This window comes from Sinohyriopsis cumingii, chromosome 8, assembly GCF_028554795.1.
Source record: "Sinohyriopsis cumingii isolate HCF-2022 chromosome 8, ASM2855479v2, whole genome shotgun sequence".
Taxonomy (NCBI): Eukaryota; Metazoa; Mollusca; class Bivalvia; order Unionida; family Unionidae; genus Sinohyriopsis; species Sinohyriopsis cumingii.
The window spans coordinates 57,845,928-57,918,016 of record NC_142968.1 but is presented as its reverse complement, the minus strand read 5'-3'; the positions used below and the strand labels follow the sequence as shown (position 1 = coordinate 57,918,016).

The 72,089-nt window shown below is 34.7% G+C and overlaps 1 protein-coding gene across 2 annotated transcripts; it reads right to left on the bottom strand.

The window, feature by feature from the left end:
- Nucleotides 1–44,494: 44,494 nt before the first annotated feature.
- On the bottom strand, nucleotides 44,495–54,538 carry LOC149793600 (uncharacterized). Of its 2 annotated transcripts, none has more exons than XM_089967561.1 (6): nucleotides 54,328–54,538; nucleotides 52,370–52,713; nucleotides 51,561–51,956; nucleotides 50,719–50,904; nucleotides 48,054–48,184; nucleotides 44,495–47,223 (listed from the first exon to the last, which is right to left on the bottom strand). In XM_089967561.1, exons 1-6 carry the CDS (start codon nucleotides 54,402–54,404, stop codon nucleotides 47,161–47,163), a joined length of 1,197 nt encoding a protein of 398 aa, XP_089823687.1. In that variant the 5' UTR covers nucleotides 54,405–54,538; the 3' UTR covers nucleotides 44,495–47,160. The 2 variants fall into 2 exon arrangements, with proteins under 2 accessions (XP_089823687.1, XP_089823689.1); XM_089967563.1 differs by having other exon boundaries at nucleotides 52,370–52,729; nucleotides 54,328–54,484.
- Nucleotides 54,539–72,089: the final 17,551 nt, after the last annotated feature.

Below are 72,089 nucleotides of genomic sequence, written 5' to 3'. Positions count from 1 at the left end.
TGATCATAATTCTTTGAAAGTTCAAAATTTGAGTGGTCGATGCAACATTGACATAGACGTGACTCAGACAAATGAACGCTCAGAGTCTCGTAAGACCGACACGTAAGCAAATGTTTACATATAGAAAGACCAAAATCCTACGGGGTCAAGTTTAGGTTTGGTGAATTGTTACCCAAAATGAGACGATGCAGTCATTTCTGTCCCCTTTAGTGACTTAGTAAGTGCCTAGCTCCTCCCCTTCTTGAGGGTGGAGGATGGTGGTGTGGGCAAATTGAGTGAAACAATTTGCTTTATTGCGAGGTGGCTTCCCCCCAATTTTTTTTTTTTTTGGAGGGGGAGGATGCGTGGTCAGTAATGTCTTGCTACGCCACTGCTTCCCTTAGTTATTACATAATTTGTATAAATTGATTAGTGCCTTTTTAAACGTTTTATTACTACAATGATATTCTTTCTTTTGAAAAAGTAAATGTGTAAAATAATTTCATGTAAACAGGTGTAAATTGGCATTATTTTATTAAAAACTTTGTTTTTGTGACAGTGCAAATGAGAGAGAGATTCATATCTTTATCAGAGTGTGGATCTTTATCAGTGTGTGTGCGTGTGTGTGTATACAACCGACATGATATGATGTTTATTGGAGAGAGAGAGAGAGAGAGCATGTCAGTAAAGGCCCAATATATATATATATATATATATATATATATATATATATATATATATATATATATATATATATATATATATATATATATATATATATATATATATATATATATATATATATATATATATGTCACACAAGTAAAAACTGTCCTCTTTGACAAGTGGTAAATATTGTTCGCTCTGGTCCCATCTCTTCTACAGTGGATTAGCTGTCCTTTTTCATGAAATTTGTTTTTTGGCATGTTAGACGGCAGTGAAGACAATTAGATTTCAAAATTGTCACTTCAGCTGCATGGAGATAATAATGACGATCCTTCAATCTGATTCAAATCATAACTCCAATGACAGTAGAGATCTTAATTAGATTGGATGATCCTTTAGCAGCAGGGAGGGCGAACAGCCTCTAATTGATTCAAGCATATTTCGTCAAATCAAGCCTTCCTACGAAAACACAAAAATCGTATAAAAAAGTGCGTATCGTTTACCTGTATCGCTGTGATGTTTTCTTCTTCTTGTACTTTCGAAGGAAAAGTGCGCGATTGTCGGTGACAATTTGGAGGCATGCCCTCCCTGCTGCTTGCTGCGTCTCTTTTCGAAAACTAAGGTCTTTATCGATGTACGCAAAAAAAACATTCGCGCGTCCGTTGTCATAAATTAAAAATTTATGTTTATTGATAATGGCCAACATTGGAGAAGCACATTCCGCTAGATTAGCTCGAGAGAGACTAGAAGCAATAAAAAAGTTTCTTCCCGTGAGAGATTCTGTTAAACAAAAACTTCAAGAACGTCAAGAAGCACAAGTTTAATATGCAACAGACGTAGAACAGTTATTTAAACCCGTTACAACAGCTACTGAAAAAGCTGCCGCGGTCACTGAAAGAGGAACTCAGAAAAGGTATTCTTTCAGTGTTAAAACAGACCGCTGAGCAGACTGAAAAAATTGCTAGAAGAACCAAACAAATAAAAAAGATTTTACGAGATCTTCCAACTGATATAGCTGCAGCTCAACCACCCGTCGTCGAAGAAATACCTAAGGGTACTGAATCGCACAACAGAAACAGAACAAGCCATGGGTAGGATTGACTTAAACGACAAATTTACCGAAATTGGTATTAAATCTATAAAGAAGGTTCCAACTGTTCATGGTTTAGCTGAGTTTGCCGCGCGAAGTTTTGATCAACGAGACAAACTTTAAAAATCCGAATATGTCAATGATACTATAGGTCGTGAAGCCTGGTACAAGTGGATATTTCGTATATACTATGAAGCTGATCAAGCTAGAAACAGTAATACTAGATATATGAGTTTTTCTAGCGCATTAGATAATTATTTTTCACGATTACAACAACCTCCTCCTCAGCGACAAAGGACCCAACAACCACAATCTCAAAAGGATGTTTCTGGCAGTGGTTATGGAATTGGTCTTACTTGTCCTAACAATATCATCAATGACGTGTCACGGTTAGAAGTTCTTATCTGAGGAAAGCGAGCTGGAAATAACTCGCCAGAAATAATTAATGAAGTAGCTGATATCTTTCAGCGATTATTTCAAGGTGGTATCATGGATTCTGGCATCTACCGAGAACTTATTGATGAACTTGTTGACAGTGATTAGATAAATAACAATTAAATAAGATGATTATACATGACTCTCATCATATGTCTCAACGAGTCAGAGTGGTAAATTCGCGATATCCTGTTTACAGTGCATATTATGGAGATGGACTTGGAAATGTTATTCAAGGATTGTTTACAAGAATAGCTCCAAAGGCGGGGCCAATTGCAAATTGCAAATTGCAATTGCAAAACAATTATCGTCGAAAGCTATTGATGTTATCAAAGATAAAGCTCCTGCTCCTGGTGTAATTAGTAACGTTGCCGGTAAAGCGTTCTTGGCAATCAAAGATAGACTAGCACGATTAATATGTAAAAACCTCCGCCGGTAAAATTACCAAGCACCGCAGACATGCCTGCAGATGTTAGCAAAGTAATAAATGAAACTGCAAATCGAAAACTAGCGTCGCTGATTAATGTACCTTTCAAAGAAATAGAAAAAATATAACTTCAAGTTTAATAGCGGGAAGTGGTCTTCATTTTAGACAATAATACATTGCAATAAGATGTTTCAATATGTATCCAACGTAGCATTTGATATGGATAAACCAGTTAGAAAAGATGAATCCTTGCGCGATTATCAATATTATTGCTATGATGAAAAAACACCTAACGCGCAGGGGAGAATTGAATTTCAAATTCATGATACGAGTAAATATTTTCTACCTTATGAAGCGTATATTGAAACTGTAGGTAGAATCGTAAAAGCGGATGATACTGGATATGGAATATGCGATCGTGTTGGTTTTGTTAATAATGGTGTGATGGAGTTATTTAACAAAGCCACATATTCGATTGATGGAAAAGATATTGAGTCATGTTTGGACAATGTCGATGTTGCCACGACGATACTTGGTCTTGCAAGATATTCTGATGATTACACAAGATCAGCTGGTCCAACAATGATGTTTGTAAAGGACACATCTGATCATCCGTAAAACAGAAATGTAACGATGAACGCGGCTGGGGATGCAGTTGCATCCATGAACGAAAATTTCAACTTTGGTTATGCCGCGCGTCGAACAATGCTGAACGGCAACGAAGAGTTTTCCTGTGCTATTCCACTATCTCATATTTTTCGATTTTGTAGAGATCTCCGAAGGGTTATATTTGGTGCCAAGCATACAGTAGTGCTCTTCAGAAAAAAACTCTGATAATGATGCAATATGGCGAGCTGATGGAGTTGATCCTGGTAAAGTAGTGCTAACAAAACTATCTCTGTGGATGCCAACAATGACTCCATCAATCACTGAAGAACAACCGTTACTTTCTTTTATGAATCAAGATGGAAAATCAATGTTATCATGGTTAGCAATGACAACAGATAGCACTTCTATTAACGCTGCTGGATTGTTCACGTGGCAATTAGGATCACAACAGGGAGTGTCAGCAGCACGACATATATTTATTGCGTTTCAGGCAAATTCTAGAATAAATAACCAAGAAGCAAGTCCAATGATATCTGACACATTTGGAGTTTCTGAAGTTTCACTAAGAAGAAAAAGACATCAAGAACCTGCTGAAGACATTAATCTGGATTTTGAACACAATGATGTTGTGCGTGCATATTATCGATTGATGTCTTATGATGGGCGTGATCAAAACGTTGACACTGGGTTGCAAATATCTCAGCGTGATTTTACAACGTTGTATCCGATCTATTACTTTTCGTTGGAACATTTGGATTTATTCAGAAAATCTGTCGTTGATATAGTTATTCGGGCTCGCCTGGCTCGAGTATCAGCAGCAGTAGTTCGTCCACCAGCAGTTCCTGGAGGTGCTAGAGCAATTGCTGTTATACTCAGCGATAAAGCAGCGTTAATAGAAGGTGTTGGTGGCCGAATGAGAATCGTTGATGCACCAGTGGAAAATATGTAATGTTTTCAAAAACATGTAAACATTATTTTAATAATGTGTAGGCAATTAGATCAATCTCGTATTAAATAAAATGTCATACAGTCACGTTAATGTCACTCTGTCTCCTGGTCAGGCGAAAAAATTACAATAAAAAAAACGCGAGCGCATGTGGGGCAACGATAACTTTGAAACAAGATCAAATCGCTAATAGTGGACCAAACAAGTTATCGCTGACTAAAACCCAACTAAAACATTTCAATAAAGAGAAGCAGGCAAAAACTGGAACTCAACTTGATTTCTCTCCAAAAGCCATCAAAGACATGATTAAAACCGGCGGTATATTTCCTCTTCTCGCCGCGATATCAGCACTTATAGCTGCTGCTGCTTCCACAGTCGCTAAAGCCGCCGCGTTAGGAGCTGTTGGAACCGCTGCTGAAATGGCATTAAATAAAGCCACAGGGAAAGGATACAAAAAAAGGGACGGGGCCTAAGACTTCCAGGAACTCCGCCTTCATGGTACCCAAGACGGTTCTAGGTTTCACACCAATGTCAAATTTTGATTTACTCGATGCTGTTAAACAATTGAATATAAAAAATTTCAGAGGCGTCTTTATGCGAGATCAGCTACCAGCACAACCAAACAATCCAGAAACCGGAATTATTAATTTCGATAACAGTAATTGTCCAGGAACTCACTGGGTTGCTTACGTGATACATCCACGTGGAACTATCTATTTCGATTCGTATGGGTTAGCACCGCCAGTTGAATTTCTAAAATATACAAAAGACATCCAATCGAAAGTTTGGTACTCAACGCTACCAACACAAACACTGACCGATCCTCCGATATGTGGTCTTGAAGTATTAAATGTTCTCACCGCGATATCAAAATCAATCAAACCACCTCACAAAGTCGTGCATGAGTATACCGCGGGTCAATTTAAACAGTTTCCTATCAAATAATGGTTGATATTTACGGAAGCTCTCTTCTCAACAGAAAAGTGAAGCGCACCGATATAGATTTATCAAAATATGCGACCAAAGATGAAATCGATAATCTTTTACGCCTGACCAGGATAGACCCAGATGAGGTTGTTATATTTCAGGACCGACACGGAAAACTAAAAACCAGCGTTGTCAAATGGCATGAAATAATGCGTAGGGTTTTGGAGCTACTCCGGGTAACATCCCTGTGTTCACTGACAGCGGAAAAATCAAAGATTCGCTGATATCAATTGCGGCGTTAAGAGATGATACGCAAAAAGCTGCAAGGGAAAGCGTAAAAAAGACTGGTGATACAATGACAGGTGAACTTAGAATGAACGGAAACAAAACAGTACTTTTGAGAGATCCAACATCCCCGGAAGATGCCGCGACGAAAAATTATGTTGACACTGTTGACGGTAAATTATCCACGTTGCGGGCCGCGTATGACGTTCACATAACCGCGTTTACAAGACTTCGTAGAAACTTTCAAAAAACTAATGAAACCGCAGAGGAATTCTTTGATACTCCGCACACCGTTGGCATCAAACTTGCTGATATCAAAACTAACATTGACACGATCAAACAAACACAGCAAGATATGTAAGTGGAATTCCTGATGTCGTTAACAAAACCAGTTTGATTAAAATCCCCACTGGAGTTACTCCAGGGCATATTACCAACATAGTATCATCTGGATTTGCAACATGGTCTAAACAAAATAATACTATCTAATATACAGCAACAGTCACTGGAGTGTACAGGCTGTCTGTGTTCAGTGCCGCTAAATTTGAGATATTTGCAACATATTCCTGGAGACATTCCACCAACAAGTATTCCGGGCTTGTGACTATCATATTAAACAAGCGAACCGAAGAAACACTTATACTGGAATCCGCCGAAAGAAATTAACCGCAACATCTAACTGGTGGTGTTTGGAATCTGTAGCTGAAACACCTCACTTGGTTACTGCGTAAAATAATAAAATGGCGATGTCAGAGTCAACTGCGCAGCAATATAGATACGCGAATGGCAATCAGAGTTAAAAAATACTATTGACAAATGCACAATAAAAGTAAAAAAATACAGGCGGCGTGTAATTATCCTAGACACAATAGTATATTCGGTATCCGCGTTAGTTGCATGCACGGGCGTGTTCTTATCAGCGCTAACACCAGTGACAACTGCAATCGCGTTGCTAATATTATCGCGAAAAAAAAAATATCCTCATGCGCGCTAACAAAATTGCACGAATATGAAAAGTTACACAATGCGGCCACGAGCGCCTACTCGAAATTATCGTCGCTGATATCATCAATTCTCGACGATACAGTAATATCAGATTCTGAATTTACGCAAATGGTTAAGATATACGAGGAATACACCAGTCATTTGAAGAGACAATAGATAAATAACAATGTCGGAATTACTTCAACAGATAGTCGAAAATACAAGCCCAAAACGAACTTCTTCGATAACAGTAATCTAAACTAAACTAGAATTCAGTATTAATTTTCCAACTGCGATTCCATTAAACGAGATCGCGTTAGCACAATTACAAGTAGACCACAGTTGGCCCAACATCAGATCAAAATCTTTTGGTGGATTGCCAGCGAATAATTCGTTTGTGTTTGCAAATAAAAATAAAGGAGATGGCACTCCCGACTGGAATGTTATTGGGTTACCAACCGGGTCTTATCAAATCGAAGAAATCGATGAAGAATTACAACGTCGAATAAAAAATATCACAGGAAAAGGATCTAAGATAACAATAACTGTTCATGAACCAACGCTGTCTTCTGCCATTGACAAAAACTCTCCAGACTACGCCGTAGATATATATATATATATATATATATATATATATATATATATATATATATATATATATATATATATATATATATATATATATATATATATATAATAGTTCGATTAGATCGGTGTTAGGATGGCCTAAAACTCCACCGGAGACGCCACCAATACCACCAGTGCCAAAAAAGTCTGATTATACCTCCGACAAGCAATTGTACCGCGGACTTTCCAAATACGAATTTCATGCCCACGACGACCATCATAAATATCGTTATGTCGTTATGAACATATATAACTTTTAAACAAGTTGTATCAAAGTTTTAGTGGGATTATTATGATATTAGACATAAAAAACTATGATTTTGACACAAACGTGCATGAATCAGTTATTATAGGATTTAACGTAAATATCGGAAAAGACCACAAAATGTATTTAAATCAGCTGCGACAGCACTTCAAAGAACATCTTTTTGATATAACAAGTTCACGCGACAACATCATTAAACACATAGAAACATTAAATCGGCTTGCATACGATATCGAATAGCTTAACCAACGATTACTTCAGTCGATAATCGATCACGTTGACACCAGTAAAGATCGGCCTAGACAAAATGTTTTAATTAAGTATTCGCTGACAGAAGCTACGCTGCCAAATGTTAAATTTCCTGAATGTAACGCACTAGAGTTAAAGAAATCTGTTAACGATCTAATCAATGAGTTTTTTGATGACATACTCGCTGCATGGAGAAAAACACTCCCACCGTCAAATATCCTCAGAAACAATAATAGTCAAATCGTAGACGGGCGACATGTATATCCGGGCATCGAAAACATAACTGAAGTGGTCGCGGTCAATCTTGTGTGTGACCTCCTTGGTGGCAGCTACAGCAGGACACGACAGTATGAAATCAAGTCCGGCAAGGATTTGTTCTTTATTCATTCACCCCGAAAGATATACCGCCTGGATTTTTAATTGTGCAAGAGCCGATCAATCCGGTCTATCTACGGTGTCATAATCCGTGGCTGACCAGAATAAATTTCAAACTAACAGACCAATCTGGTCACCTTCTTGATTTTCGAGGTGAAACACTTAATATTAATTTACTTGATTTACCTGTGAAATCGTAAGATTTTCAGAGATTTTGTCTTAAGACTTTCAGTTTTAGATATCGTAAGATTTCCACTTCCAAATTATATAAATAATTTTCACACTGACTTGTTTTGCTTTTTTAGCGGGTACTTTACTAGTAAAAGTCGTGCACGATGACTTAGCTAGTAAAAATATTATATATTTTATTTTTTCACAAACAACGATATAAATCCAAGAAGACGCAGACTTCCCAATTCATATATAATGTACCACCGCGTAAAATGTTTCATACATAACAAAGAACTTCTTGATAAAGCTGTCAAAACCGGAAAAGTTACCCCGGAACAAATAATTGTTGACGAATACGGCACTGACGATTTTATATTGACTGATACGCAACTGAAAAGACTAAAATAAGATCATATTGTGATCGCGCATTGCAGTATACCTCAAATTTTAGAGTATGTACGTATATTTAGATCTTAGATCTTAAATATATACCACCACGTAAATGTTTTCGTGTATGACAAACAAGCGCTCGAGCAAGCAGTTAAGGAGGCATTTACCCAAGAAGAAATTAACGTTAAATTCATTATTGACGAATACGGATACGAAGATTTCTTACTAACACAGCAACAGTTAGATAGTCTCAGACGCGAGCATATTATTTCAATTGTATGTGACCGAGATCAAATTCTCAACTATGCGCACTCTTGCATTAAATCAGATCGACTAAGGAAAATATTATCGGACTGATACAAGTATCAAGGAAGCCATCTTGACTTCCTGTCGAGCAGAGCTCGATGAGGTAAAACAAAATAATTATCTGTATCACTTTTTTTTACTTTCAATTTCATTTCCAAGTACTTGACTTCATTTCTAGGTATTTACTTCCTTGACTTCGTTACTCTCTGACATACAATTTTTTAGCTGTCTTACGCGAGTATTTATTACCTTCTTAGTTTCATATTCTTGGGCTAATTCCAACCTAATTTTTTCAATTGCACGAGACTACGAAACAAATTCATTTATTTGAACTTCTTCTATTGTAGCCAGCGATTTATATAAATCCGTCTGGATCCTCATTATAAATCTTTACTGAGCAGGAAAAATTTAACGCCCTACACATTTATCCTCATGTAGTGTTTCAAAATCAGACATTATTGTTTCAGGATTTAGTTCATCGGATATATTAAATCCGCGTTTTTCTAATTTTTTAAAAGCAACAATTACATCATTAATATTTTCGTAATTCATATATATATATATAAATATTACATATTTAAAAGAAGAAACAATGAACAGTATGATGAGCGGTTATCAATCATGGGTCTTGCACTGGCCTATGTGTTTCACGAGGTCCTTTCAGACTTGAGACTTTTGTCTTTGAGATTTTTGTCTTTGAGACTTTTGTCTTGGAGAATTTTGTCTTGGAGATTTTTTATCTCGCAGATTTTATCTCAGTCTTACAGAACCTTTCTAATGGTTTCTCAGCATCCTCGTGACAGAGTCAAGGGCCGCATTCTTTGTTGGACCCATGTGACGTAGAGCTTTCTGCATCCAAGGTTACTGTTTATTTTTGGGGGCTCCACATCCCAGGCGTTTGGCCTAAGCGAAAGTGAAACAGTCTGTTGTACATAGCGCCCCGAGATCAAAATACCAGGGTGAAAAACACACCTTCACGATTCGACGTGGAGGAGATATCTAAAGTAGTGCCCTGCTGGAGTACCCATTTTTAGTATAAAACCCTAAATGGGCACCGTCGACAGTATGTCCGTGACGAGACTCGAACCGCTGGCATTTGATAAAGTCGGGACGAGAGTCAAACTCTTTACAACTGCACCACGGTCTTATCTGATAATGCAGGATTTAAAAATTATCATATAGGTAACTATTGACAGACAGTTAACAAGTTCTGAAACATTACTGCTGAATTTAAATTCTGAACTGGATTTTTAACACTAAATTTAAGTTCTAAATATTACTGTGAAATAACACTTACCTGTACTGACACTATCAGACGCAAAAGTGAATAGACTGTGGCGCAGTGTGTAAACAATTGGCTGTGAAAAAAATGTATACAGTTCTGGTCGCTGGATAATATTACCCAAGGTGTTGTGCAATCACCTTGATAAATCAAGGGGAAGCAATTGGAGATGTTTTACTTCCGTTTTACCTGTACACGGAGAATTGTTTACTTGTTGCGCAGGGAGAGAAATCCATAATTGACTTTTGTACAATCGTTGCGGAGTTATCTGCATCTACATAACGAAATAAAATCCAGCTATTAAACTTGTATGAAAACGATGATTTGATTATATTTTCTTCAACAGGTTTGACCGTCATCGGGTGAATAAGGAAATACTTGCCAGTCGTGGCCATTGACTGAAATATTTTCTCTTCGCGGGTACTTATATTGAAAGATTTGACAGCTTTCATTGTAACGCTCTTAAATTTACCGGTAACTTCTCATGCAGAATTCCCACTCGGCGTGATAGCTTGTAGGTTAGATAATTCATTATTAAGTTTTTGTCCATCAATGTGATCAATTACAAGATCGTCTTCGATCTCCCTAAAGAAACACTCAAACACGAACCTGTGATTATAATAGTTTTTATTCCCAGTGTTGAACCTTAGATAACCAGAATTACTAACAACACCAATTGGTTTTTTAACCTGCAATTTCTGACTATTCCCTCACGATCCGCTTCGTAATTCTTAATGATAGGGTGTGTGACAAATTCTTGATTCATTTTATATATATAATGTATTCGTCTAATTTTTAATTTGTCTGAAAGCTTAGTTATATAATCGCGCTCATATTTTAGCGCATCATTCTTATTTTTTTTGTTATACTATCTTTTAAGTTCACGGTATCTTTTTCCCCCGCAACTTGTACATAACTGTGTTTTAACCCTTACCTCAACACCATATCGCAGACATGGTATTGGTCCTAAACTCCCCCTTCTAATGCTTTAGGAATGTTCCCCGCCGAATTCTTTTCTGCAGGATTTGTTACAAACAGTCACAGATCCAAGTTGAAGCCACTTGCATTGATTCATTATATATATATATATGAATATATATATGTATATATATATGTATATATATATATATATATATATATATATATATATATATATATATATATATATATATATATATATATATATATATATATATATATATATATATATATATATGTATATATATATATATATGTATATATATATATATATATATATATATATATATATATATATATATATATATATATATATATATATATATATATATATATATATATAATATTTCTTTTTTAAATGTTTGTCTTAAATATAATATGGAGGAGTTTGAAAGATTCTCTGCATTCAAACCCTGGAAAACCTTTAGATTTGATCTTGAGAGACTAACCCCTGACTCGCGGAGACGAGCCCTGACTGATCTGTTTGATATTATAAGGAATACCAAAAAGGAATTTCGTAATGATAAAGCATCTCACGTATGGTCTACATTCAAAATTATACGCCTTGTCAGAGTCAATGTCGACTCTGTCAAGGACGCTAGAATGAGCGAGGCACGAGCGAAAACGATTATCGATTATCTCCCCTTTGATGATCAGAAATATTTTTTCAGAATAAAATTTATTGCGCAAGCAGATTCCGATACGTGGGTTATCCGTAACAAGCGTGACCCTGTCCTTGCTAATGGAAAAACCGCTCTGTTAAGTAAAGATTCCAAAATAGGAATGTTGACTGGGATTGATAAACCATATTACGCTCGATCGTATCCTGTGACCGCGGTCATTTATGGAATCTATCCGATAAAAAAAGCAAAAATCAATAAACTTGCCCCAATGAGATTGTCAAGACTAAATTGTGTAGCCGAGCGAGTAATGGAACATTTCAAAAACGCAAAACTCGGAAACGGTTTAACCGATCTGCGACGTGAAAAAATAAACACATGGGCTGAATCGGTTAAGGATACAGGAGCGTCAATAAACGACGTCGCTGAGCTATCAAGGAAATTAAAGTTTCCAGTAACCGTAAAAACGTTAACGGGAAACGTCTTATATGAATCATTCAGTAAGTAAAAGGGAGCACCAATTGAAATTATTGACCATAACGCCCACTCTTGGATTAACGCAGTAACAATGTTTCCACGAAATCATGTTGTGAAATATTACTACCCAGAGTTCTCTGGGGAGGGTTGAATGTTTGATTCTATCAGCCGGATAAGCAAAAACGACCCTGTGTCGGTGTGGTTGTTTAAAAGTTTCGAAGATGGTGAGTATGATCAATTTGTTGAATGATGTTGTTGAATTTATAGCTGACATTAATGAAGCGCCAAGTATTGATGATATTGATTGATTTATTAATAATTTAGGCGTGTATGATGATGTGATGTTGGATAAACAATCAAATCCTGCCAGGATATTTTCCAGAGGTAGGCACAAAAACACAGATGTGATTTATGTAACCCAAAGATACACCCAAATACCGAAAGTGATCAGAGATAACTGTAATATTCTCGCAGTGTTTAATGGAGTTGATACACACACGTTACGAAATATTCATCAAACTTGGTGTAGCGGTGATATGGATATAAATAAGTTTAGAAATTTATTTAGTCATACCCAATCAACCCCGCACGGATTTATAACAATAAATTTACATGATCATCGAACACGGTATCGAGTCGGGTTAGATACGATTTTTGGATAATAGCAGCAGGGAGGGCATGCCTCCAAATTGTCACCGACAATCGCGCACTTTTCCTTCGAAGTTACAACAAGAAGAAAACATACCAGCGATAAAGATAAACGAAGTTGTTTTACGCTGGATACGCACTTTATTTTACGATTTTTGTGTTTTCGTAGGAAGGCTTAATTTGACGAAATATGAGTGAATCAATTAGAGGCTGTTCGCCCTCCTTGCTGCTCCTTTTGTTATACTGGCCGTAAGCTGTGCCATTGCGTGTGCCGGGCTTTGTTTGATTTCAGCATGGCCTTAGTTTATTTCTGGACTGTTGGCAGACCATATATTGGGATCTTGTTGCAACCTGACCATGTTTTGAGTAAGTTTGGTATGTAAGGATTTATTTAAGTGTAGAAACAACAAAAAATAGGACCGAAACTCTTTGGGTTACAGTTGTAAATTGGTCTTAGTGAATAATCTACAGCGAAATTAAAGAAGAAAAAATCGGGGACCAGAAGTATATTTCGGTTAGAAGATTATTTCGTTTTAGTGCCATGTCGGTCTTAAGAGGTTAGTCCGATAAATCATCCCACAAATCCGTGTTGATACTGGTGGACGATGTTGTGTGTCTGATTCACCTGTTCAGTACAATATGCAATTTTGCTGCATGGAAATCGTTCTGGAACACACCCGCTTACACTTTAGACATATACCGGTAATTGATAACAGCCATATCTAGCGCGAAATTCAAAATGGCCACAGGACTGATGGTTGTACTATTCCATGTAGATTTACAAGTCACCAAACATATGATTTGCTCAGGAAATACATTCCACCAAAAGAACCCTTCAGCCGATGGTAGCTGCATAGCCACGAGAAATACCGGTAAGTGTATAAAATATGCATCGATGTGCGCAGCCCAATTTTGAAAGCAGATAATTGCAGCTTTTAATGAATAGTTGATATCAGCCCCGCACCCAAAAATGAATAAGATCACGGGTGAAGGGTTGATTTCTCGGCCTATTAAGAGGTATCCCCACTCACACCACTAGCTAAACTTCATCACCGTGAGCTAATTATTTCATTGAAATGATTTTCCAGAAAACTTGATAGCAAAGCGTACTTAATGCAACGACTGCGGGTGGGTGGGTGGTGGCCTATTTTGGCAGACACTCAGTGCTGTCTCAAATCCGATCCCGGACTGAATAAGCTGAAACCTAAAGATAGTGCTCATTTGCATTTAAATGGGTTCTCTTTCGCACAACTTAGACTATGCCATTTTTACAACTGGATTATTGGAGCCTACTACGTGCATACGAGGAATGTGTTTGAGTAAAAGTTTACCTACTCTGGGAAATATAGTCAACTATATTATCAATCAGAACACTGTCCTTTCCGTCAAGTAAGAAACATTTCGGCTGTAATTCACCGCCATTGAGAACTATATTTGTAAGTACTTTTAAGCATGGCACAATGAGGCAGAAGTTACAAAGTCAAATTCAGAACATAGTAGACCTTTTCTTTTGCAACATATATAATTTATTCTCTCACAGGAGAATCACCAATACCATCCAGAGTATGAAAATTCATACTGAATTTTATTTCAAATGCTCATGGCAATGTGATTGATGGGAATGTACAATTGTATACATGCAGTTAGATTGTGGATGCAAAGAAACAGTGTATCTTAAGTGTACCTTTAGCTTACACAGATATCTTTGCCTTTGTATGTGGTTTTATCAAACAATAAAGCACATTGGCAAAGTTTGAATAAAACCTGAAATCAGTCGATTTCTAATTATACAAAAAATAGATGTTATCATGGCGGATCAGATAAATGATCCTATGAAAAATATCTCAAGGGATATAACTAGAAATGCATGCTAATTCTATGAAAACATCTCATTTTGGTTGGAGAAATCATAGGCAGGTCTGGCAACAAACTCATTTACAATATAACTTTACAATAGGTGTATACATTCATGAATAAACACAATTTGTAATGGCCAATATATTTCTTTTTCATGATTAATCGGCTTAGTTCCAAGAAGTACAGTTTGTGACAATTATCATTGATGCTTTGTTTATAAAGAACGAACGGCCACCCACTGATTTGAGCCTCCTTCCGCCCCCCCCCCCATTTTAACATGTATAATACATGGTGTTGCGATTGAATTTATGCACACTTTTTATGTATAGCTTATGCACGTTTGTTTAATGCGTACAAGGGTGTTGAATTCCACTCTGTTTGGTTCAATGTTTTTAAATGAAATGTGCTCCCAGCTGGTCCCTCATTATTAAGGTCTAGCATCCATATACCAAATATCGCACTTTTTTAAAGGACTTTCGGATCTTATGTCAGTTATACACTGGGGACACGATCATGCCTGTTTAGTTAAAATGGCAATTTTCTGTAATTAAGATGTTTGACGAACCCTTTATGATATAGTTAAAATGATATTCTTTGTTATCCAAATTTTTATCAATCTTTTTAGCGTACCAAACTCAGACTGTAATAATGCTTGCTCCAATTCTGCCTAACCAGACCGTTTTTGTCTTTGACAAGATAGTTTATTTTATTTGCCGAGACACGATGTAATCTTTCATGTATTAAGCACCAGTCAATCAATAAACCAATCATTGACTGTGTTTTTAAAAATGTTTTTGATGGTCATATTTGCTTATATATAACGAAATGGACACTATCTAATTCTACAGGGAAGCAAATGAATATGTACCAAACGAGATGTAAAGAAAGAAGTGTTAGAGTTACTTCCCATGCATACTTGATATAAAGGTAATAAATGTGAACTTTTAGAAGGTACCAAATACCGAAATAAGCCTTCCTAAAAAAAGGGTTTAATGACCTTCAATCAAAAAAACTATGTTGGGGTTCTTCGAGAGTCTAGCACGGTTAATACGCAGACCAAAAGCGGTCCAACCACAACCGGTGAAATTACCCAGTACTGAAGTTATACCCGCAAATATCAGTAAAATAATAAATAAAGCCGCAAATCAAAAACTAGCAGCCTTGATTAATCAATTGTTGAACAAATAAATACAAATCTGATATCAGGAAGTAGTCTTCGTTTTAGACGATAACAAATTATAATAAAGTGTTTAAACGTGAATCCGACACAGCATTTGGCATAGACGAACCGGTTCTTGAAAATGAATCAGTGCGTGATTTTCAGTATTATTCTTATGACGCACGAATTCCAAATCAACAAGGACGAATTGAATTACAGGTTCAAGATACAAGTAGATATGTCTTACCCGCTGAAGCATTTACTGAAGTAGAAGGTGAAATTATAAAAACAGATGATACAGAATGCGGAGGTGATGTTAAAGTCGGTTTTGTTACTAATGGAATTATGGCCTTGTTTGAAAGTGCTACGTATTTGATGGACGGAAGAAAAATTGAATCAGTTGAAAGAAATATTGACAATAATAGGTTTGGCAAGATATTCTGATGATTATGCAAGATCAGATGGTCCATCAATGATGTTTGCTAAGGACACTTCTGATTTTCCTAACAATGATCAAACAAGAAGAAACAATGCCAACAACGCTGACGCTGATGTATGGCCGGTGGTTCATAGTGCTAATACAGAATTTAATTTAGGATTTACAACGCGTAAATTAATGTTTAGTGGTGATCGTAGAAGATTTTCATGTGCAGTTCCGTTGTCACACATATTTGGATTTTGTAGAGATGTTAGAAAAGTAATTAAAAGCAAGACATACAGTTGTGCTTGTTAGGAAAGCTACGGACAATGAAGCTATCTGGCGACCTGTGGGTGATGCTGGTAAAGTAATGCCAACAAAACGTTCGTTATGGATGACGGTAATGACTCCGGCAATTACTGAAGAACAGCGATTACTTTCTTTTATGAATCAAGGTGGTAAATCGATGTTATCATGGTTTACAGTAACCACAGATAGTGTTCAAAGTAGTATTAATGGTTTATTTACATGGCATATAGCATCGCTGCAGGGAGTTTCTGCATCACGGCATATTTTCATTGCTTTTCAAGATACTGCACGATTAAAACTCAAACACGGAGTCATATGATATTTGATAAACTCGGCGTTTCTGAAGTTTCCTTAAGAATAAACGGACATCAAGAACCATTTGAGAATATGCTGTTAGATTTTAATATTAATCATGTTGCACGTGTATATCATCGTTTGATGAAATATCCAGGACGTGATCTAAATATAGATACTGGTTTACTGGTTTACAAATATCACAATTAGATTTTACAACATATTATCCAATCTATTACTTTTCACTGGAACATCTTGATTTAGTTAAACAATCCGTCGTTAATATACACTTTCGAGTTAGTGTAACACCCACTCCTGTTGCAGCAGCTGGTCCACCAGTTGTTTATAGAGATTACAGAGCAATCGCAGTTATTCTCAGCGATAAAGCAATGTTACTTGAAGGTGTTGATGGGCGAATGAGAGTTATTGATGCACCAGTAGAAAACATGTAGACAATTAGACCAACCACGTTAATGATAAAAATGTCATATAGTCACGTTAGTGTCACTCTGACTCCCGGTCAGCTGAAAAAATAACAATCAAAAAACGCGAGCGCATGCGGGACAAAAATAACATTGAAGCGAGATCAAATTGCTAGTGGTGGTCCAAACAAGTTATCGTTGATTAAAACTCAATTAAAACATTTCAATGAAGCGCAGCAAGCAAAAACCAGAGTTCAACTTGATTTCGCTCCAAGTGCCATCAAAGACATGATTAAAACGGTGGTATATTTCTACTTCTTGCAGCATTACTAGCGCTGATAGCTACTGCTGCCCCAGCTGTTGCAAAAGCAGCCGCTTTAGGTGCTGTTGAAACCGCTGCTGGAATGGCATTAAAGAAAGCAACTGGGAAAGGATATAAAAAAGGAGCGGGTCAAAGACTTCCAAGAAATCCGCCCTCATGGTACCCAAAGGGTTTTAACACAGAGTGTTTCACCGATGTCAAATTTTGATTTACTCGATGCTGCTAAACAATCAACTATAATAAATTTCAGAGTGTTTTGTGCGAGATCAGTTACCGAGCCAACCGAATAACCTAGAAAAAAGAATTATTAATCTTGATAACAACGATGGTCCAGGAACTCATTGGGTTGCTGACGCGTTATCGAGATCAACCAAACCACCTCACAAAGTCATGCACGAGTATGCCGCAAACAGGTCATCGTTTTAAACAACTATTAAAGATAATAATGTTTGATATTTACTGAAGATCTCTCAGCACGAGTAAAGGTAAAAAACGCGATGATATTGATTTATCAAAATATGCGACTAAAGATGAAATCGATAAGCTTTTAAACTTGTACGGGATAGACCCAGATGAGGTTTTTTTTTTCTTTCAGGATCGATATGGCAAGCTAAAATCCAGCAATATCCAATGGAATGACATAGTTCGACGAGCACTCGGTGCGGTTACGGATAACATCCATGTGGTTACTGACAGCGGATAAATCAGAGACTCAAGTATATTATATACAACCATCAGAGATGAAATCACAAAAAGTGTTGCTAATCGTTTAAAACATACCGGTGACACAATGACAGGTGAACTCAACATGAACGGAAATAAAATAGTAGTGATAAGAGATCCGACATCGGACAAAGATGCCGTGACGAAAAAAATATGTTGACGTTAACTAGAGCAACGTTGATGGTAAATTCACGTAAGCGGGTTTACAAATCTCCGTAAGAACTTTAGAAAAATTAATGAAACCGCAGAGGAATTCTTTGGTACCCCATTGACCGTTGACGCAAAACTCTCTGATATAAGAAAAAAACAAAAAATTGGATACGATTAAGAAAACACAGGAAGACATCGTAAGTGGAATTCCTGAGATTGTTAACAAAATTAGTCTGATTAAAATTCCACCCGGAGTAACTCCCGGGCATATTACCAACATCATATACACCGTATCATCTGGATTCTCAACACGGTCAAAGCAAAATAATACTCTCAAATATACCGCAACAGTCACTGGTGTGTACAGGCTGTCTGTGTTCAGTGCTGCAAAATTTGAGATATTTACAACATATCCTTGGCGGCATTCAATCGATAGGTTTTCTGGAGTTGTGTATGTTGTGTTAAATGGCGGAACCGAAGAAACAGTTATACTGGAAGCAGCTGATAGGAAAATAACCGCAACATCTTACTGGTGGTGTCTAGAATTTGTAGCTGAATGGCAATCAGCGTTAAAAGCCATCATTGACCAGTATAGGTTGAAAGTAAAAAAATACAAGTGGCGTGCAGCTGTCATCGATGTTGCAAAATACTCGGTATCTGCGTTTGTTGCGTTCACCGGGGTAGTATTATCAGCGCTAACGCCAGTAAAACCTGCAGTAGCAGTAACAATATGTATTTCATCATCAGCGGAACTTGCAGGTTTTTTTAATATAATCGAGAAAAAGATATCTACGTGCACAAGGACAAAATCGCACGATTATGTTACACGATTAAAAATAGCCACAGCAGCATATTCTAAATTATCGTCGCTGATATCATCGAGCCTCAGTGATGAACAAATATCAGATTCCGAATTCGAGTCAGTGGTTGAGATGTAGACCCATTTAAAAGAAGAAACATAAATAATGAAAAAACTACTGCAGCAGATAGCCACCAATACAAACCCGGAAGGAACCAAGATGACAACAGTAAGCTCAACCAAGCCTGAATTCAGTATTAATTTTCCAACTGCGATTCCAGTAAGGGAAATCGCGTTAACGCAGTTGCGAGTATATCACAGCTGGCCAAATATCAGATCAAATTCATTTGGTGGATTAGCAGCAAATAATTCGTTGGTGTTTGCAAAGAAAAATAAACCAGATGGTACACCCGACTGGAACGCTGTTGGAATGCTAACCGGGTCATATCGAATCAAAGGAATCAATGAGCAATTACAACGTTGAATAAAAAATATCACAGGGAAAGAATCCAAAATAACAATAACAACTCATGAACCAACGCTGTCATCTGCAGTGGAGATAAACTCTTTCCACTAAGCCGTAGATATATATCAATCATCAATCAGAACAGTGTTAGGTTGGCCTGAAATAGCTCCACGGACATTACCAATACCGCCAGAACCTAAAAAGTCTGATAATGTCACGGACAAATAATCATGTCATGAAATTACCCCATCATACATAGATAGTTTACTTGCTATAAAAAATGCAAAGTTAGGTAGTATAATTAGCTTCTACGGTAAGAGCCGTATTCGGTGGGTTTTTTATTTTTGAACGATTTCATAGAGGAGGAGATAATTCTGTTATTATTGACCTAAGTCAAATTATTGAATATTTTAATACCATTAATCAGGAACATATCTTTTTGATATAACAAGTTCACGCAGCGAAATAAAAAAAAAACAAAGAGAAATATTAAATCAACTCGTATCTGACATGGAGTATCTTCACCAGCGAGTAATCCAGGCAACAATTAATTATACTGACGACAGAAAATCGCTATAAACAACAATTTTTAACAGCATACTCGATAACAGAGGCCGATCTGCCGACATTTAAATTTCCCAGGTATAACGCAGACGAACTAAAAAAATCCGTCAATGATCTCAGTGATAAATATTTTCCTGAAATACTTACGCAGTGGAGAAAAACACTACCAACGGCAACTATTCTTTGATACGACAATAACCCACAAGGGCAAGGACGACATGTATCTCCGGATATCGTAAATATAACCCAAGTGACCGCTGTCAATCTTGTGTGTGATGTAATTGATGGAAGCTATAGCACAGACACAACAATATCAAATCGAGCGCAGCAAGGATATATTCTTTACTCGTTCACACCGAAAGAACCACCCGGATATCTAATCGTACAAGATCCGATCAATCCGGTCTATCTGCGATGTCATAATCCACTGTTATCAAGAACAAATTTCAAACTAACAGACCAATCCGGGCATTTGCTGGATTTGAGGAATATAATTATAAATATAAATTTACTTGTGAAATCTTACGATTTCCGATCTTAAGATCCAATCCTAAGATTTCCAATCGTGAAAATATATGATTTCAATCGTGAAAAAAGCACACAAAAAATAATTCTCCGTTCCCCTTGATCAAATCAAGGATAAAGTCAACGAGGTAGGTTGACAAATACTCTTCAGATTTCACAAAATGTTTATTTTTTACTGAAAATGAGACTGGTTTGTTAATTCTGAAGGGGGTATTACGTAGTCAAAATCGAGTGCATCGACTGATTTGTTAATCCTGAAGGGTATTTAGGTAGTCAAAATCGTGTAAACCTAACTTTTCGGTTTTTAAAAGAAATATAATGTTTTACTGAAATCAGTCAGTGTAATCAGAAATTTATTTTTTACTGAAAATCTGACACTACTTTTACTTTCTAAGTTTCATTTTCGATTGTTTCACGATCTGACATAATTTTTCTTAGCTGCCTCACACGAGTATTAATTATCGTCTTTGCTTCATATTCACGAGATAATTGTTTCGATTGCACGAGACAACGAAACAAATTCTTTTACCTCACTTTCCTTTATTGTGGCTGCTCCATGCTCAAAATCAGACATAATTTTTTCAGGATTTAATTCATCAGATATATTTATACCGTCGCCCTCAAATTTTTTAATAGCAGAAATTACATCATTGATATTTTCTTAATTCATTATATATATATATATATATATATATATATATATATATATATATATATATATATATATATATATATATATATATATATATATATATATATATATATATATATATATATATATATGAGGCGGGATAATGGAGAAATCCTACCAGTCAAATATTCATATATTCATATATGCAAATGTACCCGCTAAAACAATGGCTTTGATTGGTTGTACAATACATTTTCTCAGAAACAATCCCATAAACCATCAATTCTACTTCCTGCTTCCCCTGGCACCAAAATTCGTGTGGATACCTTTCAAATTTGAGCAATAACAATTATTAATTGCTGCATCTTAGCTACAATTTTCATCGTTTAGATATATTTAAAAATTATCAGACATACAGGTAATTAAAACAGCTGACTCTGTCATTTATTTGACAGATTATTTTAGTGCGCAAATTTAACAAACTAGTTTGTATTGACCATAGCCAACGTTACCAACTGCAAGACCAATTTGAATTTTCGTCTCATTCTTTTATCAATTTGACTTTATTTCCTCTTTTTATGAATATTGGTTGAATTTATTTGATATTGTACTTACATTGCTAATGTTTTTGTTCATTTATATGTCTTATCGTTTGATTACTTCGTAAGTAAGAAGTTTAGCTTGCTTATTCACATACTACTATAGTCTGACTCTACATGCCCGTTTGTTTGTACCCCGCTACCGATTTAAAAAAACTAGAATGTTTAATGTGATAAAACGTGCATAGAACTGAGTCAATTGAATCATTGATTTATAATTTATAACCTGACGGTGACCAGAATGGCCCTAATGCTGGCATCCCCTGCACCATTTCATACTTAACCGACTTCCATACTAGATATATTGATCATACAGAGTAGAACTGGCTAGTGATGAATTCCAAATAATCTCTCTAATTAGAATAAGACCACATAATTTTCAAGAATACTTTTGCATGTTTAGCATCCATATTTTCCAGTCGTCCTACAGTCTAAGATATGGACCCTAATTGTTATGTTATGGGGTCGAGGTATTTACTGTCGAATTAATAGTGCTTGTGTAGCATGTTTTGGTGTCACCTAGCATCACCTAGAGTGCACCAAGGTCATGTGAACTTGATCCAATTCCAACATCACTGCTTGAGTGCTTAGATCCAGCATTGCATTCACTAACTGATGTTATTAATACTTCTCTCTCATCTGGGGAATTCCCATCATTTTTCAAAACTGCCATTGTAGAGCCTCTGCTGAAGAAACCAACAATAGACCATAACGATTTAAAGAACTACGGCCCAGTTTCTAATCTCCCATTCATTTCAAAAATCTTAGAAATGGTTGTTCTATCCCAGCTTGTATCTCATCTAAATTCAAACAGTCTTTTTAGCAATGTACAATCTGCATATCGCACTTGCTACAGTACTGAAACTACTCTATTAAAAGTAGTTAATGACATTCTCTCTGCACTGGATAGTGGAAAGATTACAATCCTCACCCTCCTTGATTCGTCTGCAGCATTTGACACAATAGACCATGATATATTACTTCACCGTCTCAGAATGTATTTGGCATTCATGATACAGCCTTAATGTGGTTCAAGTCCTACTTGGTCAACAGGACACAGATTGTGTCTGTAAAAGGAATACACTCCAACCCAGTTGATCTATATTGTGGTGTTCCACAGGGGCCTGTTCTTGGGCCTTTTCTCTTCATTCTGTACACTCAGTCGCTCTCAAGTGTCATAGGTCATCATGCAGTGTCTCATCAATTGTACGCTGGTGACACGCAACTATAAAAACTAGCCACCCAACTGAAGTTGATGCTACCATCCAAGGTGTAGAGAGATGCATTTCTGATGTGAAATCATGGATGACTTGTAACAAGCTGCTGATAAATGATGATAAAACTGAGGCCATTCTGATCACAACACAAAGACTTTCTCATTCACATCCTTTACCTAAAACAATAAATATCAGCAACGCCAACATTAAATTCAGACAATCTGTACGAAACCTAAGTGTTACTCTGGACAGTACTCTCACATTGCACCAACATGTCATGAACATATGCAAGGCTGCATATCTTGAGCTGAGACGCGTCAGCTCAATTCGCAAATATCTTTCAGTTGATGCTACTTGTGTGTTCATTAGCACTTTCAAGACTGGACTATTGTAACTCAATTCTGTCTGGTTCATCTCAATATCTACTCCAGAAACTTCAAAAAGTTCAAAACACAGCAGCTCGGATCATACTTAGAGTACCAAGATCAGAGTACACCTTCCCGCTGCTCTGTACCCTACACTGGCTGTCCATTCGATCCAGAATCAAACACAAAATTAGTTCTCTGTGCTACGTTTCTAGTCCAACATGCCTATCTCACCTCACTCATGTGTACACAGTAGCAAGATATCTACGCTCCTCTTCTGACAATCGTATACTCATTATTCCAAGTATGATAACAAAGTCATATGGACAGCGTTCTTTTGCATACCAGGGCCCAGCAACGTGGAATGAATTGCCCACTGAACTTAGACACAAAGACACAGTGATGACATTCAAGAGGGCTCTCAAAACTCACTTATTTCGACAGCAAGAACAAACTTAAAGACCTAATAATGTTTCCTACCTGAAAGATTCTCAGCATGTTTATTATTTTTTTAATGTTTTTATAATTTCGTGTTGTTTGTTTTTGTAATAATATTATTATGTTTCTTATACGTGTTGTCTAAAGTTGTAAAGCGCTTAAAGCTTCTAAAGATTAGGCGCTATACAAAGTCCTCATTATTATTATTATTATTATCATATTGAGAAGTCAGATTTCCGAAATATCTCATTTTTACAGCCCATATCAACAGCATATCAACACCTTTCTACAAATTAAAGTCATAATGTTTTAGCGAGATTGTTCTTACTCTGATGCTATTTTTCTAATTAATTCAAATTCTCTCACAATCATGTGGACCTGTTTTCAAGTTATGTTGGCCTACATTTCATTTGCCTGGAATGTGATTTATGCCGGGAATGCCGTAATTGGATTAAGTTGAAGTATGTTTCTTTAACAGAATGAATAAAAACATACAAATATAGAAGAACGTGTTTCAATAGCTTTATTTCATTCAAGATTCTTGTCATCTTTTTAACCGATTTTGGTATTCTCGGCTTCCAACACGCTACGTTTATTAACTAACAACCCACCAAATACAATAAATAAACATTCTTAACATCACGAGGAGGGTAACATTAATTAGATAATATATACATGACTTTATGAGAAAATTTGTACCATTGCATATGATTTTTACATTGCTACAACAAAATTTAATAGTGTGGATTGTTCCTAAATCTTGCCATATGATGTCAAAATGGGATAGTTGTTTTTGCTTAGAGCTTGAGAGTTAAACAAAATAACCCTGGTAGCAGATGTTTCTATGTTTGGATCATTTTGTTTATATTTCCAAATACCAGCAGTTACCATGGTGATTTTCGGAAATTTTCACAGATTTATTAGTCACATTTTAGTTTAGTTAATTCTTTTTGTGCATTGCTTCAGTTGTTACAGAGACTTTATTCATCAGCTGCTGAAAACGAATCCCACGATGTTGGTCGATGTTTGGAATTCTGCCTCGAACCACCATTAACTTTAAATCTTTGCATTGAAACTCGACTGTTTTACCAGACTTACAAAGAAGATGTGCTGCACTAAATGATGGCATTTTTAAGCTGAGAATATGATAAGTGCCATTGTATTGACTATAACCCATTGTTTGATCGAAGTATGCATTTGGCACTTGATGGACTCCACCTAAATAGAAATGGTGCATATGTATTGAAAACAGTATTGGAGTCATTTGTTGTTTGTGTGGACATGGTGCAGATAAATAGCGCTGAAATTTTTTATCCTCGGACCTGTGCCACCCGTATGTCTTATACAGATGTAGTAAAGCAGTTTCCATCCAGATAGAAACATAAGTCGATGGATTACAAGGATAAGGTGATTAATATAAATTATAGTTTTTACTTAATACTTGCTTTTAACATGAATAATGTCACATAGTCATATCAGTCTATATTCTTTAAAGTTCTTTGGTAAATATTTCATTTTAAATTTTTCTTTGAATGGCATCTCCATTGTGGCAATATGTCCATGTTAAATCATAATAGTGTGCCCCTACTTGTTTTTATAAAAAGTCCTAACTCATGTTTGTCTTTTTAAAGAGACAGGTAAAATTATTAATGTTCTTATTATTTACTTAAGAGTAATTGGACTTACCAAAGGACAGATAATTTGTTTATGTATATTGATATTGTTTTATAATTATGATATCCATGTTCCACTTTACGGTTGATAGTCATAAGTTAGGTTGAGCCTACGACAGGCTTGTCCAGGCTAAGACCTTTGAATGTTTTCTGGGTTTTCACAAAGATTTCATGCAATTATTCATATGAAACATGATTTATATGATCAGGTCATATCTACACCCACCCAGAAATTGTAAAAGTCATCGACACATCTATTGTTCATAGATCAAAATTATTATACTCTAGCTTTATCTGTGCAGTAACATTCTTTGCCATAGTATCTAATGACTAATAGTTGTGCACTAATATAATATGTCTTCGGCATGTGTTAGACATCACTGTAGACCATGGGTGCACAAACCCTGGCCAGATGGCCGAGTCTGGCCCACAAGCATGTTGTGTCCGGCCCTCAGGACAAACTGAAACAAAACAGAAATCTGGCCTGTGAACAGTAATAATATTGAAGAAATTTGACTGTGGCCCTCAAGTGATCTTAGAAAATGTAATCTGGCCCTTCGCCAAAAATGGTTGTGCACCCCTGTCATAGACAATGACAAGGAAACCTTATAGTGATGTAACTGATACATTGGTAAAGCTTCATTAAAAATCAAATAAATAAACATCTTTCTCCGATGACTCGAATTGCTATCTATCAGTTAGAATACAAATGATGATATAAATCATGCATCTTTTTAATGTTAATGTAATCTCAGAATGTGCATATTAATTTACAGTAAAATTATACTTGTCAGAATGTGCATCTTAATTTACCATTAAATTATCCTTTCATCAGCATATAATAAAATCATTAAGTGTGGCATATCTTTATTCACAGTACAAAAGCTCAGTATGTTCACTACCTTCTATAATGGTATTATTTCTAAAATTACTATTTATTATTCAGTCATAACAAAATGTGTTCATTATTAACCAAATTGGTTTCTTTTTATTTCAATTCATTTTAAGAATGTACACACGTTATAAAAGAAAATTGTTATATTGTTACTACTAACAATATTGTTTGTAATTAAAAAAAATTTGCCTGGCCTGCAAAAGTCTAAAACGACTAAAAAGAATATATACAACACTCGTGCAATGGGAATTTTCATTTTCTAACAAAGGTATACAAATCGTATTGGGGTTCCTGCGGGTATTTATGAAAGCCAGTGGGTTTCAATATTTTGTGAGTACTTAACTTATTTTTACTTCATTTGTACATATAATATTCAAACAATGTTGTTTACTGCTTTAATAATTGATTTATATTTTGCCCAAAATTTACATGAAACCTAAAAATTACAATATTTGGCCATCTTAGAAATTAAGGTTTGGTACTGTACATCTAATCTATTATACAAGGCCATGCCTGCTATATTTTCCAATTATACAATAGTATATAAGAGTATATAATCAATCTTGCAGCTTAGTTAAAAGATATATTAACTTATTCTGTAGATGATAAAACTGAATCTGTTCACTCATACAAAAACTGATTATGTATTTGATACAAGTTTATCCAATGTGCATGTATTCATTAATACATACATTATGTGTGTGCGTGTGTGTGTGTTATTACAGACTATTGGAACCTGGGTAAATGCAGCTTAAGTTTACATACTTTGTTAAAGTTTTTACTATTTAATATTGGTATTTTTCTTGTCTTTTCCCTTTTTCCATGTGATATTTTTACATGAGCGGGTAAATACTCATCAGTTATGCTATTGTTGGCTGATAGTAAATTACTGATATCTGTATAGCTACTTTGCTACATTATGATTACTAAGTCATCTGAGAATTGTTAGCGATTATTTACTGAACATTGATTGAGAATGGCCCATTCATTTCTGTATGTGAAAACCTGACATTGCCAGCATTATGAATCTATCTTACACTTTTTACATAAACTGCATATTTGCAAAATGTTAATAATAATGAAAATTGCATTTTTATGCATCTATATTTCACAATAGTTTTTTGATATTAGAGTGAATATTCTTCACCAAATACCACCCCTTACAGCCCATGTGTGCAGCCATCATTATAATATTGTTCTCATATTCTTCTTTTTTTCTTTCCCGTGAAAGGCATGTACTTAATTTTACAGTTATAATTCCAGCGACACATTTACGTAGTCTTTTATTTAACTGTAGCAGGTTTCCTTTTCTTATGTGTCAAGGGTTAATGCAGATACTTTGAGAAATTTGTTTCTATTAAAAAATAATTCTCAGGAAGATAACCATTTAAATGTTTTTGCAGATATATACTTTGTTATGCAGGTTAGAGCAGCATGAGCTATTAGTGAATGTCAGTGAGGATGCTGCTGTAATTTTGTTGATTTTTAAGAAGCATTTTTAAGGTTTTTGTATTTGTCTACATTGAAACTTGTGACTCAATTACTGTCAGATTTTTTCCTTCTCATTCGTGTATCTTTGAACATAACAATAGTGCACTGAAACTTTAGAAAATGTGAATGACATGCTACTGTCAGCACAAATTGGTGAAATCACAAACAAAAATTAAACAAGTTAGGCTATGAAAATATTTTGTCTAGAAAAATCTGCTGTGGCAGATAACAGTATTTTGATCCTTATGAAGACCTTAATCATGATTATAGTAACTTTGTAATGACAATATTAATTGATTCGTTATTACAATTGTACTTTTTTGGCGGAAATATTTCCTATACTGGGTAACATATTAAATTAATCTTGTGCATAGTAACAGTGACAAGAAGTTATGTTTGTTGGTTGCTAACCACTATTTAAGAAATGTATTTCAGCAGTGGCATGTGAAGCTGGATGAGGAACTCTTAAAATCACCTACTTCATTAGTCATAAATAAAAAAAAAACAATTATTGCTGGTAAGCTAACCATGTTATTGGTTACTTGCCATGAATTTCTTTATGTTTAAGTTGTGAAAACCTGACCATTGGTGAATGATAACCCAACCCCTATTATATACCCAGTTTTTTATTCACTGTTACATTTTTAAGGCCATCTTGATTATCATATGAGTAATTCATGGATAACAATTGAATGTTCAGAATGTATGTTGTTTTCCACTTCTTTATGTACTGTTCTCTGGAACATACATGATATTTAAGGTTTAGTTGCAATGAAAATAAATACTTATGTAAACATTTTAATGTTTTATATTTTATCACTTTTGCAGGAACAGTTTTGTTTCCATTTTATTGAAGAATGGGAACAAGCTCTAGGACAGTTATCAAAAATAACTACTGATCTGCATTTATGTCCAGTGCCATCGGTGAGATATTACAATGATTGTCATTAGAAATGCGCCTTGAAATTAACAGATACATGTTTTTGGTTCACTGATAGTTCTATCTATGACCTAGCTTCCATGATCCATATTTTATGGTATAGTTAAACTTATGATTTTATTAATTTTCTGTGAATTAGTTTTACCTTTTTTGAACACGATGTTTTCCATTGGTACACCAGCCTTGAATCACACTTCTGGACTTTTAAAATACATATTTTCCAGATTGACAATAGCAGAACATTATTTTTTATTACATCTACTGAAAACTAACCTAACTTATGGAAAAAATCAACTATGATACTGACACCTTGTTAGGGTTGGCAGGTCTGCTTCCTCCATGTATCCATTTTACTTCCCCACCATTAAAGCTGTCAGCCATATACGACCATTTAAGTGTCAACATTGGTATTAAAACCTCAATTCCACAACCATTACACCATTGCCTTGGTACCCAGGAAAAGTTTCTAATATTGTCAATACTAACATTAACTCAGTTTATCTATTTAAAAAAAAAAAAATTGGTCCAAAGCCATGGCCAGCGAATGTCCCTGTGATTTTACTTGCGTAGGAAAATAATAAGAAATTATGCTAATGTTGGCTGATAGTAATTTACTGATGGCTGTGAAGCTGCTTTGTTACAACATGATTACTAAGTCATTTGAGAACCGTTAACGAGAATTGATTATATACTGAATATAGATACCAACTTACATTGATAATGGCTTATTCATTTCTGCTAGGAGAAAACTGAAAGTGCCAGTAATATCAATGTAAATTATAGTTTGTTCATAAACTGCATATATATTTGCAAAATGTTTATAATAATGGAAAGTACATTTGTATGCATATTTGTTAAAACTTAATTTCTTTTATAGTTCAACATGAATATTCTCCACATTCCACCCATTGCAGCCCATGGGTGTATCCCTGTCATATTGTTAGTATTTTCTTAGTTTTCAGTTGTTTTTTCTTTCTTGAAAGACATGTTTATTTTGACATTTATAATTCCACCAGAGACACGTTTATATGGTCTCTTTTATAACAGATGTCTTTTTCTTTTGTATCAGGTTTGCTGTTACGTTGAGTAATTTCATTCTGTTCAAGGGAATTGTTCAGTGTCAATGTATGACTGTATCAATCAGAAATATACTTTTTGAACCAATAATGGAAGAAAAGACTTGATTATAATTGGGGTATTATAGTTTATTGTTGCAACTAATGTCTGTTATGAAAATGAAATTAAGGATAATGTGGTAATTAGAATGGTAGTTAATACAAATTTTATTTGGATGCATTAAAGGTTTACATCTGACCATATTAATGTTGACATTATTTTTTTGTTGTTACCGGTTGCCTTCATTTCTGCCATCATATAAATTTTTTTTAAGGATCAACACATTCATGCTGCCTTTACGAACCAGTAGCCAAAGACGAAAGATTATTCCAGAGAATTGCCCCTGCAAAGGTACGTAGAAAATATAAAGTTTGATCTGTATTTCCGTATCCTATATTGTTTTGTGACTACTGCTTTCACAGTTGACCAGTAAAGGTAAACTCTTATCTTTAGATGTGATCAATTTTTCAATCACTATTCTAGAAATATAGTAAATAATAAACTATTATTTAAAACAATGCAGCTTAGTTATCATTTATGTCGTTTTTCTTCTGCAGTAACAGTATAACTGTTGAAACTGTTGTAGGTATTCAGCTGTTCTGAGTGTCCTGTGAAATTCACCAAGGAAGACTTCCTTTAGAACCATTACCTGTGCAGACATGTTCCTCATATTAGGGAAATAGTGGAGATTATGTGCATTTTTTTAAGCATTTATGCCACACTCTGAAAAACCTGTTCAGAATTTGACCCAGTTAATTTTCTTATTGGCCACATAAATGCATTAAAATTTATTTATTATATATTTGGTGTTTTTAACTTGGAAATATATGATATGAAGTTGTATTGGTTGCATATTCCAGTATAGGTTCACAAGTATTGTTTTTTCCTAGAGTACTATATTAGCTCCTTTTTTGTCCTTGAGTTATGGTAGTCATCACCACTTTTGAATGAGGAAAACTTCTACTTTTTTTCCTCTGAACATAACTACATCACATTGTACATTTTTAAAATTAAGTAATAAGACATGTGCTGGTTACAGACACAATTCACGGTATTTTTCTGTCTATAGTGATTCAAACTGTATTTGCATTTATGAGATGAATATTTCAAAATGCCACTAGTGTCCATACACTACTTATGAAAGCTATACAAATGCAGTGCTCAGGAATTTGAGTAGCAAACTGAAGAATTTATTTCAAAGATACAGCTTCTATGAGAAAACTGGATAAAAATGACAACATAGAAGTTATATCTTCCATGTCAAATTCTTTACTGCAGGAAACCTCATTACATCCACCAGTTGTTAGCAATACAATTGTGAAAGACAATGTGATTATCAGAAGTTACCATTGCAAAAACTGTGTTTACAACCAATTTGGAAAAATCACATAAAGCCATTTGCATTGAACATGACATGATCACTCACTTGATAGAGTGCCATTTCATGGATTCAAAAAATAAGCAGCTTCAACTGTTTGAGGATTCTGCTATCAAATGTATCCACTTTTCCAAATTGTTCAGTGTAGAAGGGGACTTTTCATATTTACATTACTTAAAATAAAAGTGGACAGCAGTGAAGTACCTATTTATTATATATGAAATAATAATTGGAAGTTGAAGAAAATGGGTGAAATGTTGTTTTTGGAATTTAAGTTAACGAAATATTTTTAAACTCTGATAATCATGTATACAGTGTACATTAGATACCTTCTTATCATCCTATATTTGAAATTCTATTTGTAAACATATTAGGATCCCTTGCTAAAGTTATTATGTTAACCAAAAATTTCTGGATTTAGATAAGATTTATTTGTGATTGTGATAATATCTTCCTTATATGTATAGTATACAAGTTTTCAGGTTTTTAACACTCTAGCCCAGGGGTGGGCAAACTACTGCCTGAGGCCCGCCAAGGGTTTTCGTGCGGCCTCGGAACAAGTCATCATTCACACTGACTCTGTTTATGTTACTCTGTTTATGAAATAAATGTGCTTCTTTTTTAGTTTAAGTTTAAGTTTTCAAATATTAACAACATATTAACAACTGAACATTAATTATGATGTTATTTAGAAAAACCTTTTGTTTTTGCTATTTCAAATATTAATTATTTTACTTAATGAACTATGCGGCCCACGACAGGGTGTAACTTTGTGTATGCGGCACTTGCACTGGAAAGTTTGCCCACCTCTGCTTTAGCCATATTGAAGAGTAGAATACTCTTGTCACTGTTTAATTATAATAGCATCACATTTCCTTGTATGCCCATTTGATTAATTGTTTTAATATTTGTTTTCTTTATTATTATTTTCCATACAAAGGTAGCCATAGTTATGGGATCCATCACACAAACTAGTAGTTCAACAATAGTACATAGTATTATATTGTATTTCTAAATACAATAGCAAACTAATATGGCAAAGAGAGAGAACAGGGATGCAGAACGTTTGTCACAAAGATGTTGACAATGGGCAAGTAAATTAAAAAGTTGACTTGTCTATATAAATGACCCTCTTGTCTTTGTTTTCATAGTGGAAGGCAGGACTGTTAAAAAAGTTTACTTTTATTAAGCTGCACCATATAAATGCATGCAGTTGAGATCTGTGACAGCTGAAACAAACCGGATATTTCAGTTTCTCTTAGTTTTGTACTTTTATTATTAGGGTCTACAACTTTAACAAGAATGCATTCCCAGTCTCTAACTGCTGCAGAATCAATAGTAGCATCTGAAAGGACAGATAAGAATTTAGCTCTATATATTATATCTTCCACATTTGTCAGTAGGTCATTTGCAGCATGATGTCCCATTGCTTGACATCACTGCAAACTGTCACACTGAAGATATTATAGCGATGTGACTGAAAAATTGTTAATGATGAGTTAAACATCTACAACACATACACACATACACTTAATGTCTTTTCTTCATTTATTTTCATAATTGTTAACTGACACAACAATTGTGGTATTAGTCAATAAAAAACTTAGTAGAGAGTCAGAAATCTTTTCATTTCTTTGATGTAATAAATTTGATAGCTGTTCCAATTAAGAATATTTCCATATATTGGACAGTTTGTTTACCTTTTATTTATTATTTTGGTACACCAATACTAATTCTAGAGTGACTGCAAGTCAATTCATACTGGACATGATGACATAGTTAATGGTTCTCACAGCTCGGCTCCTTAAAATGCAGGTAGTCTAAACAATATTAAATTTTTTCCCCTCCTTTCATCATGGTATATATTCAGTAATTCTTGTATTAACTCCAAACTTTTATTTACATTTCTATCCCATCAATAAATGGGTCTTGATTTTGCTGTGTTATATGATGTCCACGTGAAATTGACCAGAGCTATTTGCGCTTCGAATATTGACCCACTAATGTTTCTTTTTCATATTATCAGCTGTCGTCTGTTGTATCGTTTTATAGTGAAACTCATCAAACGGCTTCGTGAGATGAACATTTATAAAACTTTATTGTCAATATTTGTATTTGAACCGCTCTATTGATGTTACCACTGTTGAAAATTATTAATGTTTCCTAAATTCGTTTATGCTGTTTTGGGGGCTAGGAATACATCCTAAAAGTTTCAAATGGCTATTATTTTGTTTTTCTCACCCATGCGACAGAAAAATCTAGCTGTTTTGAAAAGTTGTGCATATTTGTCATTTCAGCAGTGTGCATTGAATGCAAAAAATTGTTAACCATTTAAATTGCTGCTTTTAGTTTTAACGTCATTCTTCAACACATGATAAGAATATGCATCATGACCAGGATAACTGGAGGAATAAACTGGCATGAACCAATTATCAACTGCACGCTTCTGACAAGCATTCTCATGAACCACGTAAGTTGAGCCGAGAATCGATATCGCACATAGTTGAGATGACTTGTGAGTAATCTATAAAGCCGAGGGCCTTACAACACCCTGCCACCAGAGGCCCCGTGAACCAATTAAAGTGACCAATAAACATACTTCAAATATACAGCCTACATTAAAATAAATTTAATTATTTACCAACGACTTGAAGTAGCGTTCTTTTGTGCCTTTTCACAACATCAAGGTCTCACGGAAAAAGTCCAGGACCTTCCAATTGTTTTTGGTAGAAAACTAATAGAATCTCCTCTGAACTTTGCGTTACCATCCTATCCAAAGAACGAACACACCCGCCATATTACGAACGATGAGCAAAATTGAACTACGCATGATGATTGACCTTTGCCAAAACACATTCGTTGGTCCACGGGAGATGACTGCATATTTCCAAAAAAGTCTGTGGGCATATGGAGTTCAGGTGATATAAATTAAAATCACAGTCAGCGAAGTCGTTTGAAGCAACGTCGTTTTAAAATCCCATAAGACCCTCATAAACCCGTCAGATGCCCATATCCCTTTTAAAAAAACATATGAAATGACCTCGTAAAGGAACTATATATATATATATATATATATATATATATATATATATATATATATATATATATATATATATATATATATATATATATATATATATATATATATATATATATGTATGTATGTATATATATATATATATGATAATAATAATAATAATAATAATAATAATAATAATAATAATAATAATGAGGACTTTGTATAGCGCCTAATCTTTAGAAGCTCTAGACGGTTTACAACATTAGACAATACCTATAAGATAAGAAACATAATCATATTATTACAAAAACAAAACACACGAAATTAGAAAAACATTAAAAAATAAAAAAACATTCTGAGAATATTTTAGGTAGGAAATATTATTAGGTCTTTAAGTTTGTTCTTGCAGTCGAAATAAGTGAGTTTTGAGAGCCCTCTTGAATGTCATCACTGTATCTTTGTGTCTAAGTTCAGTGGGCAATTCATTCCGCGTTGCTGGGCCCTGGTATGCAAAAAAACGCTGTCCATATGACTTTGTTTTCATAGTGGGAATAATGAGTATACGATTGTCAGAAGAGTATATATCTGACTTAGGATCAGCAATTTGATAGCTCACTGACCACTCGTCACCAGCAAGCTTGTCTCCATTTTCTCATAAGGACTCCAGGATATAACAAATTACCACATGTGTGGTTTCAAATTCCCTAATATCGTCATTACACATAAAGGAGAACTCAGAATCTTTATCCTGTTCGATAATTAGCGATTGTGTTTCGTCAGTGTGACTGGAATTTAAAGAATCAATAGTGAAACAAGGAACAGTGCGACCAATGCCTTTTGATTGATCAGTAGCAAATATGACTTCATCAAAAAACTGAGCAATGAAGGTGCAGCTAAAGGAATATTTTCTTGAGCAACAAATATTTTATCAAGTCTGACACGGGTAACCTCAGCATATCATTGGCATCAATACTTTACGTCGTCTTATATATTGGAATGCGACTATCTTTTATGCTGGTACTGTTGGTATAATGAATAGTCATTCACCCTTGGCGTATGAATAGGCATATCAGTACGGTTTGAACAGTCGACTACAGATTCTATACTCCCTAGACGAGTAATTAATTTGCATTTATCAATCATTCATGAAATCGACAAAAGTAAAGAATATTAATAATCCTCGTCTGTTTTGAAAAACTCAATAAACATGCTACACAATTTTAAACATTATTTTCAACATACTACACACTTTTATAGAAACTCTCTGGCATTCATTTGGATTATGCTTTTCTCTTTAATGCCAAAGATGACAAAAGTACGACAACATTTGTGCAGTGAGACAGAGTAATTAATCTGAACTAAATGAAAACTTTGAGCTTCAACTTTCATAAAGTGATATAAAGCGCTTTCGTAATGATAATGCTATTTGTACACGTTTATAAAGTGTCATAAGATATAAAGGTTACAAGACCCTCGTGAAACGAGAGGGCCATGCTGTACAATCCTTGATTAGATAGCACTCACATAGTCTAATATGTCATATTCGTGGGTTTGTTTTGGTTTCTAAACAATAATATTATAAAATTGATTATTTTTAATATTTAATTACATAAAGCCAACACTCTTTCTCTCACCTTTCTGTCTCTATTTTTGGTCAGTCGGCATGTCAGTTTAAACTAACTTGGTCATCTCTCTCTCTCTCTCTCTCTCTCTCTCTCTCTCTCTCTCTCTCTCTCTCTGGACTTAAGATTGCAATAATGATGACAGTTAAGCCGAGATTAAGCGAGAGAATAAAATAATAATATAGCCAGTAGCAATATTAAAAACAGCACAATAATGACTTTGATAAACTATAAATAGTTTTATTGTTTGGATCGGTTATGATGGTTCCTTCTTACGTTTCGTATGTTCACCCATTTCGATCTAAAATTACTAAAATTGCATTATTAGAACTTTGTCTAAAAAACTTTTATACCTAACTAACATTGGTTCAAGCTTAAGTGTGGAGAACACCATATTGCAGATATGGGAATGATGATTTTCATTGCAGCAAACATTGAAACATACTGAAATGCATATTATTGATGTGTGTATGCTTGTGTAGTGGATCATGTTAAAACTCACTAACAGCCCACGAGGACACTATATGGGCCTAAGGTTATCTTGGATACAAGGATCTGAAGATATCAGTTTGCTGATGTGCATCAAGTGTGTAGATACACAACGAGGTAGAGAACACTTGTATATTATTAACATAATATGTTGTTTGATTGCTGTTAATTTGGTAAACGACCTTGATCAACGGTCAGAAATGTTTGCTAAATTATCTTGTTTTGGTGTTATGCAACTGGAATAAGGCGTCTTTCGCAGAAACACATTAAAAAAGAAAGGACAAGCTTTATACGGACAATGGAAATCCCAGTCAAACAGGAGACGGTTACGTTTACGAACTAGATTTATACTCTTTTGTCTTCTAAGCTCTTCTTTTCCTCCTCCAACTTCTTATTTTCACTCCAACGTTCTTCTTTTTCTTCTCCTGTTTCTCCTTCTCCTCCTCCTTCTCGTTTTTTTTTCTCGTTCCTCTTCCTTTTCTATTGTTTCATTCCATGCCCTCATTCTTATCCTATTTTCTTCGCCATCATTGTCCTCCTTTTCTTGTTTCAATAACTCTCTTAGTCTTTCCTTCGTCTTCTTTACGTTGTTGATTTCCATTTTGAGACGGTGGGGACAACATTAGTAATTATCGTTTAGTTTGAGCAGCCCTCAGATCGTCTACTGCTTCTTGCAACGTCTTCATTTTGTGAAGGTGGTTCGAAGCCATTTTGTATTCAATGTTCAATGGTACGAATTGCGAACGCTAGGCTTTATATGTCCCAAGCACGGACGTGAAGGGAAACATTCCTTACAATGGCTTCACATATTATCTACTATTAACACGGAAGGGAAAGAAAAAAGGATTAGCTACTATCCACACCAATATCTACTATCCACACAGAACGGAAGGAAACAAACCCAATATCTAATATCAACACACAAATGTACGCGAACGCATGCAAAAACACTCACTCTACTATCAACACAAACGGGGTAGAAAAGAAAACAGTATATACTATTCGCATCAATATCTACTATCCACACAAAAAGGAAGAAAAACCCATTATATATCTGCTACATGCGTACGCGAAAGCATACTAATCCAATATCTACAATCAATCAACAAACGTACGGGAACTCATACAAAGACACACACAGACACACAAATACACACACACATCAGTAAAGGAGGAAATGTTTATAGTCACACTACTGCACATTCACACCAATTGGCAATTGAATAGTGTTTTTTCTAGAGATCTGTTTAGACCTCAGAAGGGCTGTTTTTTCTATCTCCAAATACACCTGGCTAAACGTGACATCCCCCAGGCCTAGTACCACTGACCCATCGCCTGCTCCAGTTCTGCTTCCAGTTTAAGGTTGTGACTGGTAACGCGGAGGGGGTTGACTGGCTTCACTTTCCCAGTCTTCACATTCAAGGATAGTCGAGAATTCCCTCATTCTTCTTTTATTACACACTCTTGGATGTTACTCATGTTAACGAGTAAATGCTGGGGAGCCAGATAGACGATCACTCTGCGTTATATGTCTGAATTGCGGACGTGAACAATAACATCCACCTTACACCAAAACTCACAATATCCATATCAACACCATCTGACAAGACATAACAACGAAGTGTTGATAGGCACATTTCTATTTGTTTTGTTTAAAACAAAGAAACGAAGTGTTTATAGAAACACATTTTTTTTAAAACTACAAATACAAATTTTGCAAATTTGACTAGTATATCTATTCTAGATGGATGGGATAGCCCTGAAAAGGGCTGTTGTGTTGACGGGATTATGTAAATATTCTATTGTCTAAGATTGCGTCCCCGTGTGGCTGTAGACTTTCCCACAGGATAGGGTATGCGTTTTCGGAAAGAGAACTCTTTCCTGTGTACACAGCAGTCTACAAATCCTTTATCTGGTTTATGCTGTTGTTGCTGCTGATGTTGCTGTTCTCTCTGCTGACTCTGAAGTCTGTACGTCTCCATCAACTCTTATTGCTCTTTCTTGATTTCCTCTATGAAGATCTCTTCTATCTTCGGTCACTTTCAACATCCTGACATTCTCTATCATTTTATGTTTCGGTATCAGGCTTTGCCTGACACGATATAAATTCACATAAGAAAGGTTCAGCTAGGCTTATCTTGAGCACATGTTCATAGAATGATGAGTCAACAATGGATGGTTAGACTGGAGACCGCCTCTCTTTACATGGCTCAAGCGCGGACGCGATATATAACATTCCTACGATTTTTGTTAGGTTGGGACACTATAGAGCATATCTTTTTGGTGAGGGATAGAAAGACGTCAAAGAACATGTACAGTCACAAAATGTTTTGAAAACTTAAACGCAGTTACATCGAGTCATACCCATAGGTGCTCCACACGAGTTTATTGTTGGACAAAAGCCACAGCATGAAGGAAAAATATCACATTGTTTGACAAAATTGCATCAGATTAGCCCTCTGACCATTTCTGACAAGATGCCTGTCTGCCATATTAATTGTCATCCGCACCAATATTTTCCTTCAGGTTATTAATGTCTTTTCAACATTAAGCTCGCATCGAGCACCTGTGACTATCATATGCCACTATGGGGCGGAAAATTCTAATCTTTTTATAGGCAACTGGTCAACCACACAACCAATTCTAAATGTCCAAATGTGCAAAATGGAATGTGAATATTTGGAGGACATTTAGATTAGAAAACAAACTGCCTTAATTTTAAGTCAAATTTATAGTAAAAAAATATCAATTCTCTGAGCTGAACTTTGCTGCTAAACTATTAAACTGTAACACATTTATTAAGTAATTTTTTCAAATCTTAGAAAGGTCGCAGGAGAAATGGGATATTGTTGTCTCTTGTATTACATATTAAAAATATGATATAAGACCCTGTGAGAATCGATAGCGGTTTGGGGACTGGTTTATCATATTACAAGCAGACATTAATTTTACAGAAAAGCAATTCTTACTTGTACAGTTGCATGTGATTTTAAAGATTATTTTGTCAAAATTCAAATGAATCATTTTTAAGTAGGATTTTTTAATTGATGGAATTTTAACTCAATCGTGTTTAGCCATTTAGATTGTTTGAAACATCTTATTTTGTGTTTTATTGGCAAGTATTAATGCAGAGTTTAGTCATTTCATTACAAGATGAGATTCTAATACTTTGAATTTATTTTTTATACTGTGATAGGAAATGTTTACTTTGTATAAGATGCATATCTTGATTTACTATTTATTATCCTAAGTTGTTTAGTATTAAAGGTTCGAAAGGAAAACGAAACTAATTTCATTATGTTGTTTTCTCATATCATCATAATGCAAGTCAGCAAAGAAAAGCTAGAATTTGTATTCTGTAAATTGAAGTGACGTCACATGCCAATTTATGGTAATACAGTGGTCAAACGTGTTTCGTGTGATATAGTTTATGGTTTACTCCATGATGATATTTCCTGACTTGAATGCTTTGGTAGAGTTTTGAAATAGAAGCAGAAAGTCTTGATTATTCTATGCTCTTTAGAATTAAAGGTTTGAAAGGAAACTAAACTAATATGTGTTCGTTATGTTGTTTCCTCATACCAACATAATGCATGTCAGCAGAGTCAAGCTAGAATTTGTATTATGTAAATTGAAATGACTTTACTTCTGAATGGGAAGTCATATCAACTGGGGTTTTCACCAGAGTAATTTATGATATACAGTTCATCCTAATAGAAATAGTGCCGACCTGACAAACATTATGACAAGTCGTATCAAATTGGGCTTTTCCCCAGGAAACTTCTTGAGGTGTCTGCTAGGTCCAAAATGAAAATGGAACTATCCGGATTCAATGTGGTTGTCATGGTGACCAGTTTGAAATCCTTGAAATCGCTTCTTTTGGATGGATGGATGGTCATGTCAATAAGGGGTTTTAACCAAAAAACTTGTGATATCCAGTTGATCTGGAATAAAAATTGTGCCGATATATCTAAGGCCAACCCCACTGGCTAACCTGAAAACCTTGTTATGACTCCAGAATATCAGAGATGGTTCAACACCCAGCAGTTAGAATGACGTAACAACCGGAAGATCGTCAAACCCTTTGAGGGATTTTGTTTTCCTGTGGCACCAATCAGTTATAATGACGTATTCATTGTAAGTTTTGGGTTTGAGAGAAAAAATGTATATTGTATCCAAATATTTCAAAGAATATTAGGACTGTTCCATTAAAAACAGATTGGGACCCAGGGAATGCACTTTTAAAGTGGGATACTCACCCATAGATGGAATTTTGAATTTTCTTATCATTTTAATATGAACTCAGTAAAATCAAGGTGCTCTGGCATATAATTTGAAAAAGCGGCCTTCCCTGGGTACCAAGTAGTTTTAATGGAATAGCTCTCAAAACATTCAAAGTTTACATGTAAATATTTACTGTGTTGAAAGGCTTTTGTTTGTATGCTAATAAATCATGATTTACAACATTTCAAGGATTTGAATTATTTTTATGCATTTCTGCTAATGTGGAAAGCCATGTCGTGTTACCCTTATCCGTGCACTTGTCCGTCCATCTGTCACAGTTTAGTAAGTCATATCCAGCTGATCTTTAATAAAAATTGTGCCGATATATCTAATAAGGCCAACCCCATTGGCTATCTTGAAAACCTTGTTATGGCTCCAGAATATCAGAGATGGTTCAACACTCAGCAGTTAGAATGACGTAACAACCAGAAAATCGTCAAAACATTCGAGGGAGTTTGTTTTTCTGTGGCACCGATCTGTTATAATGACATATTCATTGTAATTATTTGGGAGTGAGAAAAAAAAGTCCAATGTATCCAAATATTTCAAAAAATATCAGGAATGTTCCAATAAAAAACATCTGTCACAGTTTAGTAAGTTTTGCATTTAGGTCATTTATGCACCTTGGCATGTACATGGGTCTTTGTGAATACCACGTGTATTCTCTAAAAGTTATTATAGTGCCAGTCATCTGTGTGCTATAAATTCATATTTAGTTGACTTTATCTGTTACACTTCGTGAGTATATTTCTTTAGCAACCATTTATTTTGGTGTAACATACTCTATGCAAAGCTCTATCAAATATTTACCACCACAGAACTTAAAAATTGAAAACTACATGTCAATTATATTTCTGTCCTATCTGCTTTAGTAGTGGTGAGATAGAAGAATCATTTATTCTAAAGTTGGCTGTGGTGGTTTCAATATTTGTTCAGAGTGCCTTATGTAATTGCTTTCATATTTGGACTTAAGCAAAGGTGTGTTAAAATTTTCCTATGCCACTTCAAGTCCCAACCCTTTCTGGGATTGCTTTCATATCTGGAGATTAGATTTGGGCAGGATTTACTTTTTGTGTGCACACATCCCCATCCAAGAACGTGCCCCAGATCAAGCCCATTGGAAACCTTTAGACAGGAACTAGTCTTCCATTGAACATCTTGTTGAGAAAATGGAGCCAGGATGACATAATGTGATACATTCAAATCAGTGACATTTTGCATGACCCTTTAAATTTGGTGACGTAGAATATCCATATGTGCACTGCACAGTACCATCTACATATATATATATAACTATTTATCTTCCACAAATGTGGAAGAAGCCTATTGTGTTACCATTGTTGGTCCGTAACTCCATCAGTCAGTTTATCAAACTATTGCCCATATATATACACGTTTGCAATTTGTTATCCACATTATGAAAGAGGAAGGCGGTGTATCTTTGTCTTATGGAAACATATTGTAGTTTCTCATTACATGAAATAGAATGGCCAACAATTTTGTGAAGCAAATGTTCAAGTTGTTGAAATGCTGTTGATCTGACAGGATGGCCATTATTATCAAAAAAGCATAAAAGCTTTAATCTCAGAACCCCATGACCAATTTTGATGAATCTGAACAGATATGACCCCTGAACTGAGGTCTTTAAAGGTTTTAATCCGCTAATCATTATGGCTGCCGTTAGTAACAAATAATAATAATTTCAAACATCGTTTCAAACACGTGTTGATTGGGACTAGACTTCGCAGAAATGACTTGGTGTCAAAATACCTTAATTTTACACAATGGATACTGACATATCATCTGATATGATCACTGTTACTAATAAATGGCATTAAAGCTTCTAAACACTTGTTAAGAACTATGAAATTTTAAAAATGATCATCCAGTGAGGGCTGTCAAGTTCCCATAAAGGATGTGGACCATCCATCCAATACGGCCACTGTTACCAAAATTGAACAAAAGTTTTGAAGGGCTTTTCAAGACTTTTTTAGCTACATTAGATCAAATTTCACAAAAATTAAACATAAATCAAGGAAATGACAGTTTGTAAAAATAATAGATATCTAAAATTTGGCTGGTTTTGCTAAAATAAATATACAAAATAGTGTAAGTTTGGACATATTGGTCCAAATTTAACAGAAATGGTTCTTGTATCAAAGACGTGTTTAGTAGACATTATGCTGATCTGCCATGGCAGTCTATACTAAAACTGGATTCAATGACTTTATGTGAAGTGGGTGGGCCAGTTGGGACCAAACTTTCATAAAATTGATCTTTGCATCAAGAACTTTAAAATTCCACACAAATAATGTTGATCTGAGATTCACTGTACCTGCTTACTTCAAATAGCAGCAAAATTGAGAAAAAAATGGCCAATTGGGAGAGAATTTCACAGAAATTATAACTGCGTCAATAATAATTTCAGGAGTCTATAATTGTTGCTGATGTTGAATCCAATATGGTTGCTCTTACATAAAATATATAAAAATTATTATGTCAAGATTAGCAATGTCATTGGACCTTTTTCAGATTGTCTATGCATATGCCCAGTGTTCTTCAAATAATAAATCCAGTGAAATCTTTTGAGATATAATTAGTGGAGACAAACTTTTCATTTAATCTGCAGTTCACTAAGAAATTGTTAGTAAAGAATAATCAAACTTCGAAGCATCTAAACTTATATTTTGTGCGGTAATGCTTTATTTCATGTAAAAATATAATGTAAATCTTTGATTTACCACAGATTAACAAGTTTTAATGTCACAGAAGGCATCTTAAGCAAAAAAGACATCAATTGATTATATCACATGAGAGTTGTTAGCGATCTTATTTTAATTAGATGCTTTGCTCATATCAATGTGTACCAAAAAACCATGGCAAATAAATACTAGATGTAGTAGCTTAAATAAAATTCAGACTATTATTCCAAACTCTTTCATTTGCGGAGGTTAGTGGTTCGTCATTATTGTAAGTTTCACTTAATTTCACTTCCTGGTTTCACTATATAATTAAAATGTGAAATGAAGAGTTAGGGTGCATGAAAAGAAGTCTTCCATTTGATCTTGTAATGGCACACTCTTGTAATGTTATTTCTTGGTTTTTTTTTTTTGTTTTGTTTTCGTTTGTGCATTCATATATTTCATAATTCTTTTTATCTCCTTTCTTGTACATTCATTTACTAATTCATTTATTCTTTTTCCTACTCTCACTTATTTGTTTGCACATTTCTTTTTTGATTAATATTAGTTTGAAAGATGACTGGTGAAACCACACATTAAAAAGACCATTGGTGAAAAACTTTGAACAGGGAATTTGAGAACCTTGATATAATGTGCATAAATGCCCCTCTGTGCCTTTCTCTCTCTCTCTCTCTCTCTCTCTCTCTCTCTCTCTCTCTCCACAAATAAAATTGTTTCTTGACAATTTTGTCTTATTCATATCTGAGAAAATTACATAGAAGTATGTATCCAAAATTTTCTTTTTTCTAAATGAGAATTGCATTTCACAGTGATAATAATTTCTAACAAAGATCGATACATATTTAGGAGAAGGTAAAGAACTTTCAGAGAGTCATAACACATCTCAGCAAATTGATTCTGTGTTTTTTATATTATGTTCTGTACAGGGTTAATGTAATAATCATTCTTCTGTATAAATATTAATATTCAGGTACAATTTATGTACATGGTGACGTGTCTGATATATTTCTTACTAATGCTAGTCAGGCAATGCTAAAACTTTCGTAGAAAGCATGTTTTACATGAAGTAGAAAAAACAACATTCCTGTAACTTTTATTCATGACGATTCATGATGGATGGTCAAAGAATATCTCAAATGTTTTTTTATTATTGATATGATAGCAAATCAGTTGCCTTAATTCATTAAAACAAAGTTGAACTATTAAACAAATTTAAAAAGTGAGCAAGTATCATTGTGTTCATAAAGGTGCTGGTAAAAAAATGATTTCTCATCAAATTTCACTTGTGAGATTCACTGTCAATACTCCTTCATTGTTACACCACACATTATCTCACAAGAAGTGGACAATAACAGCTAATGGAAGGGACATCTGTGTGACAGTCTATTTTGACCAAACTGCACAGACATTAACTTTGCACCAAGGCTTTTCAGTTTCTACAAATGATGCTGGTCTGTTAGATGCGCAGAATTAGGGCCACGTGAACCTCTTGTTTGCAATTTACATTGGAATATAACCACAGTTTTATAATACCAGTCTAACCTGTATCTGCTCAAATTGAAGTGTTGTGTACACATGTCATTGCATGATCCGCACGATTTTTGGATAGAAACCATAGATATTGGCATATTTTTAGACGTAAGTCATATGGTGCTGGTGCATATGAACAGAAAAACCTCTTTTTAAGCAAAGTTACAATATATTCTCTTGTGTATGTGGGAATTAGGTAAACATAGCCTATGTAGAATGATATTTTATATTTGTCCAAAGAAACGTTATAAAGTGATTTAGGGTCTTAAATGTTTCATACGTATGTTGGAACGTTTTTCAAGTGAACATCAACTTTCCAATCGCCATGTTTGTTTACAACAAGAAACAATATGCAATTTGGGATAATGAAAAAAAATACAGGGGCAATTCAGTGAAGTTATATTGAACTTCAAAAAGGTATATGGGAACAGCCCCCATATATCTGAATCCTGTAGATGAGTACATAAAGTTCCCAAATTAAATGGGTACATATTCGCACGTGATATATGGGAACAGCCTCCATATATCTGATTCCTGTATATGAGTATACAAAATTCTCAAATTGCATGGGTATATATACACATGTGAAGTTCTCTCCATATTTGGGCACCTACTGGTATGATTCAAACACCTACACAATATCAGGCAGCTAATCATCTGGGAACATGTTGCTCCCAAATGCCAGGTATGAAACAATGTCCCCAGAAACAATGTATTATGGGTATTATCCATTAAGAATGAGTGTTTCAGATGCACTGTCCGACAGGGAGAGTGAAGTTGGTTGTTTTGGCGCCCCTGGATGATGAGCAATATGGTGTAGGTGATTGATTATGACTGGTGTTTTATGTGTGCTCATTCTTGATACATGATAAAAGCCACACGATTCCTCGCCTGTGTTAACTATCATTTGTCCTGATGTCATGGTTTCTTGTATTTTATCTTAAGATGACATAGAATGTCAGACACGGATGAGGATATGTATGCAAAGTTTGAAATGCATGAAGTGGAGTATATGATTATTGCATTTGTTAATGCCTATTTCTTTAATCAATAATTCTTTATTGATATAATATCTACGAAATTCTGCTGAATCTATCAGTTATGTATTATATTCCCTGGAAATGATGAGTTACAGGGAAATGTGCAAATTACGTACCTTTTTATTATAAAGTTACTTCACAGAGGAGAAACATGTACTTTAGGGATTGTCATTGTCAATATATGAGTATGTTAACACAGCTCAAGATTGTTTGCTGACATGTCTTTGGCCCATGTGTTTTCATATTTACTAGTTAGCCTTTGCTCTTCATAGACTGAGGCAACTCATTGGTTTAGTTCTCTGTTTTAACATGTGATATATCTAAAACTTCATTCCATCAAAAAGCATAGAACTCCAGTAATAATCAAACGCATTGATTTTCTATACCATCTTACATAAGATGGAACAGATGTAATATCTACAATGCGTCTTGTATTACAACGTTTGACGTATTGTTGTGAACGTTGTACATGTTGTACATGTTACGATCACCATCTGAAGATGCATATGTTTACCGAAGACTGCACTATCACTAATGAGTAACTCACCATATACAGCTAAAGAAAAGAACATAAAGCACATATGCACCGAGGTCCTGACCAGCCTAGGTTCATCCTGCGTAATTAGATGTGGATTCATAAATAAATATTAGTGAACAAAGTATTGGTTGAGACGCTGTAAAACAAACTATTCTCTTTCTGCTTTGTGAACAACCATATATAGCATCGTAATTCTGAGCGACAAGCGAGGCAGCTGTTAGTACCATTTTTGGAAGTCTTTGGTATGACTCGGTCAAGACTTGAATTGTTATGAGAATGGACTTACTTACCATTGGATTTAAACCAGCCAATGAACCCCTTGCTGTCATATTATAATACATATTCTATAATGATACAAAATACAGTTGCAATCGCACCAAAATATGACTTTCTCTTGAAGATAATTTCTTTACGTATTGGATTAAAATAAAATCATTTAATCGACGTTTTTATGGGACCTTTGAACTTAGAGTTGTAAACACGCCCCCAGAGTCAGGCACTCCAAATTTGACCTGAAAATAGAAGTTTGGTAAATAGTAACAGCCGTTTGGCCAAATGTGTAATGAGATTTGATTACGGCTTCTACACAGGTAAGATTTGTAAGATATATTTTATGTAATGTTTCATTGATTCAAGATAACGCATCATTGCACTAAAACTATTATGAAAATAAACCTTAAAGGTGTGTGTGTTTGACTGGATTTTTAACGTAGCTTTAACAATTTTTCAGTCATATCGCTACGATGTCTGCAGTGTGGCAGTTTTTAGTGATGTCTAGCACTGGGGCATCATGCCGCAGACATGTGGCATGATGTCCCACCCAGTCACATTATTCTGACACCGGGACGACCAGTCCTAACACTAACCTCTTAATGCTGAACGCCAAGCGAGGCAGCTGTTAGTACCATTTTTGTAAGTATTTGGTATAACTCGGCCAGGGATCGAACCCACGACCTCCCGCATCCGAGGCGGACGCTCTAACCACTAGGCCACCGGAGCGGTCAAACCTTAATGGCCTTGCTATATTAATATAAGTACATAACATATAAAATTGCAAGTGAAAATCTCCTTTTATCTAAAATGAGTTCGCAATTCCCTTTCACGTATTATGCGTAAAATAAATATTAAAAAAGGGACAAAATGATTTAGATTAACATCCAGTTCTAATGGAACAAAACGAAAGAATACTATAGATAAAAATAATGCATGTATTTGGACATTTTGTTCTGTTTTCTTTTTGAATAATTGACGTGTTCGTTGTTTTCCTCTGTCTCAGTGTTGTAATGAATTTGATGAACTAACTATATGCTAAGTACATATAAAATGTGACACTTTAACTTACCATGGCCATTCTATTCCGCTTTCTTCTACTGAATTTCAGTTTTGCTATCACAGCAACAGCAACAGTTAACATGACGACTGGTGTTGCGATTGATATAACAATGACAGTTGTAGAACTGAGATCCCCTGGTCCTATACGAATACATGATTTGAATATAACATTATATAATGAAGTAAAACAATCATGATTAAAATATGGCACTAACAGATGGGTTCATCGTAACATCTTATTATGGTTAGACGGAAATGCTAACGTTTGAGAAAATCAAGCACTGGATAGTTCATTACACATTTCATGCATTTCTTAATTGAAGCTAGTATAAACGTTCTGTAAAATGCGAATGGATTGCATTGTATCACAATACGTTAGAAGATGGCAGCTGGTAAAATCTACCTCGATCAACGGTCTCCAAACAAACAGACGCAACAAGTTTCTTTTGTATTTAAGAAAACCGAATTTCTAGAAATATATTTAGAAATGGAGAGCACTGATAAAAATAATAAACATTCCATGGTAGTACAGGAATGCGGGTAGAGGACCAGGGTTTCAGGACCCTCCCCAAGCTAAAATAGGTTGACAAACAAAAGTACATGTTACTTGTCGATTGAAATTGGACCATCTTTTGATTCTTGTGCAAGTTCTTATTGTACTATGCGCATTTTGAGTAAATAGAGACATAGACCTTTGGTGACCTTTCGAGGAAAGTCAGGCCACTTTTGATACTTTGGAAGCCCCCAACCAACACTTCACCTGATTTGGCCCTGCATGTTCATATCATGCCAAATTCTTTTTTTCAAGGGCTTAGACGCGGTCTCCAATATGAACCTACCCAAAATTGACAATTGTCGCGTATGTTGGAAAAAGTTTCGTCTCGGCCTCTTGCCCTAATAACTAAGAACAATGACACAGCATACATTCCAAAGCACAGCTGAACAATGCTATCCCATAGGCGTTCATAATTACGTCATGCCTCTGAAATGCAATTATTTCCATGGTAGGAACACTGAAACAGTTACACCTTCGGAGTTTTCATTATGTACAAATATACCAATTTTCATTTTTATAAATCGCAATAAATGCCACTCTACTTTTTCTTCTCATTCACTCTCACGAACTTAATCACGAAGTGAAGAAAAATGTCAATATTAAGGGAAATTGTTTTGGCGACTAAATAGAACAACACCCCTATTACAAAGAGACAAATATATAAAGTCAGAAAGATACACCGTATTGCCACCAGCAGAAACTGCCTATTTTTATACTACTGCAAAAGCTGAGAGTTTCTTGATATGTTTTAGTTTATTTACAGTAGGATCTTTAGGTTGATTAAACAAGAAAAATATGAACACAAAATTTGCTTACCCACGTGTATGAGTATATGGGTATCAAACTCTTAACATCTGATATGGTTCTTCAAGCGATTGTACAACGGTCTTTTAAGCATAATTGTTTGGTTTACGAATGAAATATCCGAGTGGAGGTATTACACTTATGAATTAGATAGAAGCAAAGCATATGAAGGCAAAATATATTTAACAGTGTTTATATCACGAAAAATATGAGTTTCGTTGTATTTGCTATTTCATCAATTTTTATATTCAAGACTTCTACAAACAAGACCGCGTGTTGTTTATAAAGTGTGGCAAATGTTAACGTCATTTTGATATCAGCTGCTCAGAAACTCAGATGATTCCTAGCATTTTAGGGTCTATTTCATTTTATTTACAAACATTCGATCGTGTATATGTGAATACGTCATGAAATAGCCTGCCCACTTGTTTAGAATGAAATATTCTCAGGACAAAGCATTATTTAGTAGTGAAATGCGGCTTTAATTTTATCATCATCAACAACCAATGTTTAAAAACTGATTAATAACTATATCATCATATATATCAAATATTTTGCTCTATTTATTCAAAGCAGGTTATGCATGTATTACATATTCATATTGTCAGTATGTCAGAATAAGAATCTCTATCTCAAGCAAGCAGATTAAACTGTAACGAGAACGCGCATTCGCATTTGCATAGTAAACCTTATTTTAGACGTTAGAGATCAAACAGCTCCATTTTAACATATGATATATATTCTGGGTGTGGGCATATTTGTGTTTGTGCGAAAGATGGAGAGAATATCTGACCCTTGTTTAGTCTTTTGTTCCTTATAATTTCTCTGTTTGCTTTTTTATTTTCCTTCTTTGTCATATTGTGTACTGGATGCATTACTCAGTGCTGTGAGCTCTTTGTGTTTGTCTTTGTTTTTACATGTTATTAGTATGAGAAAAGACAATTGTATATCTAGACGAGTTCCCTATTTTCCTGGAATCATTTTGAGCTAGTTTTCATTTGCTAGTCATTTTCTTTTTGTTTCTTTTTTCGACAATGAACTTAAATATTTCAAAAGGTTTTGTCAACCGTACAAATACTCTAATGTCGAGTCACCGACCCACCCATTTGATCCTTTAAAAATACTAAAAGTTTGTACTAAAACAATGAGGTTATTTCATTTTCTAAATGAAATCAAGAAGTTTATTTATATACAAGTAACCCAGAATTATTATGTTTGTCTAAAATTGAGAGCAGTATTTCTTGTGCGTACTATTGTCTTTTTTTCTTCAGAAGACAATGTTTCTAACATGCTCATTTGACCGATATAGTCTTACCAGACTCATCCAGCAGCATATCTGTGCTACTTTGTAGAATCGTTGAAAAGGAAGTACCAGACTCATCCAGCAGCATATCTGTGCTACTTTGTAGAATCATTGAAAAGGAAGTGCTCGAAACTCGGCAATATTTTTGGGTCTTTGATGGACAGCTTAATGTTGTAGTAAAAGTATCATTTGCGGTCCCTGGAAAAACATTAAAATATATTTCTACTAATTATACATAGTGATGGCTAGGTGGTAGACGCATATTCATGAAACTGTGAAGATTATTGTGTGAAAATAATATAATTACATTAATGGACATTTTGAATTCCTTGAAATTATAGTAACAATTTATTCCGTTGCATCTAATCTCAGTGGAAACAATATTTATTTTAAAGTATCAAAGTGGATATTGTCGAGTTCCCATTCTATTACCAGAGTGCAATGCTTTTCTTGAGCTGTATTCTTCTTGGATGGCAATTGTTCTGAGTTATGTTATTATTTTTCCAGTTCTATCTCAGATATTCTGATCTTTTGTTGGACGCGTAAATGATATAATAAAGTAAGACTTAAAGTAAAAGAATAGTAAAGGATTACATTCTTAGATCAGTACATTTTTGCTAACTTTGCTTCTCTTTATTTTATTTTTATGCTTGTCTTAGTGTGCATTGATTATTGCCTTAAAACTATTTAGAATTCTAAAACGTCAATACCACTATCAACAAATAAACGGAAGTACGGAGGATTCAAGAAACATGTTGAATATTGCAAAGTTCTAATGTAACGGAGATTAAACACAAATTACAATATATCAAGATTGTATCCAAATATTGCGTTAAACAAACAAACATGATTACCTTTAATTCCTATCCAAAATACACCACCATCTCGTGACAAAGAATTATGAAACTGAATGTTGATATAGTTTGAACGTGTTGTGTATAATCTTTCTAGGGCTCTGTTCCCACATCCTAATGAATATTGTATGTTCTGTTGGGAATCAAAGAAATCCATGCTCTGTTTGCAGACACCTAATTCGCTGACAAAATCAACATGCACACTGAATACAGTCAGGTTAACGTTGCATGCATCTACTTCAATCGAACAGGAACATCCATTGTTTGAAACAGGCACTCGTTTAAACGATTCATTGGTGGATGTAGTCGTTGGAAGATAATGGTCATTAACGATGTATATACTATCAAAGGGGGCAGCTATGCTCCATGGCTTGCACATTTCCTTTACGTTGCTCCCTATGTCAACAAATATCGTATGTGAGACAATGTTACAGTGGACGCTGACTTGTACCTTAATTATCACATTTTTTATAAATATAAACAGAGAACGAATTTTATCCAGAATTAACACATATCCGAATTATCAAAACATGTTTCATTAACATCATCAAAGCCATTATCGTTACTGTCATATATTTCCAGATCCAAATCAACAAATCATTTATATTAATTGCATTAATGAAGGAATTAATTAATTTATTAATTAATTAATAAATACTGCCAATACTACTATTAATAATGCTACATAACGTAGAATATACTGAATATGATAAAATATAGTAGTTTACATTCAAATATAGTTGTAAAATATTGATTTTAATGCAGTTGATTGTACATAGGAAAGACTTGTTTATTTCCCTTGAACTTACTTCGAATGCAAGAATAATCCAAGCTGAAACGTTTACTTCCAGAAATCGTCGAATTACATCCAAAAAGGTCACTTCTATTCTGGAAGAACATACAATCGGATCTCCCTGAGCAGTATTGCTGAAAAACGTCTGGCGAAAGAGTTCCGACAGTACATGCATTGATGTTATTTAGAAGACAGCATTTCTTCTCACCAGATGTTGAGCTGATGAGATCGTTTTTGTGACATACCGTTGAATTTACTATTACTTGGGCTTCAACTCCTTCAATTGCAATAACCTTACTGGCTCCACAGTTTGGAGTCCCTCCTAAACTATTTCCATTCTCATCTGTGCACGTCCAGGTGCTAGATGAAGACGAAACTGAATAAAAAATACGAACAAGTACTTAAGTCATATTACGCATTTGTATTGTTATTATTATTGATTTTAATATTATTAGTATTATCAAACTGATGTGTATGTGATATTCTTTCTGTGAAAAATCGTGTAAGTATGAATTCAAGCAACTTTATATTTTTAGACACCTCCACCCTCTTAGACCCAATGACCTTTATATGTAATATTAATAAACATTGTTTCTATTAAATATGTTTCCACAAGGCAGTTTAATTCCAGTGTTTATAATTCTGCGTATATTTGGCACATCATCATTTCATTCAGGTGATTTCTTTGTCACAGTACTTTGCATAATGATTTGCAGTGAAATATAACAAATTCTTCTTGTAAAATGCGATGATGTTCTAAAAATACGAAATGCATATTGTACTAGGTAACATTTAAGATTTTGATTAATACTGTCAAAGGTCTTTCTTCTACATTTACTTGGGTCATTTTTGGAATAATTATCACTGTAATGACGCATACTTTGTTTTTCTTTCCATGCTTTAAGCATTTGTCCATTTCATTTCAGACTAGGCTTAGTATATTTTCATATATTTAAAATACCTCTCTATGAAAACCCCCATTTTCTCTCAATCCTCTATTTGTATATAAATATTTACTATGTTGCATTGTTTTCTCAATAACACGTCAAACTGAAAGTTTGAGTGAGACATAACTGTGACATGTTCAAAAATCTACCAGCTTATAAAACAATGCATGCGCTGTTTCTCAATTTAAAAGTTACGCCTAGTAAACCTTATGCCGTTGTAAATTACAAGAAGCAATTGTAAACTTCCTCCGACTTTAGATTTCAAACAAACATTTTTTCTGTTCTCATCACGTAGATGCAAGACATAACAAATTAGTTGCTTATCAAATTTAAAGCTTAAACATTGTTGAAGTGCTATGGTCATAATGAACATTGCTTTATAGAAAAAACAGAAGACATACACTATACCATAAAAATTATTACGAGGTTAAAGTAATATGGTATATTTTGCTGGGCTATTCAAGTATTTTATTATTCTGTTTGGCTGTTTGACACATATTTTATTTTCCGAATTTCGTGAAAAGGTGATGTTGACCTTGACAAACATGTTAATTTTAAGGTGTGACTGTTTCTTGACCATGCATGTTTTTGCAAATTCCAGAATTAAAGAACATTCATAACTATGTACTCAGCTGAATGATCTTTAGTCAAATCATTAATGCTTTATTAGATAAAATTCTTTCATAGGTAGGCAAATGCGACATGTAAAAAAGGTTCACGTCGTCCAATGTTAGCATACAGATAGGGCACTTTCGCTACAAGCAACGCACAAAGCCAAGTTTATAATCTGAGGTACTTTCGTCGTAATACCAAAACTAACAAACTTTTCAAAATGTCTGCTTGTACGCGCCTAAATTAAATGCGTAAAACAGTGTTTTGTCTTATTAAAAAGCAGTAATGGATGTAACAACTTAGGCACTAGTAATAAAGACTCTTCCTACGATGCGTAATAGTTACAATGTCTTGATAAAAGAGTTTAAAACTGTTAAAAAAAACAAAAACAAATGTCTCTAAAATGTTATCTTACCTAATATCATTAAGTGCAAAACTATGCAAATGAACAGCATCATGATGGAGCCTGCCGCCTCCGTTTTGTTGTTTCATGTACAGACCATAACGGGATGATACAACTTCATGCCGATATTTATACTATTATCAGCGCTTGTGCATACGTGTTTAATTCAAGTAGCGCACAGCCTAGCCAATCCGGTATACCTGGCTGGATAACTTTCCACTTAATTCTCGATTGCATGCTTATCGGTAGCAAATACGAAGGCAGTGACTAACGTGGTTTCTATTTGATCAACACTAATATTTATATTTGTTCATCCGGTCAGTTTCTACGTACACAAGATAACCTAACAATAATAATAATAATAATAATAATAATAATAATAATAATAATAATAATAATAACAATAATAATGATAGTAATAATAACAATATAATAAACAACAACACGAATAATTATAATAATAATACAATGTAATAATAATTATAATAATAATATTAATAATAATAATAATAAAGCACATCATAAAATAATCCAGCTGCGACTTTATTGTTGCATGAAAGACATATAGCACTTTTGTGATTATTAAGGTTTATTTATGTTTATGAAATATTGTTATTTATTTAGTATTGATTCCAGTTTTTAAAGATATAAAATACAAACAAACATAAAATGTGCACCATGGATTTGACGGCAAAATTATAGTTGATTTACGGGTCTAAAAATAATAGGTATGTGATAAGTCATGTTCGTGTTTTTTTTATTAGATTTGTATTAAATACTTTACCTTTTGTACGTTAGGAATACAAGTAGAAACTATAAGTCTGGTAAGGTTGTCTTTTAATCAAGAGTTGAGAAGATATGAATAATGAAAATGCGAGCACGAATTAGTTGCTTTTAACACACATGTATTTACGTGCGTGTGTGTTAGTTAATTGAATTAAAGAGGCTTGTGCACTAATGTGCCGGTGCCTCTGATTTATTCCTGTACCGCAGGATGATAATTGATGCTGAGGTCAGTGCCTCATCACCTAGACTTGTATGCTCTCGTAGAGTGTTGTTAATTTAGCCGTCATCTAGCGAATTATGATATTTCATGCTAGGTGAATGGAAGGCAGACACAAGTGGTAATAGACCCAACACGCACTTATGTATAATATTTAATTTGTTCTGCTTTACTTGATTAGATGCGTGGAAATGGTACCTACACTCACTCTTATTGACGTGTATTGTGCTGGAACATTTATGCACGCTGAAGTTACTGTCTGGCCGAGGCAAGGGAGGAAAGGTGCGGGAAAGCTGACGTCTGTCCACAGTAGGTGTGCGCTGGATCCAGGTTGGTGTCCCATGGTAAATTTGAATTTTGATTCACTAAAAGAGAAACGTAGGGTAGTCTGTGCAGCTTGTTAATGGTTAGGTCATAGTAGGTAAGTAGAAAAAGAGGAAAGAATAGGTATATATATTTTTTAATGGGTATTTAGTTATTAGGTGGAGGGTTAATTGAGGGAGGTACAGGTATTATTGGGGTAAGACAGGTTTCTTTGCTGTGTACTCAGCTAACTTTAGACATATCAAAGTGGCCCGGTCTTAAATAGATACCTGATAGGTTTATTTGAGGTTGGTTATATCCTACTTTCGAGACCCGTTGTTTGAAGGAATTTTAATATGCTATGATTTGTTAATTGTTTGCTAGGATTTGTTGGGTATAGGAAGGCTGGACATGTATATTAGGATCCAATTTCATTTTTGAGCTTTTTGTAAGTTGTTTCTTGCTATCTGAAGTTTAGTGCAAACATTGAATACATGATTTCGGTCTTCTACAGTGTGACAATTGTGGCAGTTTATGTTTACTGGTTTTTGGACTTATGTATGTACCAAAACTGCTTGCTAATTTGGTTTTCACTGTCATCATGCGGTTAATGCTGTTTTGGTCCACACTTTTACCCTTGGGTGGTTTGATGGATCGGTCTACTGTGTTTAGGATTGAGTACAGTTTCCTACATTTAGTGGTGAAATTCCAGTGTTCCTACCATTTTAGGTTAATATAGGTTTTTACGTAGCATTGTGCTTCTGTATAGCTATATCTAAGTATTTCTGAATTGCGGTCTCCTAATTTAATCTTTAGCGACTTTGTCTGTTTGTTTGTTACCAGGTATTCCTATTTGCGATGCTACCCACATAAACTCTACTATTTGGTTCCTTGTGGGCAATTCTTTGAGCATATGGTAGACTATGGCGAGAAAGAGCTCTCTTGATCTAGCGTTGTGATTGTTAATTGAGTTTACTACACTAAGAAACTCTCTAATAATGACAGATTTTGGGATGTTATTGTCAATGATCCATTTAAGTGATTCAATAATTGCCCAGAACTATGTGGTGTAAATAGACCATTGGTCTGGTAGTCTGGTCCCCAATTGATGTTATGTTCGGGGTTAACTATTACAGCTGCTGTTCGTGGTAGTTCAGTTGTTTTGGATCCGTCTGTGTAGACTTTAGTGAATCCAAGGTAGGTAGTTTGAATGTCATTTGTGATTAGAATTTTTAGTTTGTTCTCTTGTTCTCTTGTTCCTATTTGTTTCCGTTTTCGGTGGCCGTGGTGTTTGTCCTTGGGTTAGTTTGCGACCAAAGGGTTTGGTCAGGTTGATTGGTATATTATTCCTGTTGCTCAAAGATTGTGAGTTTTTTTAGCTCTAAGACTAGTGTGAAACCTGATATATCTGGAACTAGTTTGTGCATAAAAGTAATATTGCATCTGCTTATGGTTATTTTCGTGGGGTATGTGTGTATTTGAATGGTTGGCCAATCGAATTGAGTATCTAAGGAGCATTTCTTGTCTTCTCAGATTTAGCGGCATTTCCCCAGCTCGTCTAGTGAGGTAGAGGGAATTGCGCCAGTGCACACGTTTATTGCTTTCCTTTGGATGGTATCAAGTTTATGTAAAAGTGATTATTTTGCCGAGTTGTAAACTTGACAACATAGTCCAATTTGGATCTTACAATGGATTTATAGATTGTAAGCAATGTTTCTTGGTGGCATCCTCATGTTGTTCCTTTGAGATTTCTTAGTAGGTTATATCCTTGCTGAAGCTTTGTATAAGTTGGTATATGTGGTGGTTCAATGTTAAGTGGTTGTCAAAAAAACTTTACTAGGAACCCGCCACCTTACCATATTTAATTAAATGGTTCTGAAGATAAATGTTAGGGTATTCAAGTTTGTGGTTTCGTTTTGGGGAGAATATGATGGCTACTGTTTTTTATGCGAAAATGTAAACCCCTATTTATCTGCCCATTTCCCTATGTTATCTAAGCTGTGTTGGATTTGTTTAATAACTGGTTTACTGATGGTGTTTCCTGCTCTCCAGATAACGCAATCGTCGGCAAATTGCGATACGTTAACTTTGGTGGCGCTATATTTGGTCTAGGTCATTAATCATGAGGTTGAAGAGCGTTGGGCTGAGTATTCTCTTTTGGGGTGTCATATTTTAGTGGAAATTCTTCGAAGTGGGTGTTGCCTACTCTTGACATAATTTTACGACCTGTAAGACAATTGTCAATCCAGTAAATCATTCGCACAGTTATTCCGAAGTGGCTTAGTTTGGCAATCAATGCTTTAGTCCAAACCAGGTAAAAGGCTTCATCTAAATCAAGAAAAACCGCTATGAGGTTTTCTCGGTTTTTCTGATGTTGTTGAATGCTATTTTTATATCCGCTTCTAGTCGGAATAGTTGGCCGGTGGTGGAAAGCTGGTTTCCAAAGCCACATTGATTTTCCGATAGCAGGTTGCTGCTTTCGAGATGATGTTTTAATATGTTACAGATTATGGTTTCCCTTAGTTTACAGATATTATTCGGGAGGGAAATGAGTCGATGTGAATTTATGTTATTAGGTTCTTTGCCCGGTTTAGGGATGGGAATAACTATGGCTTGTTTCCAGCTATTGGGTATTTGTTTATTATTTCAAATCGTGTTTAATAGCTTATTTATGGCTGTTGTTATTTGCTGGGGATTATATATATATATTGTACGCTTAATGATCTTTGCCAGGAGATGTTTCTGATTCTTTTTTCCAATTGCTATATCCCATTGAAATTTTGTTATTTCGCTATTTAGGTTCTAATCATGGGTTACTTGTGTAGGTTGTTTTTTCCTTAATGGTTTTAATTTTATCACATATTTGTCTGGAATTTGATTTTAAGTTTAGTTAGTTTGGAGCAAAAGCATTGCTAGGAGTTGTCTTTAGCTAATTTTATGGTTTGTTTAAGTATTTTTTCTTTTTCTTTGTAGTGGAGGAAGTCTATTAAATTTTTTGTGTGTTTATATTTATTTAGGGCTCCTTTTATTATGTGTTATTCTGCATTGACCACTCCACCATGGTATTGTCTCTTTATTATGGGAGCTTATGGATTTTGGGATGCTTAATTTGGCTGCATCAAGGATTGTACGTATTATATTATCATGGAAAATGTAATATCTTGGTTTTCTAAGTCTTTAGTGTTTATAGTAGCTAACATATTTTTAAAGTGATCCTAGTCTGCATGGTCATATTTCCATCTAGGGGGACTTCAATGGAGGCATGTTGAGTTTTTATTTGGAGGGTTATGATAATTGGTAAATGATCGTTACCTAATGGAACTCCTTGATTAACGTCCCAATTAGTAATTTGTGCTATTTTAAAGGTGCTAATGGTTAGGTCTATGGCTAAGACAGCTATCCTCAGGGTTTAGTTATTGAGGATGATTAGATTACATTCAGTTAACCATTCTGCGATCGTTTTTTCTCTTATGTCTTTCCTATTCCCCTCCCATATTTCACTGTGTGCAATGAAGTCACCACAGATGATTAAGTTGTTGGAAGTGTTGTTGGTAATTTGTTTGTGGTGCCTGTACTTACTAATATTGATTGTATTTCTATATTATTGCAATTATTGTGGGCAAGTGGAACTGCGATGTTTAAATATTAGCGGTGTTTAAAGATACCGGGGAGTATCCTTGTATTTTAACTAGGCGTTTTAAATTTTCAATTACGTGGGTTTCTTGGAGGCAGATAATATCCAGTTTGGTGGTTATGTTGTTACGTTTGTATTTTAGCCTTGGGAGATTTTTAATTAATCACCTACAGTTCCATTGCCAAATAGTGAGTTAATGTTTCCTTGTATTATCCAAAAGGGTGTTGTAGTTATCTACTATACTGGAGGCCCAGTGGCCTATCTGGGGGAGCATGGCCATGAGAGTAATCAGTATGGCTGGTGGGTCATGCTATTTATTACTGTTCATTAGTTCCTTTATCATTTCTGTTTTTACGGGGTATTATCTTTGACTGAATAGTTTGTGTTTATCTTACTTTCAGGGAGGTTACGTCTTTGATTTGTTATCTAATGTGGGGGGTCTGTTTGTGAGGTTACTGTATATAATGTGGTTTCGATTTTATTTTGGGGCTGTTTTTGTGGGTTGAACTTTCTGCTAGTCCAAGGTTGTTCCCGGTGGTTGGATATTTTGCGTGCTTCAGATTGTTCCGGTAGTTGATTGGATTTATTTGCCATAATTTTTGCTTCTGGGTATGTTAATTAATCGGTGTTCATGAGTTCTATGATTAGGTTTTCTTTCCTTGTATATTTACATTCTACTGCTCTGGGTTGATGTGGTTCCCCGCAATTTGGGCATTTAGGTTTATGGGAGCGACGTGTACCTCTGTGTTGACCTCCGCATTGTCGACATCTCGGTTTGAAGCGGCATTTGTGGGCATAGTTTCATTAATGTAGTTAATGGTTCAGTAGCTTATAGTACTGCCCTTTATAGTTTTTGAGTCGGTATGCTTTTCCGATGTGTTCCATTAACATGCAGTTTTTTTTAATAGTGACTCATTATTTAGGTTCTTGTTGTATCCTTTTAGAGTTAAGACTTTCTTAAAAAATGTTGTTGAGTGTAGGGGTCGGCTTGAGAGGATCATTTTTGGAGTTAGAATTCAATTGAGGCTTGGGGGTGTTATGTTAAAGGTAGTAGGGATGTTTGATCGTTTTTGTACTGTGTGGTGTCTACCTTAATTTTGATAGGCCATATCATTTCAATTCGCAGAAATTTCTCTACTTGGTTAAGGGTACTTCATTGGATTATTCAATACTTTGTTTTTGGTCTATTTAGTTTAAATTGTCCTGGTGTGCTTTATTAAGGGTTGTCATAATACTGTTTGTGCACAAGTTAAGTAGTTGGTTGTTTCTGCTACTTTTTTAGGGAGTGTGTTCAACCGAGTGGAATTTGTGTTTCACATTTTGTTATTGGGGTTGTGGATGGTTTGATCCCGTATTTTGGGTTCCAGGATGGTTGTTGGTGGTGGGTGTTGGTTGAGTTTTAAGTTTAATTGGGCTCTTACCGTTTCCTATGTATGTCTGATTATTTTGGGTTACTTGATGTATAGATTTTGAGGTTTCATCATGTCTAGCTGAGTTGGTAGTTTTGGTTTTTTCTTTAGTGGAGGGGTTGTGGTTTTCCTGTTTTTTGGTGCCTTAGAGGGTTAGGTTTGGTGGTATGTTTTTGGAATATTGGGAATTTGTTCTTTTCTTGGTTATTTTTCCTGATGGGCCAGGTTTGTGGCTATTGGGAATAACCTCCTTCTTAGTTTTTTTGGCGATGTTTTTTGATGGAATTGGTCGTTTTTGGGGGGTACATGGTTTTTTATTTGTTCAATTGGAGTATGCAGTTGTATCTGAGTCTTTTATACGCATATGTATTGACTAGATTGGGGGGGGGGATCTTGAGGTAAGGGTTCCATTGAAAAGTTTGCTCCATGACATGGGAATAGTATCATCAAGTTCTTCTCATTTCTATGAAGTATTTGTGTCTTGAAAGTAAACTGGAGATTCCATATATTCTGTGGTTTGGTTATTTTTGGTTGTGTGTATTGGGCTGGTAGGGGTCTTGATTACGCATTTTAGGGTTGTTTTAACTATTTGTTCGATGTATTGATTGTTGAATTGTTTAACATTGCCTAATTTAATTTGTGGAGGGGGGCTAGTGGTGTCCTGAGATTGCTGTTGAGGTTGGGGTGTGCATTTGGTATTTTGCTTGGCGAGAGTGTTTTGTTTCCTACTTAGGTTTTGTCTGTTGATAAATGCAGCCTTTAGTTGTGACATTTTGATTGGATAGTTGATTTTAAATAATTAAAAATATATTTTACGTTTAACTGTTGATTTTCCTACTAGGTTAATTTTGAAAGAGGCGTCTTAATAGGTACAATAGTAAGAATGGTGGCCAAATTCTCTTTATGGCAGAACATCTATGTAGAGATTTGTGAGTGCTTACAAACTTACCAGGATTCTGCCCATGTGTTTACTAGTGTGTTTCCTAGTACCTGTTTGTTGAGCTTTTCGCTAGAGAAGGGCTAGGTTTTAACAGAAAATGGAGGGAAGAATAGTGGGATTTAGAGATGTTAGTTTCTCCACTAACCGTGAATCTTACAGTGATTTTCTTTGATCTTGAAAATGTGTTTGGACCCCGTCCAGGTGTTTGCTAGTGTGTGTCGTAGCACATGGTTTCGGAAGAAACGGTAAAGAAGGAGGATGCTTTATTATTTAGTTGTTAAATAGAAGAATTAGGTAAACACTTAGTAGTTGGCGTTATCTAATAACCGAGTATTTTACAATGATTTTCCGGTGCTTGAAAATATACAAGGACTCGGTCCAAGTGTACGATAGTATGAGACCTAGCACTTATTTTATGATAATGACGCCAAAAGTGCTTAATATTTTTATAGAGGAAGAAGAAAGGTTTAGAGAGGAATAATTAATAAAAATAATAGCAAGAAAAGGATCAGTTAAAATAGCACGGAATTTCAAAGTACCTTAGGTTTTTTTGTGTGATCCTAACTAATTGTTCATTGCTCCAAGTTCCTTTGTTCCTTTGTGTCGGTTGGCGGACTTCCTTTGTTGTTTTGTTGATCCTTTGTTCTTTGTAGCTGGAGGGGTTCCTGTTCTTCTTCTTCTTTTTTGATCTTTACTTAGTGATGTTTCTCTACAGGCTGCTGCTAAACAAAGCACTTCAACCTACACCAAGCGCACATCCGCACGTCTGTTTGTGTCGATAGCCGTGCCTCGAATCATGAGCGTGTGTGTACATTTAATAAAAGTAGTATAATATTTAGGATATAATTGTAATAAATATTAAAGCTGATATTGTGTGCTAAATTATTGCTTAACATTTTCCTCAGGACAAGGTTAGACGTGAAGGAACAATAATATATTTTCTTAATCGTGACATTTATTTATCTTTTGTAGGCTTTAGGATATAGAATTGGAAGGTTCCCATAGAAAAACAACATAAATTTGAAAGTTTTTTTCAGTACGACATCTGTAAAGTGAACTAGTATATGTGAAATGTTCATGCGACTCGTATGACGAACAAAGATATGATGTACGACTTTCAAGCATGGGAAAAGTAAGGGAACAGAAGGGATGGAATGATGTTTTTCTTCAACTTTGGTCAAGGCAGAGTGAAAATGAAATGTTGACGAATCAGTTTCTTTTTAAATGTGCCTTTTAATGTCATATTTAACAATGCATGGCACAATTAATTGTTGTAGATGGATATGTATACTTGTATGTATGATATGTTCACTAAGACTAAAAAGTGCATTCATATTTAAACGGAGATATGATCTAATTTCATAGATTTAGACCCCACTCCATCCATCAACTAATATTTCCGTTTGCAAATATCTTTGTTGCATATGCCAAACGAGCACCTAAAAAGTTTATACATTTCATTTAAAATGTGTGGACATAAAGAAAAATAAACTATCACACACTAAAGCAAAAACTCTGACATTCGTTTTAAGTGAGACCCTTTTGAATTCATATGTCATCATATTTGGGTGTATATGTCAGTGATTGAGTCTAGTGGAAGCTATTAGTCGTGCATGTGTTACAAGATGACGTCCGGGTTACATAGCATTCATGTTACACGATAATGATGGCATTCTTATTTCACGTAAACCAAAACAAAGAAAAATAAAGTATACTACGTTATATTTCTGCAATCACGCTGTTACCGCAGGTACCGCTTGTTAATCCTGGTACAAAATGTTATATGGTTAGGCAAAGAATTAGCGCACTGGCGAGAAAAGATTGAGAAAAAGAAAAGAAAAAGAAATGCACATTTTATTCATCTGGTTCAGGAATTAGTCTCGGTTTTTTGATGTTGTGCTAAGTACTATTATTGGCTAATATTCTCAGCATTCCCCTCACTCCGGAATTTGCTGATGGCTGATATGAAGTGCCGCAAAAATCATCATTGTTTTGTTGTCAACACCTCGCTTCCAGTACTGATTTGTGATCCTAGCCTTACGGGATCCATTTCAGTGCACGCGAAACATGTACAATGAATTTCAAACATGTGGAGAAAAATGGTTTGATATGTCGTAATAATATATATCAAGGTCTTTCTTGCCGATTCGCAGTCATACGTCATGTCAAATGTATTCTTTCCCCAACTTTGTCCACAACACGTAAGTGGCTTAGTAGCTGTTACATGCTTTTCAATAGCTTAAACATAGTATAAACTCATACATAGCTGAGTAGAATAACTTATATTATAATCTTTAATCAACAAGTTGGAGCTAATTCTAGCATGGCTGAGTTATTTGGAAAGGCTTGGTGTGCATTACATAGACAAAGGTCAAATGCTGTACGAAGCAAGCCTATTAGTAAGATTGAAAATACATCTGCATGCATCTACAGTTAACACTTCTTGCTAGCAAACAAACTCTACGAGGGTAATTGCTGTACGTATTTGCTAGCAACGTCAATATGATTGAAACCTTCTAGAATTGTTAATTCATCATTGTTGATAACGTAAGTGGTTGTTTACTTAGTAAACAGTGCAAACCGGTGACAAGATGATAAATGCGGATCATTACGCTAATGAGGTACTTCCCCATTTGGGGTTTTAGTTCATTTATATACAGTATTTATTTTTATCTCAACATAAGTACAAAATGAAATGTTTCTCCTAACTACCACATAACCTTGCTCACGTTTCTTCTACGATCTATAGTACCGCTAACGTTTATGTCTATATATACGGTTTACATTGTTGGTCCAAGATAACTATGCATGCATGTACCACATGACACTCTGAAGGAGTTATTAAGGATTGTACCAGTAGCATAAATAAATTCAACGCTGATAATACAGCAGGGATGGGATCGAAGTCTACATTTAAACATGTGTATTGCAGTAGATTTGGTTACAATTCATGTTTCGTTCAAACTGTTATTGAAGATTATCTTAACCATGGTTTTCATAATAAGATTGATTGTCCAATAACCCATCTCCGAGCTTTACTCTTTAATTCAAAACTGTCTTGCATAAGTAAGTGTGATGCAAGCTTTTCTTTTAAAATGACGTTGGTTTTACGTTGTAAAGTTTAGCTCACACTTGTATTGTACTTAAATCAGTGACCATATTTTGTTCTTTTCAAAGAGCAAATTGTTATGTATGCATGTATGTATATGTCGATGGATGTAAAGATAAATGAATACAAATTTATGTGTAAAACTCATTATTATGTCCTTTGTGAAAGTTTCAAATAGTTTCTGTTATTTCTTATTATTGCGATGTTAATTTTTACAAGGACCGAGGTAGACACCCTGGTAGAATATTTAACATTATGACAATATATTTTGTCTCCAAATATGACTCCAACTAGTAGATACTATTGTCTGTTTCTATTTGCGTTTTCGCGTCAGAGTATCGAAATGGAATTGATATTTATATTTACTAAATTGGTTCGTACACGAATGATTTAAAAGTAATTCATGTTGGCATACAGCGCAATACAATTCATTCAATACTGAAAAACACTGGTCTATGAACATCTAATCCGTCATAGTCATTTAGAGTTCCGGAAGAGTCCATTATTGACACTGCAAATAAATCAAAATGATGCAACTAGATCATGGTCGAATATGGACTGTGGACGCAATTGTTACTTCTGGTTCATTATCCACAATCTATTCTAACAGCATAGTTTTCCTCTCTCACTTACGTGTCGATACAAGAGTTAGATTTAGTTATTCTTGCTAATTGTTTAAAGATAATTTTTTTAAAATTAGGATTTGAGAATTTTCGTGTTGTTATCTGTGTGTATTTCGCTGACAGTACACACTGAGCAATGAGTCATTGATGAAGGTGCGGAAGTAAAATCTGTGAACGGTCCTTTGTTGTCAGTCGGACCTCTAAAACACGTTCCGCAAGGTGATTCTTCCTGATATAAGTAATATATTTTGGAAATAGTTAAATTGGTGGATAAATAAGTAGATGGATGGATGTAGGAGTGGTTGGGTCGATCAATATCTTTATCACATGGCTGGAGCACTTTACAGATAATCTGTGCAGTTTAATATTTTTGATATGACGGAATGTGGCGAATTTAATTACAAATAAAATTAAGGATTGCATATAAAATTAAGGATATCAGTCAACTGACAACGGACTATTTAAGGAATAATGTGAAAACACGCCGGTCTTCCAGCTGTCAGATAATATTCCAATCATTTTTTTAAGCTACTAAATAGCTCCAACGAGCTAATATTTCGTATTATATGATTTAAGTCCAACATCAAATGCAATTTGTGTGTGTACATGTTCCAAGGCAAACAATGCAAATATTTGGTGACAAACAGATTAAAACTGAAACTTCTGCATTTAGTAATCATCCCTTTACACGAATATCTATCAACTGGAAAATTATTGAAATGAAGTGCCTTCAGTGGAACTATTGTAGACATTCTCATCGAAATTGATGCATAATGTATTGCTCGTTTAACTTAACACGAATCAACTATGTGACATAATATTGAACAGAAATTTACGTCGGCGTCAATTGTTTATTGATTTGGTAAAACAGTTGCGCGTTGACCTATAAAATAATCTATTTTTAAATGCCACTGGATATATAGCCATGCATTGTTATTTCAATAATATGGTACTTTTGTACGCACAACAAATGAACGACGCAATGGCTGAGACAGAAGGAATGAAAGTATTTATTTTTATTTCTCTTTAAAATATTTCCATTACAATCAAATTATGTGATAAACAGAACATACAATAGGTATTGAAGTATATTAAATTTATGAAACTCATTGAATAATGTCCATATTTGCTTGCCAAGGCTCCTAGAAGCTGGACATTATTAAATTATTTGTATAACATCAGTATTAAATCCGTAGCCGTTTGAGATTCTCTATATTCATCTATCTAAATATAATTCGCATGAAATATCTTCTTGATAAAACAGAACAAATACAGACTAAATAATGGTGAATAGAAATCTTTACTTTTTGTTGCTATGTGATGACTCACTTATTTATTGCTATTCTTACTGTTTGACAAACTGTTTGGTTAGTTGCTCAATGCATATGCCGATTTACTTATTGATCGGTTGTTTAGCTGTTATGCATATGACGACGTCATCTACACAAGTCATTTCCTAGTCACATGCTCAATGTCTTAATGTAAACGTGCATTTCACCTGTGCAAACTATGCGTAAAGAGACATATGACCTGCAGATGCGTTATGACAATAATTCGCCAGTAATGCAAGACTGATTATTATTATTATTATTATTATTATTATTATTATTATTATTTAAAAATTAGGAAAATATTGATTTACGAATCTGAACAATATTGCAAGCCTCCCAAAACACTGAGAGTGAAATAGTACAAAGAGGCAAAATTATAAATATCAACGAGGATGATATGAAACATTAGCATAAATGCCACATGTTGTATCCAGATCACACCTGTCCACTATATGAATGCGATTACATGGGTTCAATACATTTGGTTTCCTTTTATATCATTCTCTAGCAACTCTTTTGTTAACACATTCTTTAACTCAAATCGTAGTTCCTACTACCACTCTTATAACGATGACGTCGATTGTGACAGAAAGATTTACCCTGTCCGCTCATAATAACTAGTCTTTCCATTCATTGCTTATCCAAAATACTTTTAAAAATAGGAACAATAATTACACAACGTGTTTGATTTTGAACAAGCAGCTATCTCTTAAACTATTTTTATTTAACTAACGTGTAAATAAGGTTATGTAAGTTATGTCATATAACACCAGAATTGTTTAATTCATACATAGATTCGAGTCAATTTACCTGCAGAATCTCCTAGACTGAGTTCGATTTTGGTCCTATAGAGTGCAAGACTCCGGGATTGTAACGTCCCGGCTTCAAAATAACTAATAACAATGAAAGAACATTGCCTGTAATGGTTAATAACCAAAATACTGAGCTTAGTATTTTTCTTATATGCAAATGAAGACAAATATTGGTTATTCTGGTTCTGTGTTCTGTCATTTAATTTACGAACTTAAACCTCAATCAAATCTAATTAAGTCTTACGTTACAGGCTGAATATCAAAACTATGCTATTTTGCATATCATAGACCATTCGTATGATACAAATCAGGGAAATTTAATTTTCCTTTATTATTTTTCTTTCACTTTGTCAATCAATTTACGGGTCTCTCCTATTTAAAATTAAAATGCGTACCGTCCATGTTCCCTGGTGTAGTTTGTTCTCTTCAACAATGGAAAGTTATTAATGTCCAATGTAATTCAGTATTGCAATTTATCAGTCTCAGGATTAGTGCTCATGTCATGCGGCGATATGATTGTAAATTCTAACTCACCCCACATGGAAGCCTTTTGATTCACCGTACTCAATACCTTTCCTAGGTCGTCCACACTATTATTGCATTCTTTATTTGGATCAACTTCGACAGTATCGCAATCGAAAATCCTTGTATATTTTTTTTTCAGAATATATCAGCATGATGATTAAATTCGATTCTATTGTTTGACAGTATCTAATAAATGTGCTTTTCCTGTTAAAAACATATTTAAACAATTACAGAATGACAACTAAAAAAATTTTATTATAAAGAACTATATGGGTAAATACTGTCAGTTTCATTTTTGTTTACGTAGACTTCTATTATGGTTCTTGGTGTGAATAAAGGAAATACTACTTATATTTATTTTGACAGAAATAAATACACATAATGCGAATCTTACAGGGTATTTCCCTTTTCAAAACAATTTACTTGTCTATAGATATCAATTGATATTGGCTCACCTCCAAATACTTTTCAACATTGCCACATGTTCTCGAGTGATTCATATTACACGGATACACATCAACATGATAACTTGATAAAGACTTACAACATGGCTGAAGTATCAATTACGATATGACAGAAAATCAATATTGTACTCTCAACTGCACTTCAAATTAAAAACTATTGTTTCATAAATAGGGCATTAGATATATGCACAGCAAGGTTTAAATGTGACATCACCATGAACAACATATTTTATTTGCGAAATATTATAATGCTCAAAAGTGATTTATCTTATCAGTAAAGTCACGATTTACGTAATCGACTGGAATATCGCTTACGTAACATTTCTTGTATACGCGTCTAATTTAACTACAATTTTTAGATATAGTTTAAAATTAAATCTTCATACATAACTGAAAAATGATTAAATGATTGTACCTGAGTACTTACATAGGTATGCATTATTTAAGACGAAGATAAGCATGACAAACCGTTTGGTCAGACATTTCCACAATATCTATGGAAGTCTGTTTGGTATTTTAACCTTACTTGTAGAATTTTCAGTTCGTAATAAACGTTTCGTGACCGAGATAACACACTTTGCAAGATAGATTAATACGAAAATGATTTAAATGATCTAGAACGAGATCTCATTTAACACAAAGTCCTCCATAGAATTATACAAGACCTTCAGTTACTGTTAAAATGATAAATCATTCCTAATCTAATGCAACTTTGTACATAGACTGGATATATCACTTAGATCTTAGACGCGCCATTAATATTTATAGATTAGATAGCGCCATCGAGTCGTGATGCCTATCTGTGACAACATGATTATTGTACACCTCTAACTCTGACTGGCAGCGAAATGAAAAGAAGCTTCTACTTTAATACTGATATCAACATTTGTCTTAATATATTTACGGTTGTTCTGGGAGCATTGTCTGATTTTCTTGAAAATTATAAAGAGAGCTCTTTTGATATAATTGACAAACATACAACATTGCAGTTTTATAAATTCTGGCTAAATCGATAACACTCCGAACCAGTAAAATATACTAAAAACTACAGACTTTTAATACATCTTATCCGAAGGAGAGTGTTGAGTTGATCACTCTACCTAGCAAGTTGACTGTGCTAATGTAGGACACACGGTACTAATTATACGGAAGAACTGTAAACCAGTCAAGAAATGGGTGAAAAAATAATAGAGTATTTTCGACTTTGGTAGTCCATAATTGGTTAATATTGAAAATGAAAATTGTATTAAAATATCTTTTGAGAGCTTATCCTAAATGCAATTTTAAAACAATATAGACAAAATTGTATTAATACAATTGAAGAATTTTTACAGGCTTGATTCAGGAGTATTCAATGATGAAAGTAGCACCTGATCCATTTTATGTAGAATCAAAAACATGTGTTTCATGCAAACATAGTTCTCAACACTTCATTTCCAACAGAAATCTGTGAAAGTCCTATCTGTATCGCATTATTTACACAGGCAGTTTTTATAACACTCCCATTCCACTGTATTTCTTCATACAGTTAAAAGATCCTTGAAGTATCACTGCATGTCGAACATATTGTTCTCTCGCGCAACACCAGACCTCTTTTCTCTCCGTGATTACAAGTTTTCATTTCTTTCTCTGTTTTCAATAATATAGATTTATATTGAAATGTCAACATCATATGAACTTTGAGTAGCTTTTTCAAATTTGTCTCTTGTTGTCCTTTTTTAATAGATATCAAGCGGCTTTGTCTTTTGGGCTGATGTATATTTTTTTCCATTGTTGTGTGGAACATTACCAGGCTTGAAGACATTGCTCTGTCTATTCTTTGCTTCCTTACCCAATCTCATCCTTGTATAATAACAAGTAGCAATCTGTTATTTAATTCTTCTGTATAATAAAACTTATATAACTTTTCTTTGGCTTTCATACCTTTTTAGTAAGATTTGGGAGTGATGAATCACATGCGTTGATAGTTTAAATAATTTTGGAATGTCGCCATCTCTGATGGTTCATGAGGGTTTGTATTGGTCTTAGTCACAGAATGGCAATGACCTCTTATCATTTAGACCTGTCATGTGGCACACTTATTTGTCTGGTGTGAATGACAGGAACAGGGATGCAATTCATCTTATTTCTGTGTGAGTCAGTAAGAAAAGAAATGCAATTTAGAAATTTAAAACATTTAAAACTTGTCTTATAGCCAGGAAGAGATGAAAATACAGTGCATCATGTAATTTGATACCTGTGATGTCATACTTGCTGATGTCACCATGTCTGTGTTTATTTTTTGTAGCATGCATGCCATAGAAAGATAACATGAAGTTACAAAGGCAGAAAACAGTTCCTTTATTAACAAGAATAAACCAGACATTTTAAGTTATTGAATTTTGAATATGATAGTGTTTCCATATGATTACTACTGGAACTGAATTAGTACCGTGTGTCCTATCTGCAACCGATACAATAATTGGAGCTTGTTGTTGCCATGGTTACCACGTGCATCCATGGTATCATTTGGGTGGCTTTTACTTATGACAATCAAATGGAGTCTTTTCTCATGGTTTGCAAGTGATTTTGGAGAAGAAATCTGTATAAAGAAAACACAGATGGGATGGGGTGTATACATTGGACAGGAGCAGTAAATAGCTCAGGCAATGGGAAAAAGAGAATAGTATGGATCGATGGCACAATTTCATATGTTGGTGTCCACAGAATGGCCTATATGGTTAAATGCCATTTAATAAATGCAACAATACCAAAAAAGGGGTGGGGGAGAGATTTTAAATGTAAGCCACTTATGTCACAAACGCGTATGTATCAATACTGATCATTTAGAATTAGAGGCACATTCAGTAAATCAAAGCAGAGAGCATTGTAAAAGTCGAGGACTGTGCACAAACCTGCACGTGCCGCATTGCCTCAACCTGCAGAAAGGTACTAAAATGGTTGGTGTTTATGGTAAGAATGTTCATATTATGCTTGTAGGTTTTAGCCATAATAAACATCAATTTGCCTTTGCTCTAATTATTTTCTTCTTGATGTTTCTCATAGAGTTTGTAAAGAAATGCCCTTTTCTCAGATCTTTGTCTCTTATATACTGTACTTGCTTTATACACTTTGTCTCTACTATATATATCTTGCTTGCTTTTCAGATGTTTTGCTACAGAGCTGCAAGCTGAAATCAGACATCCCATAGATTGACAAATCTTGACCAGAGATTCTCCAGGTCCATGGTGCAGTTATGAATAGAACTATGAACACTGCCATGGAAGTTTCTCTTAAAGGTTATATTCTTTGGTAAGCTGCGTTTTATCCTTAGATTCACTGATTCAACTTTCTTAGTGTTCTTGTTGAATTTTGTTTTTACCACTGTAGATTTACCTATCCGGTACTCAACACACATGCGTAATGTACACTCCTCTCTCTCACTGGATATTTTCCATTTGAAATCACTTGGCAAGAGTGCACTTCTATCTATCCAGCTATTACCAGCTACCCAGCACATATTAGACTGCTTATGACACAGACTATGATCACCTTGATATCACTTAACTATTGCATATGTTGTATAAGATAGATTACTTATAAACTTTGGTGTACATGTATCATATTTTTTAAATGATTTTT

Excerpts from the sequence above, each read along its gene's own strand:
- LOC149793600 (XM_089967561.1), bottom strand. The coding sequence starts at position 54,404 with ATGAAACAACAAAACGGAGGCGGCAGGCTCCATCATGATGCTGTTCAT. Across the intron at positions 51,957-52,369 it reads GGATTATTCTTGCATTCGAA|GGAGCAACGTAAAGGAAATG; the intron begins GTAAGTTCAAGG and ends TTGTTGACATAG. Across the intron at positions 47,224-48,053 it reads AGCGGAATAGAATGGCCATG|GTCAAATTTGGAGTGCCTGA; the intron begins GTAAGTTAAAGT and ends TTCTATTTTCAG.